At 45.4% G+C, this 70,715-nt stretch overlaps 5 protein-coding genes across 6 annotated transcripts; 4 read left to right on the top strand and 1 right to left on the bottom strand.

The window, feature by feature from the left end:
- The first annotated feature begins 14,181 nt into the window (after positions 1–14,181).
- On the top strand, positions 14,182–16,815 carry LOC136497066 (protein SPA, chloroplastic-like). Its single transcript, XM_066492848.1, has 5 exons — positions 14,182–14,582; positions 14,661–14,744; positions 14,993–15,044; positions 15,862–16,018; positions 16,561–16,815. Exons 1-5 carry the CDS (start codon positions 14,424–14,426, stop codon positions 16,580–16,582), a joined length of 474 nt encoding a protein of 157 aa, XP_066348945.1. The 5' UTR covers positions 14,182–14,423; the 3' UTR covers positions 16,583–16,815.
- Positions 16,816–20,208: 3,393 nt separating this feature from the next.
- LOC136498639 (PLAT domain-containing protein 3-like) lies at positions 20,209–20,917 on the bottom strand. Its single transcript, XM_066494526.1, has one exon. The coding sequence runs from the start codon at positions 20,785–20,787 to the stop codon at positions 20,224–20,226; it is 564 nt and encodes a 187-aa protein (XP_066350623.1). The 5' UTR covers positions 20,788–20,917; the 3' UTR covers positions 20,209–20,223.
- A 5,211-nt stretch (positions 20,918–26,128) lies between these two features.
- LOC136496317 (uncharacterized) lies at positions 26,129–32,811 on the top strand. 2 transcript variants are annotated; one of them, XR_010769032.1, is made up of 14 exons: positions 26,129–26,370; positions 27,225–27,298; positions 28,433–28,516; positions 28,626–28,706; positions 28,967–29,047; positions 30,298–30,390; positions 30,515–30,694; positions 30,818–30,885; positions 30,998–31,049; positions 31,221–31,274; positions 31,394–31,486; positions 31,704–31,770; positions 32,215–32,367; positions 32,447–32,811. XR_010769032.1 is itself a non-coding variant. In XM_066491965.1 (13 exons), exons 1-13 carry the CDS (start codon positions 26,229–26,231, stop codon positions 32,304–32,306), a joined length of 1,161 nt encoding a protein of 386 aa, XP_066348062.1. In that variant the 5' UTR covers positions 26,129–26,228; the 3' UTR covers positions 32,307–32,809. The 2 variants fall into 2 exon arrangements, 1 of the variants encoding a protein (XP_066348062.1); XM_066491965.1 differs by having other exon boundaries at positions 32,215–32,809.
- Positions 32,812–42,892: 10,081 nt separating this feature from the next.
- Positions 42,893–45,675, top strand: LOC136497358 (lipoyl synthase, mitochondrial-like). Its single transcript, XM_066493152.1, has 4 exons — positions 42,893–43,423; positions 44,040–44,251; positions 44,376–44,755; positions 45,243–45,675. Exons 1-4 carry the CDS (start codon positions 42,981–42,983, stop codon positions 45,363–45,365), a joined length of 1,158 nt encoding a protein of 385 aa, XP_066349249.1. The 5' UTR covers positions 42,893–42,980; the 3' UTR covers positions 45,366–45,675.
- Positions 45,676–46,892: 1,217 nt separating this feature from the next.
- Positions 46,893–47,736, top strand: LOC136498233 (uncharacterized). The gene has a single exon (XM_066494179.1). The coding sequence runs from the start codon at positions 46,988–46,990 to the stop codon at positions 47,630–47,632; it is 645 nt and encodes a 214-aa protein (XP_066350276.1). The 5' UTR covers positions 46,893–46,987; the 3' UTR covers positions 47,633–47,736.
- Positions 47,737–70,715: the final 22,979 nt, after the last annotated feature.

Genomic DNA, 70,715 nt, shown 5'->3' with positions numbered 1-70,715 from the left:
TTTGAGAAGGATAAACTATGTAGTGCATGTCAAGCCAGAAAGCAAGTTGGTAACACACATCCTAAAAAGAGCATGATGAGCACATCTAAGGCATTTGAGTTGATGCACATAGACTTGTTTGGACCAACCACATACACTAGCATTGGTGGAAACAAATATGGATTTGTGATTGTGGATGATTTCACTAGATACACATGGGTGTTCTTTCTTGTTGACAAGAGTGATGTGTTTGCAACATTCAAATCAATTGTCAAAGGCATTCACAATGAGTTTGAAACAACAATCAAGAAAGTTAGAAGTGACAATGGAAGTGAGTTCAAGAACACTAGAATTGATGAGTTATGTGATGAATTTGGAATTAGACATCAATTCTCGGCCAAGTATACTCCTCAATCAAATGGGTTAGTTGAAAGAAAGAATAGAACATTAATTGATATGGCAAGATCAATGTTGAGTGAGTACAATGCGAGTTATTCATTTTGGGCCAAAGCAATCAACATGGCTTGCTACTATAGCAACCGACTCTATTGTCACCCCATGATAGAGAAAACACCTTATGAGCTTTTGAATGGAAGAAAGCCCAACATAGCATACTTTTGGGTTTTTGGTTGTAAATGCTACATATTGAAGAAAGGCACTAGATTGAGCAAGTTTGAAAAGAAATGTGATGAAGGTTTCTTGCTTGGTTACTCCACTACTAGCAAGGCTTATAGAGTTTGGAATTTGCTAGTGGTACTCTTGAGGAGGTTCATGATGTGGAATTTGATGAAACAAATGGTTCCCAAGAGGAAGATGAGAATCTAGATGATGTAAGAGGCACTCAATTGGTCAATGCAATGAAGAACATGGACATTGGTAATATAAGGCCTAGAGAGGTGATTGATGTTGAAGATGACAAGAATCAAGTACTCTCTAACTCAAATGTGCAAGCTAGTGGTTCTCATGATCAAATCCAAGCAAGCACTAGTGATGGCAATGTGCAAGATCAACAAATGGCTAGTTCATCATCTCAACCAAGTGATCAATCAAATGCTAGCAATCAAGTGCTAAGTGCTTCAACCAACCAATGTTGCAAGAGATCATCTATTGGACACTATCATTGGTGATATTTCAAGAGGTGTGCAAACAAGATCAAGATTGGCTTCATTTTGTGAGCATTTCTCATTTGTGTCATCCATAGAACCTAAAAAGATAGATGAAGCTTTGAGGGATGTTGATTGGGTCAATGCTATGCATGAAGAGCTAAACAACTTCACAAGAAACTAAGTATGGGATTTAGTTGAGAGGCCTAAGGATCATAATGTGATTGGAACCAAGTGAGTCTTTCGGAACAAGCAAGATCAAGATGGGATAGTAATAAGAAACAAAGCAAGATTAGTGGCTCAAGGTTATACTCAAGTTGAAGGTCTTGACTTTGGAGAAACATATGCCCCGGTTGCAAGATTGGAAGCAATTAGGATCTTGCTAGCCTATGCTTGTGCCCACAACATCAAGTTGTACCAAATGAATGTGAAAAGTGCATTTCTCAATGGGATACATCAATGAGCTTGTGTATAGTTGAGCAACCTCCTAGTTTTGAAGATGAAAAGAAACCTAACCATATGTACAAGTTGAGAAAGGCTTTGTATGGATTGAAGCAAGCACCTAGAGCATGGTATGAGAGATTGAGGGACTTCCTACTCTCTAAGGGATTCAAGATGGGAAAGGTTGACACCACTCTCTTCACCAAGAAGCTTGGAAATGACTTATTTGTAATGCAAATCTATGTTGATGATATCATATTTGGATCAACAAATCAAGAATTTTGTGAGGAGTTTGGCAAGATGACGGTAAGTGAGTTTGAGATGTCTATGATTGAAGAGCTTAGTTACTTCCTTGGTCTTCAAATCAAGCAAATGAAGAATGGCACATTTGTGAGTCAATGCAAGTATATCAAGGACATGCTCAAGAAGTTTGAAATGGATAAGAGTAAAGCTATTAGTACACCAATGGGGACAAGTGGAAGCTTAGATAGTGATGCTAGTGGCAACATGGTAGGATCAAAAGATGTATCGGTCTATGATTGGAAGCCTACTCTATGTGACCAGCATCAAGACTGGATGTGATGTTTAGTGTATGCATGTGTGCTAGATTTCAAGCCTCACCAAGAGAAAGTCATTTGAAGACAACTAAGAGAATATTGAGGTACTTGAAGCATACACAACATGTTGGATTATGGTATCCCAAAGGAGCAAGATTTGAGTTGATTGGATATTCTGAATTCCGATTATGCGGGATGCAAAGTTGAGAGAAAGAGCACATCGGGCACATGTCAACTATTGGGAAGATCACTTGTGTCTTGGTCATCAAAGAAGCAAAATAGTAGTAGCACTTTCAACCACCAAAGCAGAGTACATTTTGGCCGGTAGTTGTTGTGCTCAATTACTTTGGATGAAGGCTACTTTGAGTGATTTTAGAATCAAATTCAAGCAAGTGCCATTGCTATGTGACAATGAAAGTGCCGTAAAGCTCACCAACAACCCGGTTCAACACTCAAGAACAAAGCATATAGATGTCCGTCATCACTTCATAAGAGATCACCAACAAAAAGGGGACATTTGCATAGAGAGTGTGGGCACCGAAGATCAACTTAGCCGACATATTCACCAAGCCACTTGATGAGAAGAGGTTTTGCAAGCTAAGGAATGAATTGAACATACTTGACTTCTCCAATATGTGTTGATGCACCCCCACTATGTGACATGCCTCTCCTTCGAGCAAAGCAAGGTAAAGTTGATTGACATGTCATCCATCCATTGCTAAGGACTTGTTTAGTGCATCTAGTCATTCCTATCATGGCCTAGGCTCATTCATGAAAATAAAATGAATTTGATGCTTGTATGGTACCACTATTGCTTGTATGTTTGAAATGATCTAGTGGTAGCATATGACATGTTTGTGGGCTTGTAAACCTAGTGTTTAATTTAGAAAATGAGCTATAAGTGTTTAACTCAACATGGTACAAGATAACCCTTATTTGGAGGTGTGAAAAAGCTTGTCCTTGGATCAAACCAAGTTAAATATCTTTTGCAAGAAAACTAGATTGAACCACATTGAAACATGATTCCTCATTTCACATGGTTTTTACCCCAACCTATCTATAATTTGAGCTCACCTTTTGTGCTAATTGTTGACAAAGGGGGAGAGAAACAAAGATATGAGTCATAGGGGAGTATTTGACATAGGGGGAGAGATATGATAAAGGAAAGGGATCAATTAAAATTTTGATCACACAAATAGGGGGAGCAAGCTCATAAACTTGTATGATGCATTTGAATGAACATTTCATATATTTGCTTGCATGGTACATGTTCTTAATTTCAATATCCATGCTTGTGTGGTGTATGCTAGTTATAGGTTTGACTGATGAAATGAAAAACTAGAATGCATAGGCTAAGTAACTAGACTTATGTTCATTCTATGGAAACTAGACCCTTGCATGTAATGTTGATCTCACAGGGTATTCTAGTTTTTGTGTATGTCTAGTTACTAATGATGCTAAGGATGGTATATTGGTGCACTCCGATTGGTATCACGCTTCAAAGGTCCATCTCTTATACCTTAGCATCATTTGGTAGAAATTGACTCCTATATTTCCTATCTAAGCATATGTGCAAGCTACAATCCAAACTCTTAGCACATATGTAGGGGGAGCAATTACTACCATTTGGAGTTCATGAAACTTGTCCATACTCTTTTACACATGGTAGATATGCTTGGGCAAGCAACATGAATTCAATTATATCTCAATTCATATCTTTGTGAAAGGGTTGTCATCAATTACCAAAAAGGGGGAGATTGAAAGCTCTAGTTTGGTTTTGGTTAATTGATGAAACCCTAAGTGCTAACCTAGTTTATCAAAGTGATTATGAGATAGGTAGCACTACTCCAAGTGATGAAGCAATGGTGAAGATCATGATGATGGTGATGGCATGGTGATGATCAAATGCTTAACCTTGGAAAAGAAGAAAGAGAAAAACAAAAGGCTCAAGGCAAAGGTAAAATTGTAGGAGCCATTTCGTTTTGGTGATCAAGACACTTAGCGAGTGTGATCACATTTAGGATCGATAGCCATACTATTAAGAGGGGTGGAACTCATATCAAAATGCGGTTATCAAAGTGCCACTAGATGCTCTAACTCATTGCATATGCATTTAGGATCTAGTGGAGTGCTAACACCCTTGACATTGTTTGTGAAAATATGCTAACACATGTGCATAAGGTGATACACTTGGGGGTTGGCACATTTGAGCAAGGGTGAAGAAGATAGAGTTGAAAAGGAGTTAGTCGCGCTGGTTACAGAGTGACCAGACATGTCCGGTATGGTGACCGAACACGTCCGGTATTCGGCGATGAACTCAGCGACCGGACGCATCTGGTGTGAATCAGCAAACACAGTGCTCGACAGTTCAGTTGATTGGACGCTGGCAGCGTCCGGTCCGGTGTGACCGGACGCGTCTGGTCGTCCGTGGGTGCTTACTGTACTAGATTGGACGCTGAGGCTCAGCATCCAGTCAGTCTTTAACTAACATGTCCAATCGGCCCTAGAGGCTTACTGGACTTGACCGGACACAGCGGCTCAGCGTCCGGCCATGTTTGTTTGAGCGTCCGATCATCGGTAGAATAGGCAGCAATGGCTAGGTTGATTTGAACTGGACACGTGGCAGTCTGGGAGCTATCGAACACATCCGGTAGGCTGACCGGACGCGTTCGGTATTCGCGGTCGGAGCGTCCGGTGCTGCGTCCGGTGCATTGTGACCGGAGCGTCTGGTCGATGCGCAGTCAGCTAAATATTTGAGCCAACAACTCTATTTCATGGGGGCTTCTATTTAAGCCCCATGGCCGGCTCAAGCTCACTCTCTTACACATTTTCATTGACATAGCAACCTTGTGAGCTTAGCCAAAGCCCTTCCACTCATCTCCATCATTGATCCATCATCTTTGTGAGATTGGGAGAGAATCCAAGTGCATTGCTTGAGTGATTACATCTAGAGGCACTTGGTATTCGTGTTGCGCTGTGGATTTCGCTTGTTACTCTTGGTGATTACCACCACCTAGACGGTTTGGTGCAGCGGTGGAGGATTGGCACTGAGTTGGTGATTGTTCAGTGGCCGCCTTCGGTGATTGTGAGGGGAGTTGTACCTTCCCCGGTGGAGTGCCGAAAGGTAACTCTAGTAAATTACTCGTGTCATTGAGTTACCTCACTTGTGGGTAGGTTCTTGCGGTGTCCAATCATGTGGATGAGGTTTGTGAAACACCTCTTAGCCGCCGAACCACCAAGTGTTGGTCGACACAATGGGGACTAGCGTGTTGGCAAGCACGTGAACCTCAGGAGAAAAATCGGTTGTCTCTTGCCATTTGATATTCTCCTGGTGATTGGTTTTCATATTCATCTTGTGATTGGTTCATTCCTCTACATGGCGGTATAACCATCCTACTCACTCGTTTATATTCTTGCAAACTAGTTGTAGCAAGCTCTTTAGTGTAATTAGATTTGAGAGCTTGCTTTGCTATTTAAGTTTGCTTAGTGGAGCTCTTTAGAGTAGAAGGATTGAGAGCTCTTAGTGAGTAGTATCATAGCAAGTTGTGTGTCTAGCTATCATTGCAACTTGAATTGTTGGATAGGTGGCTTGCAACCCTTATAGAGCTAGAGTAAGTTTGTATTTTGCTATTTGTCATACTAATCAAATTGCTCTAGTTCATTTGTAGATTTTTAAATAGGCTATTCACACCCCTCTAGCCATATTAGGACCTTTCAAGGGCGTGGCCCTCATTTTAGCATTGATGAGCAGGGGGTCATGAGATACAAGGATAGACTGGTGGTTCCATCCAATGAAGAGTTGAAAAGAAAGATTTTGAATGAAGCCCATCATTCAAAGTTGTCTATCCATCCTGGCAGCAACAAGATGTACCATGATCTACGCCAATTATACTGGTGGTCCTACATGAAGCAAGATATCACCCAGTTTGTTGCGGAGTGTGACACTTGCAATAGAGTCAAGGCAGATCATATGTGTGCTCCTGGATATCTACAGCCCTTGCCCATTCCTGTTTGGAAATGGGAGGATATTTCTCTGGATTTCATTAGTGGTTTACCCCGCACCTCCATGGGCTTTGATTCTATTTGGGTCATTGTGGACCGTCTCACCAAGTCTACCCACTTTCTTCCAGTGGATACTAGATACACTGCCAGGAAGTATGCGGAGATATACTTTGATCAGATTGTGACCCTACATGGAGTTCCTCTTACTATCATCTCTGATAGAGGGTCAGTTTTTATCACTCGTTTCTAGGGAGCAACTCCTAGAAATGTCTGAGTACTCGTCTTCTCAGAAGCTTAGCATACCACCCACAAACTGATGGTCAAACTGAAAGGGTGAACCAGGTGCTCGAGGATATGTTGAGGGCTTGCACCATTTCTTTTCCTGAGAAGTGGGATAAGTGTTTGAAGTTAGCTGAATTTTCATATAATAACAGCTACCAAGAGAGTATCCACATGGCACCATTTGAAGCTTTATACGGGTAGAAGTGTAGAACGCCACTGAACTGGGTTGAAGTAGGAGACCATGGGTACTTTAGGCCTGATTTCATAAAGGAGGCTTGAGAGAAAGTAAGTATTATTCACAGCCACTTGAAGGCAGCTCAGAGCCGACAAAAGGCTTACGTAGACAAGTGAAGAAGGCCCTTAGAGTTTGCAGCTGGGGATTATGTGTATCTCAAAGTATCTCCTATAAGAGGGGTGCATCGGTTTGGTGTCCATGGCAAGTTAGCCCCTCGGTATGTGGGTCCATACAAGGTGTTGCAGCCATGTGGCCCCGTTGCTTATCGTCTCTAGCTTCCTAAAATTCTCTCAGCGGTTCATAATGTGTTTAACGTATCACAATTGAAGAAATGCCTGTGGGTTCCTGAAGAAGCTATGGAAATTAAAGGACTTCCGCTCCAACCTAATCTGTCTTATGTTGAGCATCCTGTGAAAATCTTGGATGAGAAGGAGAGAGTGACCAGGAACAGTGTGATAAAATTTTTCAAGGTGCAATGGAAAAATCATTCTGAGGTGGAAGCCACTTGGGAATAGGAGAGCTACATACTAAAGCATTACCCCCACCTCCTCTCTGGTTCTGATAGTTAGTTGCTACGTCGAAATGTATTCCCTGTCTCTTTCTCACACTAGGCACATGAAATCTTAGGTCGAGATTTTGTTTTAGGGGGGTAGATTTGTAACATCCTCGGTGTTACATTGCGCTGTTTTGCTAAACATCACATGAGCATCATGGTTTTGTGCATATGTGTATAACATGAATTATAAAGCAATGTTCGGTCCTTGAAACATTTATATGAAACGAGAAAGCGAGTGTTATGTTTTGTGTCACATAACGTTGTTTATTATCCTAATTGAATTCTTGTTAAAACAAAAAGGCTATAGAACGTTTTGTGAACAACAATAAAACATGTGCAGTCGAGGACAAGGACAACTCGCTAGTACATCCCGTAGGTCGGATTTAGAATTCGATGTGAAATCGTTTGATTCGACGTCGTTCGCGTAAGTTTCAGAAGAGGTCGACGAAGCCACTTTTGGTGAGCTTTGTGGAGCGATTGGCTTAGGAGGTAGCGCGATGTCATGACTGCGGTTGATAGCTTGATGTACCCTCTTGCGCATCGAACAATTAGTTTAGGGTTTGGAGCATTGCGTACAAGTTTTCTAACTACTTTAGAAAGCGTGCAAGGCACATGGCTTAGCCCTAGGCGTGGTCACCATCACTGCTGGCTTGCCAGTGCCCACTGCCGCATGGGCCGCATGCGCTGCCACGCCGGCTGCGCCCACCGCCACGCCTATGCACGCGCACGGCCCTTGCGCTGCGCGCTAGGGCCGTCTGCCTCCGTTGCTGGCCATGGCCACCGCTGCTGCTCGCCTACCGCCATGGCTGGCTCGCCCAGCGCGCCGAGGCGCAGGCCACGTCTTCATGTCACCGTATTGCGATGCGAGCAGGCCTTGTGCTGCTGACTTGGCTGCTTGCTGCCCTCGCTGGCGCGTAGGTCACCTCGTCGGCTGTTTCACTGCGCCCAGGATGCCGACCAAGCTCTGCCACGCCATGTCCTGCCCTGCTTTGGCCAGAGGCGCACCAGGTCATGCGCTACATGCCGCTAGTGGCCAAGCCCGGCACTGCACCGTTGACTCTACTTGGCTGCTTGCGCGAAGGATGACAGCCTGACTCCACCATCACCTCTGCATCACTCGCACTGCGTTCCTTGTCTAGAGCTGCCCGCTGTGATGTCGTGGCAAGCCTCGTTGGCTTGCAGCCATGGCCATGCGGACAGTCATCTGGGGCACGTCCCGCTGTCCCCTTCGTGGTGTGTGTTGGCTTATTGCGTTGACAACCGCAGCCGGACCAAGCCAAGCCTTGCCAGGGCCCTCCCTGCCTCCGCTGTCTCCATGGCTGCCGAGGTGGCTCCTTCAAATTCATCGTGGCAGTAGTGCCTCATTTCAAATTGAGCACGTTTTCGACTCCGCTAAGTAGCCTACAATCGTACCAACCCCACATCGTCGCTTGTAGCTCTGTCCTGTGCTCTAATTTTGAATCGCCGCTCGCCGGGTCCTTAAGACCGAACGGACGCGTGTCGTCGGCTAATCGCACAATCAGGGCATCCTAGGCCAATTTAGTGCACCCTCGGCTTAGCTGTGCGCTCATGAGCACCCCGCGCACCAGCCATAGCTTTACAGCAGGCCAGCCACCACCGCCGCGGCCGTGCCATCACCGGGCGCCGTCGTAGCGTCGGTGTGCACGTGGCTAGCTCTGCTCGGGCCACCTCCGTGAGAAGTAGTGCCTTAGCGCTTGCTGTAAATGCCAAGTAGATGGGGGTCATTTTCGTGAAATTGCCATCGCGCGCGGGTCTTCCCCCGTCACGGGCCGTTGGCCGGCTAGGCCGCGCCCCCGCGTGGGGCGCGCTGTGGTCTGCTGGCGTGCGCGGGTGGGAAGGCGGAGTGGGCCGAGCCAGCGCGTATTGGGCCAAGGAGAAGGATTCGATTTTCATAATTTCCAGAAGAATAGAAATGTTTATTTATTTTAGTTATGAATTGAACTTCGATAAATCGTAGTAAATTGCGTAGTTATCCAAAAATAGTGAGACTAATTTTGTTAGGTTCGCAAAAATATCATCTACTAGATAGTCCAGTTGAATTACAGTTAGTTGTGGCGAGTATTGGGTGATAAATTCAAAACTAGAGAACAAATATTATGTAGGGAATAATTGTAAGAATATTCGTGGGTAATTGGTGATAGCTATAGACACAAAAAATTTGCAGTAGACTTGTTAGGTTATTAAGTACTTGCTGTAAATTTTGTGGTCGTAGAATGGGTTGTTAAATAAGAGTATATATTACCCTTGTTTATTTGTATATAGCGTAAATTAGTGTTAGGAGTAAAAATACCGGTAGCGACTATAATAATGATGAATGCCATACTTTATGTTGTTGTCGATAGCAATAGCTTAGTAGTTAAATCAATGTACTGTATTGTAAGAGTTGCTGATGTTATATTCCTAAGCATTGCATCATCATTTCATGTAGATCACGAACTGGTAGATTTTGTGCCCGTCGGCGAGCCAGAGTACGACGAGGTGATCGAGGAGTATGAGGAGGAGATCTTCGCACAGGAGGAAGCCTAGGAGCCTGTTGGTGGTGACCCTACTGACCTGGCGCCTGGCCAAGGCGAGGCCCGGTGCATAACCCATATTTTTATGATCACTGAATATATATATATATATATATATATATATATATATATATATATATATATATATATATATCTGTGTGTGTGTGTGTGTGTGTGATGTGCATTTAAGTTACATGCATTTTATGAAAACTACCTGCATAAATATACCTACCATGAGTCCTACTAGTATAGATCGAGTAGCTGCTATGCTCAGGATATCAGTAGTGTGAGTAACCTGCCGTTACTCGCAAATAGGTAATAAAATATGAACACTCATGATATAATGGTGGAAAGGAAAATGATGACCGGACAGGGGTATAGATTGGGTACTGGTGAGTGTAAGGGGTTGTGTCCTGCGACCAACAGGGCATACTTGGTTACACTTTTTCTCTGTCCGTGTCAATTAAGGATCGGTCGTTGCATATGACTCTAGGCAAGTCACAGATTGTTGTCCCGAATGTATACTTGGGTATGGACATAGGGAAGGCTTGCTGCTCTCTTGTCATGGATACGGCTCTTTTCGGACCGACTGATGGGAAGAGGAGGTGGTGGAGGTCCTTGCACCACACTGAGTCCGGGACTCAGGAGTGGGGGCTTGGAGTCCAAGTTTGGACGGGGACCTGGACACCCAGGATCAGAGAGTGGTGGGTTAGTCCTGCTTGTGCCTGGGGTACAAGCGGGGCGTGTGTTTTTGGGGCACCCAGCTAGTCGGGTAAGTTTTGCGAGTACATTGTGTACTCAGGGTTTATTTACCCCTGTTGCAAGTAATGCTTGAAGAGTACCTTTGTGTGGAGGATCCTTCTGGTGGGCTCAGACGGAATCCTTGCCCCTACTGCTAGATGTTATTTTTTAATTTCGCTGTTTATCATTCCGCACTCTAGTATTTGGTATTGTAATAATGTACTTTTTAAGAAACTCAGATGTATGAAATGGACTTGTATTGTAACTCGTTCTCATTATTGGATCCTTGAAAAAAATGTGGATCTTTCAGGTTCTCCCTCGGGGTGTGCTCGACAGACACCGCTCGCTGTAGCTTGCCTTCGGGGTGCTTAGTGTCTGGTGAAAGACAAGCGCCTCCGTTCGGGGTGCTTAGTGTCTGGTAAAAGACAAGCGCCTCTGTAAGTATGCTATTTCGGGTGGTTCTGCCACATGGACTACATTGACCTGTATGGTTGTATATACCCAATGAAACAAGCAAAGGATCAAAATCAGTTGGATGGCATGAGGGAAGAGACCAAAGTACCTCAGCTCTGTGGTGTAGTCTCGCAGTGTAAGCAGCAACCCACGGCCGGTCGCCACCATGGCACCACGCGACTGGCACCCGCCGGGCGTCGGGATTCGGGAGGACGAGGACTGGAGGAGAGTTGCTGCCTGTGAATACGGTTTTTCTTCAGAATGCTAGTATGAAGTATAAATGGTTATTGTAAGCAATTATAATTTCATATAAATGAATACTTTAAGCAACTATAATGCTTTCAACATTCACAGGTATGTATGCATTTTCTATCTACTATTATCATTTGCCGATAACTCATGAGCCATCGCTAGGCCTGAGACCGTAGTACCTAAATTAAGATGTTACAATGTTGCGTTACTTTTTTTTAGTAGAAACCGATTTAACAGGTGTTCCTATCTCCTATGGGGCTAACTCACATAGTCACATGCCGAAGCTTTTCAGAGAATGTAGTGACTGCCTTTTGAATACGTTGCAGATAACATAGTTTGCTCGCATCAATGTCCCAAACCTGCAAACAATGTGTCTTCCAGATTAGCAATACATGCATAAGCTATGAGGGGAGACATTTTCAATTTTTTTTCCAGAACACAAATCGTATGTGTAAGCAAACTACATCCGTACATATAGCAAACAAAATCAAGGGATCAGAGACATAAGGTGGCAAGGAGATATAGGGGATTTTTTGAGGTTACCGTAGCAGGACCAAGCAAGGTCAGGGAGGACGAAATAGAGCAGAGGATGCAGCTAGACTGGCTTCGGTTGCGTCAACGGGGCCGGCCACGACGCAGGCGGGGTCGGGCTACGCTGGGAGCGCCCGCGTCAGCGGAGGGTGCTCGCGTAGCCGATGCGGCCGGGGCGGGGCTGTCGCGGTGGCCGACGGCTGCATTAACGGCTCCCCGCGCTGGTGCGGCGTTCAATCCGCCCGCATCGAGCGCTCCCTGCACCGGTACGGCACCCGATCCGAAACGAGAAGGGAGAGGCAGCGACAGACCAAGAGACGGAGAGGCACCTAGGGTTTCTGGTTGCACAGGAACAGGCGCGCAACATCGGTAGGAGGCCGCGTGGGGGGACCCGCGTCGGTGGCCAACAGCGGGGCCCGCTCGCGCAGCGTCGTGGTCGGTGGCAGCGGCGGCCGGTGGCCCACGCGCGGCGCCGCGCCGTCGTGCCCCGACACCGCTTCGTGCGGTGCGCCGCCGGCACGGGTCCAGCTAGCCCGAGTCAACGCGAGGGGGGGAGCAGGAGGGTGAGGCCGGCTGCAGCCGCGGGTCGGCGCCGGCGCGAGCCACTTTCGCCCTGCCGTCGCCCGTCGCCCGTTGGGGGAGATAGGGAAGAGGAGAGAGGATGGGGAAAGGAGAAGTGTCTAGAAGCTGAAGCAGGAGGTGTGAATATATTCGTTTGGCTGGATTCCGACGAGGAGCCAGAGAAGCCGAGCAGAAGCTGAGGAGAAGCCGGAAAAGGTGAGTAGAAGCACGGGAAACCACTTACGACGAAATCTGCTTCAAGCGATCTAAGCCGTAAAACGCGAGATCGAACGGCCGAGAGAATTTGGGGCGACGTGGACGTTGTGGTTGGCGGCCAAACCTTCCTGCTTTGATAAGAAGAAATTCAAGTCCCGCGTGCATGTTTCCGACGTACTACGTAGCACGGTTGTTGCACGCAATTTTGAGATGGAGCTCATATATATAAATATATATAATTCATAATATATTTTCAATAACTATATGTAAATTTAAATTTAATTTGTAACATGATGGTTATTATTTCTAACATGCCTCTTTTCTTATATGGTTAATATTTAGCTTTATGTCAAATAAATTGTTAATGAATGGATGGGATTTTACGTATGTTCTACACGTGCGGCTATCTATCGTGAGATTCTATTTATACCCGTAGCAACGCAAGCGCACTTAACTAGTAATTTAGAATCAAGAGGGTAACATTGTGGTTGAGTGTTACCAAATGCGCAATGAGAATTCTGCAGGTATATACTAACCAAATAGAAAACTAAAACGATTCTGCGACTTATTTGAAACAAACAAGGTGAAAAATTAAATATGTGCTTATTACAAGGATTGGAAAGAAAAGAAATAAATTATATACGCGGACGCCTGCATAAGTTTGTGAAAGAAACCCTTTGACGAAAATTAATCTGTCGCTGCAAAGCGAGTGGCAGATGTCAGAAAAACTACAAATCGTTTTGCTGAAATTTGGCTTATGTTGATGCTTATGTTGATTTGTTGGAAAAGGAAAACACTATTCGTTCGCTGAAAAGTACTCATGAAGTAGTTAAGTGAACAGGGAAAATCGAGCTTCAACCTGAATGTAAATTAGACTAATCCTGCGCCTGAAATTGAGGTACGCGCACGGCGCCCAGCTACTGCCGGCTATAGATATCTGATGATGATGATACTGCTGTCTTAGAGGAGCTCCTCGGATCCGATCCGATCCGTTGCGGCACACCAATATTCGTGCGCCGAAACGGCAGCATGCATGGAGATCGGAGGCAGGAGCGAGGACGCTCCCGAGTCCCGACCGCCCAGTCCCATGGCATGCCATGCCATTGCCAGGCTCTCCCACTCCCATCTGCCGCTGCGAAGCCTCGAGTAAAATGAGCTTCACTTTCTTATGATGAGCAGGGCTGCAGGGGATGGTGCAAATGTGCAATGGGGCTCAAAAAATGAGCTTCACTTTGTATATCTGTATCTGAAATCATGCGCGTCATTTTCGGCTGCTTGGACTCGCTGGAAAGTAAAAGTAATCTTGGCAATTTCACATATAGACATATGCCATTGTACATTGTCGACCGGAAATGACATGGCGGTGCAAATGGCGAGTAGATTAATCTCGTTAATCTATTATTATAAACATGGCCGTCAATCCGTTGGTATTCAGTCAATTCAAAATGGCGACAATGGTTATCAGATTAACAGCACAGTTAACGATCAGCTTGTCTCTTGTCGCACTGATGCCGAGATTTATTTATTTATTTATTTGCTACTACATGCGGATGAGAAAAGACGAAGAGGAGGAGATCCGGAGAGCAGGCATTCGTGGCCAGCCTTGGTCTTTTCGGATATGGATATTATCCGCTCTGGAAGTTGCGCAGCCTCTCAAATTCCGGCGCTCAATTCCATCGTCGCATCCACGCTCTTTTCTTCGTCCCGAGGCCCGGCCCGGCCGGCCCCAATCACGAGCACCCACATCCGAACTCTGGCACCTGGGCCTGCCACGTCTCCACATCCACATGGTCCACGACGGCTGACGGCATGACCCCCGCGGCTGTCTCTCTACCTCCCTCTCCAGTCCTCCCCTCGCTCGCCCGCCCTCCTCACGACGCGAGGCGGAGCCGGTCACCGGGTCACGGCCACCGCCGCGCCCGCCCACCCGCCGGAGACCAGGTCCGCAGCCAACGCCGCGTGACGTAGGGGGACGCAGCCATGGCCACTTCCTCCACGTCGCTCACAACGCTCCACTCCTGCTGTTTCCTCTCTTCCACTCCTTCCTCGCCCTACATGGCGGCGCTGCTGCCCCGACGGCGAAGGGCCGCGGGAGCGCGGTACCCTCGCATCCGGGCCATTGACCTCGACCAGAACACGGTACGCTACGGATGCCCGCCCAAATCGACCATGCCTTGCCATTGATTCTCGCGAAGTCTGATTTCCCGGTGCCTCTAGATTGTGGCCATTTCGGTGGGCGTCGTCAGCATCGCCGTGGGAATAGGCGTCCCTGTGTTCTACGAGACTCAAATCGACAATGCCGTGAGTATTCGCCAATTTTTTAAGTTTATTGGGACCTGTTCGATCTTCACAGCCTGTTGCCGTCCAAGTAGCGTTAATTAGGCTGGGACTGGGAGTGAGTAGCAGCTAAGTACATAGTTGACTGAAACTGAAATATCCAAGCTTAATTGAATTTGACACTGTTTTATACGAGTATTTATTACTATTTTATGTCATATAAAAGGGTTGCAATATTATGATCATCTTTTTTTCTTTCCATTTCCATGCAGGCAAAGAGGGAGAATACACAGCCGTGCTTCCCCTGCAGTGGTTCTGGCGCGCGTATGTGATAGATTATGCTCTTTAGATTGCCTTAGCTCCTTTATTCCAATTTGCATTTCTAACATGTCTGAGTGAAAAAATTGTTGGGACACTTTAGATTGCGCAGGTTGTGTAATTAAACATTGTTGGCATAACCACGTGGCTGAGTGAAACACACAAAATCTGGTCACGGGGATTGCCTTGTTAAAATGAAAATATCATGGTTACATCCAGGCTCTCCTTTTAATCAAAGATGCATCTTAGTTATTCTCCCTATGCACTAGTATTTTATTTGGTTGACCTTTTAATATTTTACAAAATAGTAGGAAGAAGCTAGGCCGAAAAATTATTTGTCATCTGCAGGGTGGGAAAATTGGAACCAAAGTTTTAGTAATGTTTATTGCTGCAAACTTTCATCTTTCTCAAATACACATTGTGTCCCTGTACCTCTACCTTTCATGACTATATCTATACTTAAATATGATGGCGTTAAGGAAGAAAAACATATATCTCTTGTTCACTTACTCTGCACCAATTAAGCTGGTACTCTGGTAGCAAAGCTGTTATTGAGCATCCCGGGAAATGACAAACATTCACCAATTTGAAACTCCAATATCAATGAGAAACTTGAACCAAAAGGACTTAGTTCCCTTTATGAGCGTCAGTGAATTAGACAACTAGTCATGATGGAAATAGATAATGGACTTGGCAAGTTGGCATGGTGGTATGTTGCACACAATGCATACATTACTACCTTTTAACTATGCATCTTCTCTTTTCCTTTACAAAACAGTATCCAAAGGTTCTGAATATTAAATGGAATTTGTTCATTTTCCAGAGGTATGCAGGTTTTGCACTGGAAAGGGCATTGTTACTGTAGTACTTGGTGCAGGCGAGACTGAAGAATCACAGTGCGTCAACTGCGAGGGCATCGGCTCTTTGACATGCACTACATGCCAAGGCACTGGAATCCAACCACGCTATCTTGACCGCAGGTAATAATATGCTTTTATCTAAAACTTCTGCATGTAAGCACCCGGCCACCCGTGTTCCCCTTTTATCACTGCTAGCCTTTATATACATTAACAACCTTCAGAGAAATATATTATTGAATTTCCAAAATAGAACTAGGGAAATATTCAGTGTAAACACTCTACTTGGTGGAATCATGAAAACCCTTTAGAAAACATACTTAGGAGTTTTCAAAAAAATTGAAACTATGCACATCCATCGTGCATAGATGTAGATTGTCACGAAATTTGATATTCATACATGAGGCCCTTTGTGGAGAGTCTAATTTGCTTAACACAACACAGATGGTCCATATTGTTGAAGTGAATGATTTAGAAACCTGTCATGTAGGGGACTTTTCCCTGTGATGCTTCTCCATGAGAAGAGAAGGGAACTATATGTTGTCCTTCATAAGTTCATTTCATCAATGTTTTGCCTGAACGACGTTCCAAATAAATGTAAACATGATAAAAAATGGTCAGAAGGAGATATCTAATAGTTAATTTGCTTTGGATTGGCTAATCAGGGAGTTCAAGGATGACGACTGATGAAGGCTTTATTACCATCTTTGGTAGTATGTCAAAGATGTAACATCACCGTCTAATTTGAGGATTTGAGGACAGCATTGCCTACGCAGAAGAGATGTACCTATCAGCCATAGGATCCATCTGATTGTTTTGTGTTGTATTATATATATGTTCCAGTTTGGTAAATATAGATGACATATGCCCTCCAGCAGTGAAGATAATGTCTCAAATTTAAGTGCTCAACGTGTTGTTCTTCTGATTTTGTCATGCAAATTTGCAAGAGTGAACAAAAAGACTCCCTCCAAATAGAGGGCGCACTAAGGGTGTGTTTGGTTGAGCTGTGGCTGTGAAAAAAAGCTATTGTGGGCTGTGAGCTGTGGGAAAGCTGCTGTAGGTTGTGAGCTGTAGAAAAGCTGAAAGTTGTTTGGTTAAACAAGTATAAAATATACCTTCTATCTTTATCTCTCTTGAAACAACAATGGAAGAGCTTTTTATTCCACCAATTTTGAAAAGCAGAAAGCCAAAAGCCAAAAGCAGGGTCAAACCAGCTTTCAAAAATGTACTACAGAAAAGCAGCCGCTTATGAAAAAGCCACCTCCAAAAGCAGTCCCTTTAGTTGGGCTTTTGGCTTTTGGGGCCAAAAGCCCAACCAAACAGACCCTAAGCATCAAGCATTGGGTGCATACATTGCTCTGTGGCTCTGTATTTTGAGATGGAGGGAGATACAAGTGCAGCCAGACAAGGCCTAAGATGTGATTTCCACCGGGAATGACAGATGGTCATTATCAAATATAATGGTCCAACTGGCAGTAATGGCTAGCTCTGAAAATGCAGCTTCCAAACTGGTTTCTTGCTTCAATGATCATATCCAGCTGTTGGAGTGACAAGTTCTAGACAATGAGCAGAAGGGTCCAACAAGACTGACTTAAGGGTGACATTCAAAGAAAAGATTGTTTCCTCAACTCCTAAATTGCACAGAACACGATTATAGTCATCGAGAGATTTGTTCTTTCTCTTGAGCAAGTTTCTGGTACGTAGTATGTCCCTAAAGCCAAAATAAGAATTTATGTTTGCCAACGACGGTCGAACTCTAAAGCCATTTGAAAATAGGTGAAACTGGCAAGGTTCCCAACAACTGTGAATATGTTTTTTTTAGCCGAAGGAGTGAATCGCAAATGTATTTCCTGCTGTCATCAGAACAGGGTCCCAGGCCTTTGCCTTGGAGAGGTGTTTGGAACTGTAATAGTTGATCAGAAGCTTGTGGAGACAGTGACAAGAAGAAGTTCCTGTTCAAATGATTTCTAGAAAAAAATCTCACTGAGCAGTTTTGCTTTTTGGCAAAAGAGAACAACTAAGGGAAGCTAAAGTGCAGGTCCAGTGCTCCTAAGGTCTTTTCAAAACAGCAAGGAGTTCCTTTGCCTGGAGTGCAGCAAGCTTGCATTCTATCAGCTAGGCTGAGGATGTTCCTCCACCAGAAGGAGCCAGCTGGGCTTGTAGCATGTGGAGTAGTAGCATTCGATTTGTATAGACATTTTCAAGTGAGTTCACCCAAGGAAAGTCTGCATGATTGCAAAATTTGTCGAGCAATTTGAGCAGGACATTATTCTGGGTTTTTAAGTTTGATAATGCTAAGTCCATCTTGCTCTTTGGTCTGCATGCCACCTCCCAGGCAACAACAGTGCATGAGCCCTTTCTATTTTTTTTTTTTACACGAACTGCGGAGGGGAGAGCTTCCCTGGATATAATGATTTATCATCAACGGCCTCGTTTCAGGGTACGAGGCAAAAACCCTGGTCGTCCAGTTAATTTTAGAAAACCGGACTAAAACCAATACAACAGCCCTAACATAAGAACTAGATTGTGGCATGTCTACGAATACAACAAAAAAACAGAGAAAGAAAATTACAACACCAAAGCACAAGAACTCTTCGACGATGCCTCAAAGAGGTGGATGACGCCATAACGTAATCATCGTCAACCAAGCAACAAGAGACGACGCCGTAGAAGCTTGGTACGGCTTTCGCCCGAGCCTTGTGCCGAGGGGTTGAACGAGTCGACCATGAAGAAGCAGCACAAGTTCTTCAGTGACGCCTTCAAGAAGGAGATCCTCGTCGCTGGCCCAGACTAATTAGCAGCACACAGAAGGTTCTTCAGCGACGCCTTTAAGAAGGAGATCCTCGTTGCTGGCCCAGACTAATTTGAGTTGAGCTTTCGCTCGGAACCTATGCAATGCTCCATTTGTACCCGCGTCTAGGGGAGGTGCGTGCATCGGCGAGCGTCCACGTCTGGACGGAGTGGTGTGCCAATCGTCATCACATCGTGCGAAGCCGTTACCGGACTCGCCCGCGACAGTGGCAAGCATCCTCGCATGGATGGAGGAGTGTCGCCTGCACCTGGACGGGGGGTAGGGTGCCGGTCGCCGCCACACTTCATAGAGCCATACGGACTACCAGTCGCTGCCACACCTCGCGGAGCCGTTAACGGACTCGCCCAGCGATGATGGGAGGCGTGCACCGACATTGCTAGTCGCCGCCGCACCTCGCATAGCCATTAACGGACTCGCCCGCGACGATGGGAGGCGCGCACCGGCAATGCCAGTCGCCGCCACACCTTGCGGAGCCGTTCGGACTCACCCTGCGACGGCAGTGCCAGTCGTGGAGCCATTCGGACTCGCCCCGCGACGATCGGAGGTGCGCACCGGCAGTGCCAGTAGCCGCCACACCTGGCGGAGCCGTTAACGGACTCGCCCGCGACGATGGGAGATGCGCACCGACAATGCCAGTCGCCACATGGACGGCAGCCCCACTCATACGCCCTAGTGCCGGCGCGCCGCCGCAGCCACACGCAGCCCGGGACGCGCTCCCACCGGCCACCGCTGCTGTAAGTCACAACGCCCGTGGACCGACGAAGCCCTCAAGTCAGTACGTCGCCGCGCCGAAACTCACGCCCCCACGCGGATCCGCCTGCGACAACACGCTGACAGGAGGCGCAGCATCAAATTACCGGGTCGACGCCGCAGAAGCTGGCCGCCGCAGCCACCAGTCGGCAGCCAGGCCGCACCATTCGCTGCCGCGCCCGGCACCACAGTCACCTCGACGCGGCGGCAGCCCGCCAACGCCATTCTCCTTTGATCTGCTTGGTTTTGTGAATTGTGATCCTCACACTCACTAGCTTAATAACCAAGATTGCCACAAACCAAACGGGTTTCCTTATCTTATTCTTCTCATATTGAAGTAGGTTGTTTGGTTGAATTTATAAGTCTTGTTCTTTTTCCTACTTGTACTCGTAGGACTGTGATTTTCTCATGTTGTTATGCACTGCATTCAGTGATGGTACTTGAATTCTCCTCGTTTCCTTTTAAGCATTTGGGATAGGATGAGTCATCTGTTGAAGCAACCACAATCGTCTTGAACTGTTATTGATTTGTTGTGAGAGAAAAATACTATTCATTGGCTGAAAAAGTACGGTTTAAAAGCCAAGCGAACAGGACGAATATTCTGTATTACGGGGAATGGAATAGTAATTTATCAGAGATGCTCTTACTAGCCTGCTACACCAACGAGTTCAAACATCTCCATGAACAAGAGCAAACGACGCAAGAAAACGACAGAAATGACACGAAGACTAGAAGCCCACTACAGCGACATCCGGTTCCGACAGCATCACTCCGCCGCGTCACTCTTCGTGCAGACGCTACGCTCGGCGTAGAGCTGGTACGGCGGCGCGTCGCTGGCGAGCCACTGCTCGACACCGAACCCAGCCTTGGTGCACGTGGCGTGGCGCCCCGTGGCGGTGACCTCCACGGACTTGCAGTACCAGCCGTGGTGCGGGCCGTAGCCGTCGGAGGTGAGGTTCATCCGGCACGGCGGCGACGACAGGCAGGGCGCCCGGGCGCTGAAGATGTCCACGTTGCCGCGCTCGTAGTAGTCGTAGCCGGCGCCCATGAGCCTGCCCCACCGGGCCAGATCCAGGATGGTGAAGCCGGCGCCGTCGGCGGCGCCGAGAGCCAGGCTGATCACGGCGTCCGTCCCGGCCTTCCAGATCGACCCGGTCTCCACGTAGATCGTGTACACGCACCTGTAGTCGTAGCTCCCGGCCGCGTCGTCAGAGCTCTGCAGCGGCACCACTACCTGGTGCCCGGAGACGGTGGTCTTGATCCGGCGGCCTACGCGCGGAACGGCGGGCAAAATGGATGCCGATGAGAAAAAGACGGCCAAGCATGACATTATCAGGGCAATGTATCAGGACAATGCAAGAGAGTGAGACGTACCAAGATCACGAAGGAAAGGAGAACGGCGAAGGAGAGTGCATTGACGGCCATGCTGAACAACTCAAGATCCAAGAGTTGAAGAGGCTATAGCTAATGAGGGTGATATTTGTAGTTAGAAGAGCTTGAAAAGGCATTAGAGTGTACATGTAGTATTCTGCTGAAAAATATTTACTAAGTGGCAGGCATGATGTCGGGAAAGTCATCATCAAGTATGGATCGGATCAGAACCGAAGCAGGTGACCGTCGATCATGTGGTGCACCGTGCACACGGAGAACGTGGATCTATGCCAGACTAGACAACGGGCGCCCATGCTTAGCTTAATCAAGTGCTTATTGGACAACTTAAATATGCATTGGCCTCTCTGAGCAAGTACATGAAGCACAAGTGCACGGGGTAAGTTAAAGAGTCTAGAGTCAGCCATGTGATGCTCACACTAAGGACTCGTTCGGTTCCCTCGAACAATTTCCAGTTAGAATGATTAGCTAATTTTTTTTAAGCTTGATCAAGCCAGAATGAAGCCCTAAAATGGATCGGAGTTTGGAGTTTGCTCTATGCCCTCTACAGTTTCGAGTTCTATGCTCAGACCGTTGTGGATGACAAAGTACTTGATGTGGATTCAACTACAGTAACACTACAAATGATATTGAATCAAAATTGAGCAAAGAGCAAAGAATGTAAATCAAGCTAGAAGGTATGCTTTAGAAGTATATATTATACCGTACCATGCTGAATTAGGAAGAATGGTTAATCTGACGGTGGAAAACCACCAGTCAAGCAGACAAGAAGTCAAACTGGAGCATTCGTGGACGTTTTTGCATCTTTCCTGTTAAGAATATTCTAATATTCCTAATAATCAATTAGTGGGCAATTAGCAACTACTAATTGCAGTTACCGTGACTACTGAAAAGACGTCGTACGGACGGGACGTGGGAGCGGGGCTCTCCCACATTCACTGGAACTGCCCCATCGTGGGCATGTATATATATGTGTACTGTTCATCAATAAATTTTTTACACCTTCACTTTCTACTGTTCAGAATATAATACTACAACACGTTATCAGCGTTCTACTGCTGAGCGAGAAGGCCGGGAATAGTGCCTGAAGAACTTCGTGAAGACAGGAGATCGCTGGATCGATTTAAGATGTCTTCTGATGTCAATCCTGAGGAGGAATTATGTCTTGTAGATAGTGGAACCACAAACACTATTCTTAGGGAGATGAAATATTTCCAGACTCTTAGGAAAAGAGAAGGAAATGTTATGACCATCGCTGGACGTGATGCTCTAATAGTTGGTTCGGGTAGAGCCACTATTATTCTCCCCATGGGTACGCAATTAACGATAGAGGATGCATTATTGTATCCAGAATCAACTCGTACCTTGTTAAGCTATAAAGATATCCGTAAGAATAGTCTTCATGTTGAAACACATGTAGATAACAAAGAAGAATTCATTTTCTTCACTAGACTTACTGGATCTAACAAACAAGTTTGTGAGAAAATTCCCTCCCTCGAATCTGGATTGTACTATACATACATAAAACCTATATCTAATGTTGCATATAAGGTAATTTTTCAAAATGTTAATTCATTCCAGACATGGCATGATAGACTAGGTCATCCTGGAATAGGGATGATGAGAAAAATTATCTGCAATTCATTTGGTCATAATTTGCATAAAGCAAAGTTCCCACAATCTTCGGATTTTATATGCACTGCATGTGCATCAGGAAAATTGATTTTAAGGCCATCAACTCTTAAAATCAGAGCTGAACCACTAAAATTCCTTGAGAGAATCCAAGGAGATATTTGTGGTCCAATTCAGCCAATATGTGGACCTTTTAGGTATTTCATGGTTCTGATAGATGCATCTACAAGATGGTCTCATGTGTCATTATTATCGACACGCAACCATGCTTTTGCCAAAATATTGTCCCAACTAATAAAGTTGAAAGCACATTATCCTGAACATCGAATTCAATCAATTCGAATGGACAATGCTGCTGAATTTTCATCCCATGCCTTTAATGATTATTGTATGGCAACGGGAATTGAGGTTCAACATTCTGTACCTTATGTACATACTCAAAATGGTTTGGCTGAATCATTGATAAAGAGAATTAAACTCATTGCTAGACCAATGTTGATGAATTGTAAGTTGCCTACTTCGTGTTGGGGTCATGCAGTTCTGCACGCTGCTGAATTAATCCAACTACGACCGACTGCATATCATGAGAATTCCCCCTTGCAATTAGTACGTGGAAATCCACCAAGTATTTCCCATTTGCGTAAGTTTGGGTGTGCTGTTTATGTACCCATCTCACCACCTCAGCGTACCTCTATGGGGCCACACAGAAAATTGGGAATCTATGTGGGATTTACATCTTCGTCGATCATTAAGTATATAGAACCTCTCACCGAGGATCTATTTACGACTCGGTTCGCTGATTGTATTTTCAACGAGGATCATTTTCCGGCATTAGGGGGAGATTTGTACCATAAAAATGAATGTCGGGAAATTAATTGGAATGCGGAAGGCATTTCCTATTCTGATCCACGTACTATGGAAACTGAACATCAAGTTCAGAGACTTATAGATTTGCAAAACATTGCAAATAATCTGCCAGATGCGTTTACCAACTATAAAGGTGTTGTTAAATCTTTCTATCCTGCAAGGAATGTGCCAGAAAGAGTGGAGGTACCAAATAAAACCACTCAAATTATCTCTCTTGGAAGCAAGAGGGGGAGAGGCAATTCCAAGGTGCAAGATAAGAAACAAAAGAAAGTGGTAAACGAAGATCAACTATCTGTTGATGTGAATCACCTTGTTACTAATCAATATCTTCTAGAAAGATTTGATTTGATTCCTAGCCCAGTCATGCGCATAAATACTGAGGCTGGGACATCGGAAGGCCCTAGATCTATTGTTTTGGGAAATCATGATGATCTATTAAGGGTTGATGAAATTGCTATTAATTATATAGGGACTGGAGAGTCTTATGATCGAAATGCTACAACTGTCGACATCTTTTTCTCTGAACAAATTGCTGAAACCCTTCAAAGTGATCCAGATCCAAAATCCATGGTAGAGTGCAAGAAGCGCTCGGACTGGAATAAGTGGAAGGATGCAATAGAAACTGAGATAGCCTCGCTCACAAAACGGGAAGTGTTTTCGGCTGTATTGCCAACACCTCCTGGTGTCCATCCTGTTGGATATAAATGGGTTTTCGTCCGGAAACGGAATGAAAACAATGAAGTAGTGAGATATAAAGCAAGGCTAGTAGCACAAGGCTTCACGCAAAGGCCTGGCGTTGATTTCAACGAAACTTATTCTCCAGTCATGAGTGGCATAACTTTCCGATATTTAATATCTTTGGCAGTACAAAATCGTCTGTCTATGCAGTTGATGGACGTGGTGACCGCATATTTATATGGGTCATTGGATTCTAAGATATACATGAAAGTTCCTGACGGAATTAGTATACCAAATCCTGAGGCAAATCGCAACATGTTTTGTGTTAAGTTGCAGAAGTCGTTATATGGCTTAAAACAATCAGGCCGAATGTGGTACAATCGGTTAAGTGAATTCCTTAAACATAAGGGATACACAAATAATGATGATTGCCCGTGTGTCTTCATTAAGAAATCCGTAACGGGTTTTTGCATTGTGTCTGTATACGTTGATGATATAAATATCATTGGTAACGAACATGACATTAATGAGGCACGTCATCATTTGAAGGCGGAGTTTGAAATGAAAGACTTGGGTCAAACCAAGTTTTGCTTAGGTTTGCAACTTGAACATTTTTCGGCTGGGATTTTTGTATATCAAGCTACCTATATCCAGAAAATGTTGGAGAAATTCAATATGGATAAAGCTTACCCATGTAAAACCCCCATGGTTGTTAGATCTTTGGAAGTTGAGAAAGATCCTTTCAGACCAAGGGAGGAAGGTGAAAAGATTTTAGGACCCGAGCTTCCTTATCTAAGTGCCATTGGTGCACTGATGTATCTTGCTAATAGTACCCGGCCGGATATTGCTTTTGCAGTTAATTTATTAGCAAGACATAGTGCCGCTCCTACCAAGCGTCATTGGGTTGGAGTTAAAACTCTTTTTAGATATCTCAATGGCACAAGAGATCTTGGATTATTCTATAGAAAGAATCAAGATCAAAATTTATTGGGTTATACAGATGCTGGCTATTTATCTGATCCCCATAATGGCAAATCCCAAACTGGTTTTGTATTTTTAAATGGTGGAACAGCAATTTCTTGGAAATCATCCAAGCAAACTTTAGTGTCTACATCCACCAACCATTCTGAGATTATTGCATTATATGAAGCCTCACGAGAGTGTGTATGGCTTCGCAGAATGGTAGACCACATATTGAAATCATGTGGAATTGGTGCACTTGATGCACCAACAATTATCTTTGAAGATAATGCTGCTTGTGTTGTGCAAATGGAATCAGGTTACATCAAGAGTAACTTGACGAAACATATCACCCCCAAATTATTTTATCCCCATGAGTTGCAAAAGAATGGGGAAATTGAGATTCTGCAAACTAAATCATGTGATAATCTTGCCGATCTATTCACAAAGTCCCTACCATATTCTACGTTTCATAAATACATTGAAGGAATTGGTATGGTTAGACTTAGAGACTTGCAGAAATCAGGGGGAGTATCTCTCGATACTTAATCCATTTCACATCGTATTATACTCTTTTCTTTGTATGAGTTTTACCTTGAAAGGGTTTCTCATATAAAGTTTTTAACGAGGCAGTATCAGCATTATGTATGTCATATCATCTAGTTTTTCCCCACTGGGGTTTTTTAGGAGATGATATATTAAGACATTGCTATATGATTATCATGGTATCCTGATATATCAATGTGCTCCTAAGTTTTTCCCACAGGGTTTTCTAAGGATTAATAATATTAATAATTATGATGAACATTGGAGCTCCAAAAGATAATTGATTATGGGGGAGTGTTAAGAATATTCTAATATTCCTAATAATCAATTAGTGGGCAATTAGCAACTACTAATTGCAGTTACCGTGACTACTGAAAAGACGTCGTACGGACGGGACGTGGGAGCGGGGCTCTCCCACGTTCACTGGAACTGCCCCCATCGTGGGCATGTATATATATGTGTACTGTTCATCAATAAATTTTTTACACCTTCACTTTCTACTGTTCAGAATATAATACTACAACATTTCCGAACAGGGCGAAAAAAACAATACCGCTATTCAAGGCCGGCAATTCGCTAATGATTCATGACGAGGACAGTTCGCTAATTCAGCCCCCCAAAGAAAACTGAAATAGCGAGGAAGGGACGGGCTCGGCCTCTCCGCCCGATTCCGCCTCCGACTCCGAGATCCCGTCAGCCATGGACGGGCTCCTGTCGAAGCTCCGTAGCCTGGACGCGTACCCCAAGGTGAACGAGGACTTCTACAGCCGCACCCTCTCCGGCGGCATCATCACGCTCGCCTCCTCCGTTGTCATGCTCCTCCTCTTCGTCTCCGAGCTCCGTACGCGTCGCTTTTTCCTTGTCCCCCCCCCCCCCCCCCCCCCCCCCCCCCCCCCCCCCCGATCAAGGTCCTTATGCCCGTTTCTGAGATCGGCTGGTTAGGTTTGACCGCGTGGGTGGTGCTAGATGGATGCTGGTATAATGACCCCCTGTCGCATTACGATTCTTGCGTTCTCCCCAGAATGCGTCCAGATCTGGTGTTGTGGTTACGGGATTGGCGGAGCGGATGGAATTGATCACGCGTAATTGGGTTGGGGAGAGTGGAATTGAGTGCCCATTTCGGCCGTACAAGATGTTATTTTTACTGTGCTTTGTACTATCAGGATTCAACTCAGTAGCTAAGAAGCTCTGAAGATTCTGCTGTTAACTTTCGTTCTCTTTTGGTTAGTGAATAAGGCGTTGACCTGACATGTTATATAAGCTTGTAGAGATATAACAGCTACAAATGACAATTTTGCATACATAATTATTGGTTCCATACAAAATTTGAGATAAAAGGCTGTTTCTCTTTGTCTTTGGTTGCTTTGTTGTCGAATGTAAGGGCCATTTTCATAAAAAATTCAGAAGCAGATTTACTCACTGTGATGGAAAACTTAAGATTTATTAAGTTTACCTAGTACCACATGTTTTGTTGAAGTAAATGAGGAGCTCTTTTGCTCTCATTGTTTTAGATATCAGTTTTTTAGTGTGTGGATATTCGAAACTTTGGGTTTGCTTTCTTTCGGTTTTCTTTACTGGATGAATAGTCCACCAGCAAGTAGGTTAACCAGAGAAATCGTTCTACCTATCTGCTACTATATATCTTTTGCTATTCATGATTTCTCCTTATTTACCAGTTAATGTCTCTCTATGCAGGATTATATCTCCATGCAGTTACTGAGACAACGCTAAGGGTTGATACTTCAAGGGGAGAAACACTTCGCATAAATGTAATGTACAGCTTTTATATTATTTAGTGTTTTTAAGGCGTCGCTTAAGCGCCAAGGCGCTGCACGCACGACGCCTTAGCAGACGACTCGCCTTAGATTCGTGTGGCGTCCGCCTTACAGCCGAGGCGTCCAAAAAACGTCGCTTTGGCGTCCAAATCGCGCCAAATCGCGCATGGCGGGCGCCATACGAGGAAGCCTCTGCTCTGGACAGTGGGAAAACGCAGGAGAATAGGCGCGAAAAAAGGAAAGAGAGAGCGCGATTAGGCATCCAAGCTCGCCTTAGGGGTAAGGCGGCACCTTGTCGCCTTATGCACATGCTGATGCCCCCTCGATTCCGCCGTCTCCTCATCGATTCTGATGCGGGTCCTCTCTATTCCGCCGTCTCCTCGTCGATTCCGCTCAATTGCGCCGTCTCCTCGCCGTCGCCTGCTCGATTCCGCCTTCTCCTCGCCATCGACTGCTCGATCTGGAAAGGGATGGCGGTGACTGTAGATCTCGAAGGGGAGCAGCGAGGGAGGGGAGCAGAGCAGCGCATCCGGAGAGAGGGGAGGAGCCACGGACGGAAGTAGAGCCGCAGAGGGAAGTGGAGCGGCGGAGAGACGAGCGGAGGCGGACGAGTGGTGGAGAACGAGGAGCAGCGCTGGAGGGGATTCCCATTGGGATAAGCCACGCCAGGAGGGGGAGGGGCACATGGGCCGCCTGGTGGGCTGGGCCAGCCCACTTCTTACTCCTCCTCCTCTCTTTTTCTTTTTTCCTTTTCTTTTTTCTTCATCATCTACTACTCTAAGCTGTTGTTTTAAGTTTTTTTAAAATCCGTAAGGCGTCGCCTCGCCTCACGCCTCAGTCGCCTAAGCGTAAGGCGGTAGTCACTCGCCACGCCTCGCCTTACCGCCTTAAAAACATTGATATTATTACACCATTTCATTGTCACCCTTTACCAACTGTTCGCAAACACTCATTTCTTTTTAAGCTCTTTTTGCCTGCTAGTTGTTCCTTCATTCTTGTATATTTTCTAACACTGTACCTTGGCTTACCAGAACTTATTTCATACATGATAACTTTGGCATTCTAATCTATACTAATTTATGTTCAGACACTTGTTGACATCTACCTTTTCTGATGTTCAAAATGCAGTTTGATGTCACCTTTCCAGCTCTTCAATGTTCTATAATTAGCCTGGATGCAATGGACATCAGTGGACAGGAGCACCTAGATGTGGTATGCATTTGTGTATTCAGCTTTTTAGCTGTTATACGAGTTATGTTCAATAACTGATGGTTGCAGACTTGTGGTAACTAACTTGTTACAGTTTGATGCTCTTATGTAGAAACATGATATATTCAAGCAGCGAATTGATGCCCATGGCAATGTTATTGCGACTAGGCAAGATGCAGTTGGTGCGATGAAGGTGAGATCATCTCTTGTGGTGTTAAAAGTCACACCTATAGCATGTAGAATGTATAACAACACTGCCTCAAAGTCAAGTTCTTTGAAACAATCCAAATATGAAGTATTATGACATTTCCTTTTGTACAGTCCTAGTTTCTTAGTGTGTAATTTGTTCTGCACATAATATCTGACTTATTTTCTTAGCATGTGTATTGTATTGCTCAAGTCCATACATGTTTTGTTATACCTAAAGATGCACATTCCTTGCCTTTTCAACAGATGGAAGCACCTCTACAACATCATGGTGGAAGGCTTGAACACAATGAAACCTATTGTGGCTCTTGTTATGGTGCACAAGAAGTATGCTTCTATCTCTTGTGAGATAATATCTATCCCTGGCCCACAAAATACGCAATTGTACTACTACCTTTTGTGTTGCATAGACTACTTTAGACTTCACGAATCGTGTGTTTTTTTTTTAAATTCACCTTCTTTGTCTATTGATCAATCACCACTGATCCATCACACCACGTAGTGCAAGTGCTGTTACAAAGTTCGAGAGGGGGTCAAGCCAAACATGCTCACCCAGGCCCCTGTACAGATACTGGTGTGCCATCTCAGGAGCACACCAATTACAATCACGGGGTACAAACACCACATCAGCAAATATGAAATTGAGACTCATAAAAATTCTAGTGTCCATAAACCAGACACCAGCAGGAGCTTGATCAAAGCTGTGGACTTCAGGGCACTGACAAGGCAAGAACAATATGTTTCAATGATGATCCTCATCATACCATTAACTGATGCTGCCTCCAGAGCTATCATCCAAGCCACCATCTCTGCACACTGGGCATCATGTACAACATCTATTGATCCAGCGCCAGCCATGACCCCGCTGAGCCTTCATGATCACGAGCAATAAAACCCCAACTGCCCTTCTTCTGATTGGCAAGAAAAGGACCATCAATATTTATTTTGATTATCTCTGGCATCCTTGGAGACCACCTGCTGACTCTGCCATTTTTCCTAGTGACATTTGCCTCCTTATTAATGATATCCCCATTCCCTAGCCATGCTATGTACCTTATAAAAAACTTGGTCAGCTGAAAGCATAGTATCACCCGCATTCACTTTGATATCCCCAGCCATGCTATGAATTGTGATTTTATTAGTCTACTGTTCGCTTTTGGCCAGGTCTCAGTAAGTTGTCTTTCTTTTAATTAACATTTTCATTAGTTCTAGCTCTTGTGAAAGATGACATCATAAGTTCATAATACATACATGTCAGCTCATGTCAATAGCTGGGCCATGTTAAACTCTTTTCAGTGAAGTTTTCAATAACACCCCTAATTTGAGTCCTGTATACACCTATGAACTACAGAGCAAAAGTCAGGCCTAACGGGGCTATCGAATATATGTGTGTGAGTCAGGCCATTTTTAGTTTTTTTAGCATATATCTTTCTGTTAACACGTCTTCATTTTTCTTACTGTGCAAGAAATTACATGATTGCTTTAGAACCTGTTGTCCTTGTATAATACTCCTACAGTAGTTCATCTGCTATTTTGTTATGAATTTTTGAGCTAACATCTTTCCTTATTCGATGTAGTCTGATGGTCAATGTTGTAACTCATGTGAAGATGTTCGCGAAGCCTATAGGAAAAAAGGTTGGGGTGTATCAAATCCAGATTTACTTGACCAGGTAGAACCATCTGATGTAATTACCAAAAAATAACACCTGTTGTAACTACCAAAAAGAAAATATCACTTTATGTCCCCCTTTACCTTCAAGACAATTATTATGTCTGATGTGTGGCGTTCTGTAGTGCAAAAGGGAGGGCTTTCTTCAAAGTATAAAGGATGAAGAAGGCGAAGGATGCAATATTTATGGCTTCATTGAAGTTAATAAGGTTGCTGGGAATTTCCATTTTGCTCCAGGGAAAAGTTTCCAGCAGTCAAATGTGCACGTCCATGACTTGCTTCCGTTCCAGAAGGACAGCTTCAATGTAATCATACTTGAGAAAATCTGTAAATGATTTTTATAGCTGTGCATACTGACAGGAAGATTTGTCATTTTCTCACTAGCATTATTGCATTAACATTAACCATTTTATTCTTTACAATGCCAGGTCAGCCATAATATAAACAGACTAAGTTTTGGCGAATACTTTCCTGGTGTTGTTAATCCACTTGATGGGTAGTTTCCTGTTCCTATAATGTTATTTTTATTTCATATATTTGTTTTCTGGGTTTGTTACTAGGGTGCATCTAAGTGAGAATTTAAGATTCTTTACTTGTTAAACATGCAGGGCAAATTGGGTGCAGCATTCATCATATGGAATGTATCAATACTTCATCAAGGTTTGTCCTATCCTTTGAGACCTAATTAAAAGAAGTATTAAACGATATGTTGTCTTTCTAGTTAAATTGCTCCTGTTTTTTTTTCTTGTTTTCTGTATATTCTTATACTTACTGTTACACCAATGACTTAATTCAAAATATCTGAAACTATTCTTTTCTCTGGTCTTCCAGGTTGTTCCTACAGTCTACACCGACAAAAATGAACACATTATTCTATCTAATCAGGTAATTTCTGTCTTTCTTTCTTTTTTCTTTTTGTGGGCAAACACCATGCTGCTGATGCACATATCGGTATCTATTGTGATTTTAAGCATTCCCTAAGATGCTGTAATTCATTGCCACAGTTCTCTGTAACCGAACATTTTAGAAGTGGTGAGAGTGGTCGGATGCAGGCTCTTCCTGGCGTGTTCTTCTTTTATGACCTTTCTCCAATCAAGGTACCATCTCGATGTACTTTACATTTGATATTGTATTGAAGATAGATAATGTAAGGGTAACCTACTTTACTCATTTGCTTTTGTTTTTTATGTGAGATTTGCTTATTCTCCTTCAGTAATGGTAAAATTTGGATTTGCTGGAAATCATTGTATTTGTAGTTGCTTGACATGCGTTTTGCAGTACACGAGTGTAATTTTTCATGAATGGCTTTTACAGGTCACATTCACGGAACAACATGTGTCATTTTTACACTTTTTAACTAATGTTTGCGCTATTGTTGGAGGTAATGTTTCCATCTCTCCATTTTTGTTTATGCTAACTAATCTCTGTCATGCACCTTTTCTGTTTACAATAAGTATATTTGTTGAACACACTTGTAATTCAGTTGAACATTTGACCTGTTGAACATGGGTATTTGCCCCCTTTGCCAGCTTGACCATGAACAACGTAAAAGCTGTGTTTCTGTGTAAAATATAGCCAATGGTAGAGGTAAAGCTGGTAGACCATCAGTGAGAGCTGAAGTTAACTGCAACTGTGGTTGCTGATCGTTCTCTCTCTGGTTGTTGACTTAGACTATTCCTGGTTTAGTTATGGCCCTGTTCGTTTTGCTGAAAAGACAAGCTGAAAAGTACTGTGTATCTAAAGTAGGAATTTCGAGCATTAAACCAAGTCTTATCCTTGGAGCAGTTGCACCTGTAACCTGAGAATTATTTTTCTTGATGTGCAGGTGTGTTCACCGTTTCTGGAATCATAGATTCATTTGTATACCACAGTCAAAGAGCAATCAAGAAGAAGATGGAAATCGGCAAATTCAACTGATGTTGCTTTCCAATTGCTGCAATTGAGTAGCTCCTGTTGCAGCTCCAGGTTCCAGAAATAGGTGAATCAATCACTGCACTGTGGCTTTTGCTCTGGAACTCTTGTCACACTTGCTTAGTTTACAAACAATTGCTCATCAGATAACTCTTGGTAAGCTTGCCAGCTTGCTTCCGGCAAAGATACCAGCGAGGAAGATGGTCATCGTGTACACTAGATATTTTATTTCACACAAGCAAATGCAACAATTCTGAAGCGCTCCATTTTTGTACGCTCTAGTCTAACAAGAAAACATTTTACTTTCGTGAGCTGCAGGTGTTCGTACTGTTGTAAATTTGTGGTAGGGGGAGCCTATCTGTAGTTTTTTTTTCTATAGAATTATGTCTGTACCAGGGTTTTTTTTTCTGAGACATTTACAGCTTCGACAGGTAAAGATTGAAAAATGTATAAGAAAAAACATTTTTAAAAAAAAGCAAGCTTATCGTTGTAATCCCAGGATTTTCTTTCTGAACTCATACCGACACCGAGTTAAACTAAGACTAGAGGCAACCAGGTCCACGAGCATTGTGCTCCCTCCAATTCAAAATATCTGGTGTGATTTGACCTGGTATGCTTTGATCTATAATTTTCTTAATATAATGTATCTAGCAATAAATCAAAATATAAGAGTGCTTTCAAATACGGATCCAAAATATGACTTTTGCACAAAAAGGTTTACGTAGGCTGATTCTTAGCTGACGATTATGAACTCCGAATCCAAAAAATGCGTGTGCTCCTTATAAAAGAAATGGATGCTCCTTGTAAAAACAAATGGAGGGTTATATTTGTTATAGAGCCCCGTTTGGCAGCTTTCAGTTTTATAAAAAAATGTTCCTGAAGAGACTGATTTTGATTCTCATGAAACTAGGTTTTTTCAATTTTTTTGAGAACCCTGTTTTTTTTTTTTTGAAGAAACGGAAATATATATATATTTTGTTTCTGATTCTGAATATCAAAACCGTTTGGTAAGGATTCTGCCATTCACGGAACAACATGTGTTGTTTGGAGAATTTCTACAAAATGCTTGAATGCACCATAGTCAAGCTGATTTGGTTGGTAATGACATGGATGACAGGTAGGATCAGTAGGATACCATAAAAGTATGCCCATCAGCTCTTTGTATCAGTGTCGATTTTTTTTTATAAAAAAGGCTCTAATCCTCAGTTCTAGAACAAGAGTTAAAGTACGGGTGAATTGCAGGTTAGCTTGTGTCAGAAAAGCACCTTTTGAATTTTCATCTCGTCCACTTGTCGCTTCGTAGACTTCAATCGCAATCGTTGGCCTGGACGGTAGTCTAGGCGAATATGTGCCATGGTCCCTCTATCTCAAGTGATTCACCATTAGCCGTGTGCCTTGTACTCAGTACTTTATAAGGTTGCTAGACTTAAAAATAATCACAGTTTTTTTAATTTAAATAATCACAGTTTTGCTTGATAATCCATTGCCATTTGGTGCTTGGTCCCTTCCACTTTAGCTGAGGGCCGGTTCGCTTGAACTTATCAGCTAGAATCTACAGTATTTTTCTCTCACAACAAAACAGCTTCAGCCAGCTTTAATATCAGCTGAATAGGCCCCGCGGCATTTACTATAGTGGAACCTTGGTCCCTTCTAAGAAAATAACCCTTATCCGAGGTTTTGTAAATATTGTGGCTGCAGCTTTTCCAAATTTTAAGCACACTCGTGCGTTCAGCGCTGATCCAAATTCCAAATGAATCTGAATATGGCTCATCATCTTTGTTCATCGATTTGCGATGGCCAAGTTCTCCAGAACGGCAGAAGAATACGTCTCATATGATTACGCTTTCCGCGAATCCCATCTTCGACTTCCGCACCAAACAACCAACAAACTCGGGAGATTTAACTTTTTACCATTATAAGAATCGTCACCTCCTGAGATATCACTTCAACGGATGACAATACGATTTTAGCACGCAATGGAGAGAAGAGATACAGAAATGCCACATTTGCACTCGTGGCACGACAGCGCGTGAGTCCACGTCGGATCCGAGGCAGCAAGGGGGTGGCAAATGACCGCGGCTGCCCCTGCCCTCTGCTGCTAACCCAGGCGGGCCACACTCAGTCGCCTCGCCCGGCCCATTTCCCCGCTCGTTCCTCGTTCCTCGTCTTCCCGGTCTCGCCGTAGCCTTCCACCGCCGCCGCCGCCATCCGACGACGCCGCCGCTATCCTCTCCCTCCTTCCTCTCTTAGCTTTCTCGATGGATTGAAGGTACGTGTGGACCGCCATTGTCGCCATCCCGCTCGTTTTATTGCACTGGTTTTGATGGGATTGTAGGTTAGGTTAGGGTTCCTACCAATGATGGTGAAATTGTTCGCCTTCCTTGCTTCGTAGGCCGTTGATGTAGTGGCTTCTGTTGCGGTGGAGATTGAAGGAGACGCAATGGATTGGAGTGGTTGCCCTATTTGGTAAGTTAAACTTTAGTGCACTTCGTCCTCGCTTTAATTTCGGATTGGGAAGATGGTGTGCAGTAGGATAGTGTCTAACAGTTTCATTTGTGTTTCTGTTCGTTATTGTGTCAGGATTGATCCTGGCAACACGTTTAGATTAGTTGTTAAGGTTTCTAAGTATGTTGCTGATGGTGAGTACGGGCAAGTAGAAATGGCACCGTAGGAGCATGAACTATGGCTGGATAGGACTATGCAGTTTTCTCATTCTAAATTTCATGATGAAATGGCCAGTAAGATAATCTAGGGACCTTCACAGAAATTGGATGTTTGGGTGGTTGACAGTGACAGTGAATCTGAATGGAAAGTTAGGAGGGATGAACATTTTGAGCAGCTAATAAAGGATAGATGGGATGACAGGGTAGCTGTGCTTGTAGTCAGCAAACATGCTCAAAGTGCAAATGCTAGCTCTGGTGCTAGGTGTGCATCTGGTGTCACTTCTGCACAAGGCAGTGCTGCTCCTGGTAACGCACAAGGCAGTGCTGCTCTTGGTAATGCACAAGGCAGTGCTGCTCCTAATAATGTAGAAGGCAGTGGTGACACCGGTAGCTCTCCACCTCCATCTTTGCCAGTGGAAGAAGCAGAAGAGGTTGATTGGGCTGAGTTGACTGTATTGGCAGAGCCTAATGAGTATGGAGAGGCCAAGGAAGTTGCTGATGAGGACAAAGTGTATGAAGCAATGGGTTTTAAAGCAGCAGATGAAAGAGTAGATGAAGCAGCTAGGGAAGTTGTGCCTATCCCTACTATGACAGCTGAGATGCAGAGTGATATGGCAGAAGGAGTTGTACCAGTTGATGATCATGTGGGTGAGGAGCCAGTGTTTGATTGGGACAAGGATAATCTAGATATATATGTAGGGGTTTCTTACCCTTCTATGGATGATTTCAGATTAGCTGTGAGACAACATGCAATTGTCAAGGAGTTTGAGCTTCATACTGCACACTCTGATACATCAAGGTTTAGGGGAAACTGTGCTTCTCTTGGATGTTCTTGGATTATTAGAGCTAGAACCCAACACGATGAGAGTGTCAGGGTATTTTTTTATAGATTTGTTTTGTTTCATTTAAACTGTCTGACTGTTATGTTTGTCTGGTTACTTATGTTTGGCTGTTTTGTGCATGTGTAGGTGCAAATAAATCAAGGACAGCATAATTATGCCTCTAGAAGCAGAGTGGTTGGCAGGATGGCCTCACAAGCTTGGGTGGCAGAGAGGGCTATTCCACTACTCAAGAAGAAGCCAAGCATGGGTCCAAAGGAAGTGCAGGAGGAGCTGCAGACCAAATACAAGATTGAGATCCCCTACCAAACTGTAGTGTATGGCAGATAGAGAGCAGCCAACAAGCTTTTTGGTAGACAGACAGAGAGCAGAAGTCACAGAGATATACAAAGATGAAGAAGTGAGGAGGCATGTTGTGTATCTTACAAAGCATATTTGCACCTGTAGAGAATGGCAGGTAACTAGGAAACCATGGCCACATGCACTGGCTGTCATCACCACTGTAACACCCCAGGTGTTTGCCACCAATTAAGCAATGGGTTTGAGCTCAAACATGGCATATTAAGTGACGATGAAGATACCAAGGTCCAACCTATAGAAATGAGCCCCAACCTAAACTTGGATATTGCACCCTTGCTTTACATATAGGCCCTTTTCAAGATATATGCTTGGCTGGTGTTATTGGAATATCTTCATGTGTCTCACATCAATACCCATCTATATTGATCCATGGAAAAGTTTCATGAAGTTTGGAATCAAAAAGTCACATGAAATGATAAGTTATATCCTTATTGGAATGATTTTACTAAGTGCTTGAATTGCACTATTAAGTAAATGGAAATGTAGGTCATCAATCAAACCTTGCAACCTTGTCCAAATGACTCTAGATGAACTCTACAATAAAAGTCATGAAAGGTTCATGTTGAGCAGAAGTCAAGAAAATGCCTCAATCGGTCAATAACTCTAATTTAAGCTTTACGGTGACGATACTTTGACCTATGTTGACCAACTACTTACAGTGCTTGCATGGAGTTGCACCTTTAATAAAAGTTGTAGCTCAGTTTGAGTAGAACAAACTTTGTTTAAAGGTCAAGACCTAGCTCAGTCTCTAACTTAGTCCAACCGAGCCCTCAAATTGGAATCCATTACTACTTTGGAGCTCGAAAAATTTGCTAAGTCCTCAATGGACTGAATGACTGTTTTCAGGTTTCATGTCTCTACATTGAGGAACTAATATCTTGCAAACCGATCCAATCTAGACCATGATCCTTTAAGAAAATTTGTAGTACTCATGTAGCTATAACACATGGTGCAATCAGTTGAACGAATAACGAATCGGTTTAGGAGATATAGGATGGGAAAGATGACATTTCAGTCGAATGTTTGAGGTGGTATTAGAAATTTGAATCCACAGTAGCAGCAGGAATGGTCGACCGTGTACTGGCGCTCAATGCCCCGTGGCCTCTCATGCTCGCCTGCATGCGTGCCGCGTCGCCCAGCTTGTCGATTTGGAGACCCGAGCACTCGCCCCTCTCCCATTCTTCCTCTCGCTCTCTGTCTCCTCTCCCATTCTCTACCGACGCTTGAGTACGTCCGCCATGGCAAATGAGCGGAGCTCCCCACCGCCGCTCGCTTCTTTCTCTTCCTCCACCCTGACTCGCCATCCTCTGCTCGCCCCAAGCCAAGCGCCTCCATCGCTCCTCCCTTGCCTCGCTGCCGTGCACAACTGTGTCCGCCATGGACGCCAGCCAAGCCGAAGCTCGGGCCGCTGCCGCACGAGCACGCGGCCTGGCCGCCGCCGCACGAGCACGCGACCTGGCCGCTGCGCCCTGCCATGGCGCGAGTGGAGCCCAGCCGCGGGCGCGCTGTGGCCACCCGGTTTCGCGCGGCTCGTCCTCACCGCCCGTCGTGCCCCACAGCGTTGCCGCCGTCAGTCTACGCGCAGCCGAGCCGCATGCACACGTGGCCAGCCCTCCACACTCCTCCTCGGGCCGAGCCGAGGGCACCATTGGGTGCACACGGGACCGTACTTGCTCCCCGCCACTCGTCGCCATCGACTGCCGCCTCTCTGGCCGGATTCGGCGAAGTCCAGTGCCTCCTCTGCTCCCAGACCCCGTCAAGGACCTCGCGCAGTAATTCGACAAAAGGAGAGGGCCTTTCTGCAGAACCTGTGACTCATGTGAATAGTGCCGTAAGGACTGGTTTGTAATTATTTTGCAGGAACTTTGGAAATTCATAGTAAATCATAGAAAATTCGTAAAATAGTAAATGAGGACTTTTTGGAATCCTTGTGAAATTGTCTATGCAGTGGATCTATAATATGGTATGTTTTAGTTTAAATATTTTGCGGTAAAAATAGATTTGTGCAGTAAGGTTGTAATGCTAGTTGAATTTGTTATTTTTCATAACTGTAGATCTAGGGCTCCAAATGAAGTGAAATTTTTGTGGCATGCTACTCATGTGATAGTTGATGTGTGGTAAAAATTTCATGAGTATTGGGTGAAGTATGAGTGAGTTATTGGTTTATCTCGCTCTCACATGATTTCTTGCTTTAGCAACTTGTTCTTTTCATAGAGGTTGCTATACATATTCAAATGGAGTAAACTTTGTACAGTAGACTATTGAAAGGATATGTGAGCCACTGTAATTTTTGTAGAATTTATTGTATACTTTTGGTATATGTTCATTAAGTCACCTTATTATCTAAAATAAATTAAGAAATGCTTTAAAAGAATTTATTGGTCATGGACACTAGGTTTTCTAGTGTTCTTTAGTCATGTGTGAAATGTTGGTAAAGTTGGTTTTGCCCAATTATGAATTTGCAACATAAGTCAATAATTATTTTCTTGCCGATGTGGTTTATGGACAGATCTGGGAACTTAGCAAAGTTCTTCATGATAAGGTGCTTTGTTGTGAAACTTGTTTATACAAAAGTTGTAGATAATTTATGTATCTAACTACTGTTAAAATTTGGTATCATTTGGCTGAGTAGTGTTTGAGTTACAACTGTTTAAAGTTAGAATACAGGATTTGTTGCTCTCTATTTTGAATGAACCAGTTTCTGTAAAGGTATAATTTCAACCTACTTAACCTGGGAATCATGCTGTGATGGTTATAGATGAAATGTAGATAATTTCATAAGCTTTTCAAAATGTCTTCTTGCAAGTCATTTGGATTTGTGTAACTCCAGTTATAGCTAAATCTTGTAGCTGCTGTTTGCATGTCCAGAAATTGGCAGATTCCAATTATAGTGTTTGCTGGTATATTGTTAAGTGTGACTTATGCCTTGAATGATGACTGAGTTAGAGCACCTGAGATCTTGGGAAACTTATGTCATGCTTGGTGTTGTCGTCTTGTTTGCCATCTTAGCATGATTGATTGTGTGATGTTTAAGTTAAGCATCGCAAAGTACTTAAGTGTGTTAGTGTAAACTATGCTTGTCTTGCTTGCTATTTTGTGATGCGTCTAATGGTACTATTCTTCATATTTATGCACTTGCATATTGCATCTCATCTAGGTACGCTAGATGCACCACATGAAGGATGAGATGTTGGAGCCAAACCCGAAGACAGTGTTTGATGGATCTATCCCGAAGGTGGAAGGGCTAAGCAAGTGGTAGGACCTATGATATCACCAGGATGGTGCAAGCTAACTGAATTGACTTATGTCGGATCCCAGGCAAGCCCCGGAGCATTCTAAGTCTCCTACTTTATAAAAGCAATTCTTTCTATATACGAGTTATATATTGTTGCATTAAGTTGTAGGAGTTGATTGAAATCGTTGATGCATTTATTACTATCCTTGCCTACCTTACTACCTTATTACCCTGTTAGGTCGGGATCGAATAACTGCTTAGCCTTGCTTAGACCGGTAGCGATCGGTGATATCCGGTCACCTACATTATAGGTGGTTACTGGAAGAGTTTAGCTATGGAAAGAATGATATCCTGGAATTAACCATGTGTGATGGATAATTGGAGACCGGACAAAAAAAGTTGGAGGCAACTAGACAGGGTTCTGGGGTGCTGTTAGTTTCCGTCTGTGTCGATTAAGGACCGACCGTTGTTGGGCCTCGAGTCATGTTGAACGCATGCCTTACATTTAGCTGGCCGGATAAAGTACCTTTCGACCATGAAGCTGGGAGATTATTCGGGTCGAGTAGATTGCCCGCAGCGCACTGTGCCGGAGCAGGTGTGGTAGGACACGGGGGCGAGATGATAAGACCAAAGTGCAGTCGGTCGGCCCCCGGGTACATGTGGTTCCTGGCAAACTCGAGATACCTGGATAGTTGACTCAGTGATCAATACCTCACTTTAGCGGGGGAGTGAGGTTTGTGTAAGAAATAAATCACCAGCTGGTTAGGAATCGATTCGAATCGCCATCACTCCTGGATAGTGAGCACTTGACTCGAGTTACGGCATTGTAGTAATTATTATGGAACAAGGATGGTTATCTGGATGGTATGGGATATGCTAAATCTAAATTGGTAACTGGATGTTATTGGTTAATCAAGTGATTGCTATAGTACAAGTGCTTACCTAGATGGATAGGTCATAATAAAGATGATGCAAAGTACTTAAAATGATTTCTTCATGATAGCTTATGCTTTTCGCAAACGAGTCAGCTAGCCCACTAAAGAAAGCCTTGCATAATCCTTGGTGTCACTTTATTTTTGGTTTACGATGGGTAAGTCTGACTGAGTACATTCGAGTACTCAGGGTTTATCCCACCATGTTGTAGGTGAAGTTTTCGGCATGTTGAAGATGGTAGCTAACCGCCTATGGGGCTCGGTGATTCTATACTTACTTCTTATCTATATGCTTTTGTCGGATGATGTCACTTATGCTAGCAATATATTTAGAACTTATATTAATGTAATCATTTGAAAGCTATGTTGTTTTCACTAAGCGGTTTTGAAACCCAAACTGATACTTTTATTTGTGAACCCATTTGTAATATTATTTCCGCTGCAACCCTGTGTATGTGATGTGTATTTGCTTAATCACGCGATCTTGGTTGTGATGTTGATTTACCGAGGTCTTTCGGGATACTCGGCGGACTACCGGGTTTATATGAGTGAAAGTATGGGTGTGTCAACGTGTTAGCGGGGACAACCGTACTTGATCTTGTATAAATTGGGCGGTTCTGTCACAACCACTATGAGGCAGCCCCAAACGAACCTATATGTGGACAAATACTACTCTGTTAAGAAGTTTTAGGCTACCTAGCATGGTATTATTCCAAACATCACTGACAGGGACCAATGGCCTAAGGTTGACAAGGGTTTCAAGTTGTTGCCACCACTATCCAAGAAGAAAAAACAACCAGGCAGATTGAAGAAGAGCAGGTACCTATCTCCAACTGAAAGAACTAGAAAAAGAACTAGGCAGGTAAAATGTACTGGCTGTGGTGAGTATGGCCACAGAAGTGGTAGCTGGAGGTGTGCACTGACAGGGACAAAGAAAAGGTAAATATTGAATTGTTATCTTATTTCAACAAATAAGCAACAACTAAGCAACAACTGTGGTGTTTATTTACAGGAAGAGGACCAAGAAGACAGCACCTAGACCAGGCAGAAAGAAGGCCAAGGACCAGCCACCAACAGACCAAGGAACACCAAGGACAAGAGCAGCAATGGCTAGAGAGGCAGCTGCAAAGGCAGCAAGAGAGGCTACAGAAGCAGCAGATAAGGCTGCTGCTACAGCAAAAGCAGCAGAACAAGCAGAGATGCATCTCCTGGATGTGCCACCACTAGAGACAATTCCACCATCAAGCCCAAGAACACCTCCAAGCCTTGATTTACAAATTGTAAATCAGATTGAAGACATGCCTGCTGATGGTGCTCCAAGGAAGAGTCCAGGAAAGAAGACTCTATCAAAGAAAGGGAAGAAAAAGTAAAACACCTGAACATGTAATGTGTTTTATGTGGCCACAAGACTATGTAATGTGTGGCCTTAAGCTACTGTGATGTAATGTGTGGACTTAAGCTACCTGTTATGGTTTCTATTAAGTTATGTGCCACTTGAAACCCTTGTGCTACCTCTGTGAATTATGTGTGGCCTTAAGCAACCTGTTATGTGTGGCCTTAAGCTACCTCTGTGAATTATGTGTCAATTCATCATTTCAGTTTCAGTCATCCATCAGTTTTAGTCATTCATCCAGCCAATAAAATTATGGGGACAACATTTTTCAGTTTCATTCATCCATTACTTCATTACGGCATACATCACTACACACCCAAAGACAACACATACAACACAAGCAATGAACATGTTCATCTTCAACATCACTTTCTCCAGCTTGAGCTCCAATTCCTTCCTCTGCTGCTTGTCACCATCTGGACTCCCCACTGAAGCTTCTTCTTCCACCACCTCTGCCCAGTTCGATGGCCGAACAATGACGATGCCGAGATCCTTCAAATGCTGGAAGTACTGCTTCTCGAATCGATAGTACCCACACAACTTGGGGAACTAAAAAAAATGACACAAATTAGAACCCTAATTGTGCTAATTTAGGAAAATCCAGGAGACCACTCACCCCATTCCTTGCACACTTGAAGTGCAGACGGCCATGATTCTCACTGCTCTTCTTGGTCCGCCCTTCCACCACTCGAGCAAGATGGCAATCCGGGCAAGGGATCAACGGGAAACCGCTGAGCTCACCAATGGGATCGAGACCGACCAAGGCAATGCGGGTGCTCGGGCCACCGTGAAGCCTGCTCCTCGCCCGTCCACCTCCAGACGACTCCGAGTAATGCTCCATCGAGAAAGTTGGGAGAGGAAGGAGGGAGAGGAAGGCGGCGGCGGCGGAGGGCTATGGCGAGACCGGGAAGATGAAGAACGAGGAACGGGCGGGAAAATGGGCCAGGTGAGGCGACTAAGTGCGGCCCGCCTGGGTTAGCAGCAGAGGGCAGGGGCAGTAGCGGTCATTTGCCACCCCCTTGCTGCCTTGGATCCGACGTGGACTCACGCGCTGTCGTGTCACGAGTGTAAATATGGTATTTCTATATCTCTTCTCTGCGTGCTAGAATCGTATTGCCGTCCGTTGAAGTGAGATCTCAGGAGGTGACGATTCTTGTAATGGTAAAAAGTTAAATCGCCCAACAAACTCCATCTCGCCTGACTATCCCCACCGCTCCCGTCCGCACCAATCGCTGCCGCCGCCGCCGCAGCAGCAGCCATGCACGGCCGCCGGCACGCCGCGGCGTCCCTAGCCCGGGCCCTGACCCAGGCGCCCTCCCGCTCCATCTCCTCCACCCCGTCTCTCCTCCAAACCCTCGACCCCTCAGTGCCGTCGCCGTCGCCTCCCGCCGCGGAACCAGGGCGGCTCGCGGAGCTGCGGCGGCGGCTGCAGGCGGACGCGCCGTCGCTGGGCGACTTCACGTACTCGGTGGAGGTGGGGACGCTGCAACGCCCGCTGCCCAAGCCCAAGTGGATGAAGGAGACCGTGCCCGGCGGCGCCAAGTACGCGGCCATCAAGGCCAAGCTGCGGGAGCTGAAGCTGCACACCGTCTGCGAGGAGGCCCGGTGCCCCAACCTCGGCGAGTGCTGGTCCGGCGGCGAGACCGGCACTGCCACCGCCACAATCATGATCCTTGGGGACACCTGCACGCGCGGCTGCAGGTAGGAGATTCGTCGTGCTCATTTTTCTGCTTTGTTTGTGGTACCGTGGACGGATGCTTAGATGTTTAGGCGTGCGATCTGAGACCTTATTGCGTCGTGTTTGGATTCAATATACTAGAAATTAGAATGTGCTCTTCACTTGCTTCTGTATGATAGACATTTAGACTAACATGCTGCAGTTATCTTGATTCATGAGCTGTTTGAATTCATATAATCTGATTTTGCATCCTCATATGGTTTCTTCTGGATTTTTAGGCACTTTTATACTGCTCTAGCTGTTGCGTCGCAAGAATGTTCTCGATATCTAAATTTACAAATTCATAGACGCCACTGTGTAGTTCTATCTAGTGATGGAGCGATGAGAACGGATGCTTTTATGTATGAAGCAATTCTGTATAAAATATGCTTATTCTATTGTGTGTGCGATGCCCATTTTCGGGTACCTGCAGGTTTTGTTGCTTAGGCCACATAGTTTTAGCCGCTTCATCAATAGTTTTGTTTTGTGTAAACCTGCATAGCAAGGATGTTTGTTGTTTCTGATGTGGAATTCACCTTTTGAAGAAATGAACTTAAGGCCCATAGTTGCTTATGAATTTGAGAAATTACTGTTTTGCAGATTCTGTAATGTCAAGACATCTCGAACACCTCCTCCACCGGATCCTGATGAGCCTTCCAATGTTGCTCAAGCTATTGCCTCATGGGGCCTTGAATATATAGTTATCACAAGTGTTGACCGGGATGATCTACCTGATCAGGGCAGTGGTCACTTTGCTGAAACAGTACAAAAGTTGAAGGCTTTGAAGCCAGAAATGCTTATTGAAGCACTCGGTAAGAGTCATGTTCCTCACCATATGCTTGGTTACTTGCATGTTAGCATGGAGTTGATCATCGGCCCTGTCAAATCAGTGCATTAACCATTCCATATTCTGTACCCTTACTACTAATTTTACAGTACCTGATTTCCGTGGAGATCCAAGCTGTGTAGAGAAGGTTGCAACTTCTGGATTGCATGTTTTTGCGCACAATATTGAAACTGTGGAAGAGCTTCAAAGAAATGTCAGAGACTACCGTGCAAATTTCAAACAATCTATTGATGTTCTGAAAATGGCAAAAGAGTATGGTCCTCCTGGTACCCTTACAAAGACATCAATAATGCTGGGTTGCGGGGAGACTCCAGATCAGGTTATTAGCACCATGAAAAAAGTGCGGGCTGCTGGTGTTGATGTTATAACATTTGGCCAGTACATGAGGCCATCAAAACGTCACATGCCTGTTTCTGAGTATGTTACGCCTGAAGCTTTCGAGAAGTACCAGGCCCTTGGTGTTGAAATGGTATGCCTATCTTTCCCGAATGTGTGCTTTGATTTTTACATTGTATGAGGCATTTAGAGCCAGCCGCATTCCTTTGATACATCCTATGCACGAGAAGCCTATTATCAACCATAATACTAAATTTCACAGTATATACAAAATGAATATGATTATGGACTCTGATGCCTCTTTGCTGATTATTAAACATCATTGTTTGGCAATTTGGAATGCTGCAAAATGAAGAATTGTCAATAGAACGTTCATTCCTTCTGTGATTATATCTTGGTAATCCAAACTTAGTTGTGCTAGCGAAACAAGGTTCTAGAAACTTGCATTTTCACTTATGCTGCAGCATTGATTCATTTGCAGACTTGATTACTGCCATTGTTCTTATTAGTTCCCAGAATTTCTCATGGTTAATGAGCTTCATGCACACTGTCGTTTTCAGCATTGCTCATATTTAACTGGGGTGCTGACAAAATGACCCAATCTTTGTTGTAAATGGCAGGGGTTCCGCTATGTTGCATCTGGGCCAATGGTTCGATCCTCCTACAAGGCAGGTGAATTCTACATCAAAGCTATGATTGACGCCGATCGAGCAAAGGCAACCCCTGCAGATTCAAGTGCATAATTGACAGTACCTCCACCCCTTGACTTTGCTGTGTTGCAAATAAGCTCCTCAACTGCTTTGTAGTCAGAGAGACATGTCGATTTATGCGATGATTCCAACCACACATTCATTTTTTTTTTTTTTTTTTTGTTATAGAATAACTCCGGCTCCTTGGTGCCATTCCCAATTTCCCATTCAGGCTTTGTCATCCCTCTCAAGTTCAAAAATCAAAATTATTTGTTGTAACAGTATACTTAGGCGATCTCCTCCCTTTTTGTTTTACCCGTACAGTGAGAATGTGAATACAGCAGGGCTTGTACTTTTTGTGTCATTGGTAGACCCAACCTGCTGCGGATCGTAACAGAGACGGAGCTTGCGGTTGCGGGTATGTAGTGCGGAAATCCTGAGACACTCTCCTCTGATGTGGCTGGGAGCCAACTTGACCATCTTTTTTGCGTGGTCAACGATACAACATGGCAAAGCAAGGCGCTGCCACAGGCTCGTCCATGAATGATTGTGAGTATATGGTTGAGCATTCATCAGATGGGCCCAGTGGAGAAAGGAGCTGACCAGTGCTGCAATAATGCTAAGAGCATGTAGTGAGATGCGGTGTTGCTCCTAATTGAACTTGTCGACACATCCCATTCCAGGTGTGTGTAGTGTAGGCACCCCCCACCATTTTCTCCGGCCACTGATGCAGGCAGTGGATTTGGGTCAACCGAGCACTACAAACAACGCTCGCCCTCACATCACACTACCGGAGATCTCTGAGCACGAATCGCCGATAGAACACGTTTAACAATACCTCCAGAGTGGGGGAAAAGCGGGCAGGCAGGCTGCGTCTAATTAACCGGCGCGCGGGCTAGTAAACTAGGCACGCGTGAGCATCGATCCGAGGTGTAATACAACTAGCACCCGCGCCCGGCGTCCTCATCTAGCTATCCGTCCGAATCCCATGCATGCAGACGTGCGCAACGCAACGGGCCATGCTTTGCTTTCCCAATTTCCCCGCGCGTCGACGTCGATGGCCGCCTCCCTTCGCCTTGGGCAAATCAAAAGCGGTCGCGCCAATATTAAACAAGCTGGACGACGACCAATCAAATATAAGAAGCAACCGCATGTGCTCAAGTGGAAGGAGGGGAAAAGCGTTCGCCTTCGCCCCGGCTGCTGCCCTCGTTCGAGAACCCACATAATTAACCCACTAATCAACCATATCAGCCTCGCCATTTGACGCGACGACGCACATCCTTATCTAGTTATCTGCCCATCATCATCCGCTCATCGATCGCCGCCGGTCACTAATAATCACTCTTGTGCCTCCTCTATGGCCAAACCACCCTTGACACGCCCAAGGGTTCACGCGGCCGGGGATCAATCAAGGCCAACCTCCACTAGAAAGTTGATGACTCGGCTGGCTCCATCGATCGGTCGGTCCCTCGGGAAAGCGAGGGCCGTTTCCACGAGCACAAGAGCACTGGCGTCCGCGGCCCGCCTAGCTATATATCGGAGCCTGCACAAGCAATTCTCTCTACACATGAGCTCAGCCCAGCGGCGCTAACACGAACCGCAGCTGAGTCAACCAGCTGTAGTAGTGCTGCGTTCCAGTTAACTTACTGCAAGAAGCGCAAGGCGCGAGTGCGCTGATGGCAAGATTGAGGGTGCAGCCGCCGAGCCTCGAGCTCGGCGTCAGGGTCGTCAGGGTGGATGGCCTAGAGCAGGAGCAGCTGGAGGAGCGCGGCGGCAGCCTCTTCCTGAGGTACTACGTCCCCGCCGGGGACGGGCGGCGGCGGCTTCGCGTGGACACGCGGGAGGTCCCGTGCGCCGGGGCCGACTTGCGCTGGGGCGAGCTCGCGCGCTTCGAGCACTGGGGTGGACAGCCCACTACTGCAGCCGGGGGAATAGTGTTCGAGCTGCGGTGGAGGCCGCGGCCGTCGTCCTCGTCTGGGCTGGTGGCAGCGCTACTGGGCGCCGGCGGAGCACGGTTGAGGCCGTCGTCGCGGGTGCTGGCGCGGGCCGAGCTCCCGTGGGCCGACGTGTCGTCGTCGTCGTCGCAGCCGGCGGAGAGGTGGCTGGCGCTCTCGCAGGTGGGCCGCGAGCTGGGCGGGTGCAAGGCGCCTAAGCTGCTGGTCGAGGTCAAGGCTGTCCACGCCGCCGTTGCTGGCACGGAGAGGACATCCGGTGGCGGCATGACCCAGTGCTGCCGTGCTGCCCAGCGCTGCGGCCAGTGCGGGTGGGTTGGGAGCGAGGAGGACATGTTCCTCGCAGCAACGTTCAGTCAGCAGCACTAGATAGGCCGTCTCAATTGTCAATTCTCACAGCAAAATTAACAACTACGGTACTTCGGACACGCCCATGTCAGGATACATATATAAAGAAAACTATTAGTTGTGTAGCCCCTGCTCCAAATTTTGAGAATTGAGATAATTGATTGAATGGTTTGCGTCCCTCTCTGTGGCTTAGCTATTATTGTACCAATCCAAATTACAACAGTTAAAAAGAGATGTCGTACACTGGAGAGCATGCTTTACTGTCTACTAGAAATTTTTTAATACATTGTAGGTAGCCTTGATCAATTATGAACACTATTTTATATTACCCTTGTGTTGCTATTTGATTGAAAATGGATCAAACTTAAATAAAATGAACATGATTACAATATTTTTAAAATCATCAGTATAAATGTAAGATTTAGGTACGATAATGGTTACATTAGTGGGTGGCTACCAAATGATAGAACTGTTGCCCCAAGCTCCTTGGCTACAAATGATAGAGTTCTTGTACTATCTAGGCGTAGATCTAGTGGGTAAAACATAACTTAAATAGAACTTGATGATGATGTACATCATCTCGAGTCTCCAGTCACAACCATGGCACCGCCGACGAGGTAGCATTGACGTCGGTAAAGGTCAGTGGAGCTTCCCGTCGCTTACAGCACATCTTTCTAGATCGGACTAGGGCTAGGACATGGTGGGCCGCTGGCGGCTGCAGTGAACCTCGTGTCTCGAGCCCCAGCTCACACCTCCTTTACATAGCGCTGCACGACGGGGTCCCACCAGCCAGGAGAGCGGCTGGGCACCCCTAATCAGGGTGCGAGTCAAGAGCCCAATTGGCCGTTGGGCCAAATTGGTGGAGATCAACTTAACATTCTCCCCCTTGATCTCACCTTTATGTCTTATACTTAACTTACTTTATCTTTTTCCTATTTCATCACATATCAGTGCATAGAGCGTGCCTCATCGTCACGGTCAGTTGCATTAGATTTAACAGCTACAATGCACCTCTCTGTTTTGAAACAGATTCTCAACTGGGCCCTCACAATCCAGAAATCATAGGCTTTCCCGTAAACCCATGTCGACTGTGTGTTCTCTAAACTCACTGGGTGGTAAGCCTTTGATAAGCAGACCCGCAAGTACTTACTCGGTACTTATGTGCTCAATGCTTTCAAAATGATTCTGGATTTTCTCCTTTACAACATATAACTTAGTGTCAATGTGTTTGGCAGCACACTTGACCTGTTGTTTTAGGAGTTAACTTAATTTAAATGGTTATTGCTGTTGTCTACCATTGTTAAATCCGGTATAAATTCCCTTAACCTCCTTTTGCTTATTTCTTAAGCCTCATGTCAAGCTATACTATGGTATGCATCACTGATGACACCACAACTGTTTCTTTGGAGCTTTTTCACAATAATACTCTAATTGCGAGTGTTAGCAACTACTGTGGATTTTACTACACATCTCGCTACCCTCAACTATTTGAGAGTACTTGTTCTTTCTTACTCAGCATGATGCCTATGATACTTTGTAAAATTGCAAGACATTCTCAACTCCATTCCAGTGATATATATCTGGAGTGGACTTCTGCCAAAATATCCCGGATACGTAAACTACGTCAGGGTAAGTTCTTACTTGTACTTGTACACTCATCAAGTTTTCAACAACTAAAGCATATGGAACCATGTTCATTTGATCGATCTCATATCGGTTTCTGAAGTACTTAAAGTTCCCAAATCTATTACCCTTGACTACAGGAGCAGGCGTAGGTTTACTCGCATGCATACTCTATTTCTTTGAAATCTTTTCTAAGTATGCCTTTGCGATAGTCCCAATACCCTATTTTCTTCTATCTCGGTGAATTTCGATTCTTAGAACCAATGACGCTTCACCAAGATCATTCACATTGAAACTTGAGGACAAAACTTCTTCTCCAATGACAGATTAACATCACTACTAGTGAGTAGAATGTTATCTATTCACAGGATGTGGAAAATGAATTTTCCATTCTTGAACTTCGCATAAACGCTATTGTCCTTCTTATTTTCTTTAAACCCAAACTTTCTTATCGTTTCATCAACTTCAAATACTACTGTCTAGAGACTTACTTTTAACCCATAAATGGATTTCTACAGGCAGCATCACATATGTTCTTTTCTTCCACGATAAAACCTTTTGGGTTGTGCCATGTAAACGTTTTCATACAAATCCCCGTTGAGGAATGCCATCTTTTACATCCATATGATGTAACTCTAAATCGTAATATGCCATGAACACTATTAAGATTCTAAAAGAATCCTTGCATGAGACTAGAGAGAAAACTCTCATTGTAATCTATTCATTCTCTTTGCGTAAAGCATATTGCTACAAGTCATGCTTTATATCTTTCTACATTCCCTTTGGAGTCATATATTGTCTTGTAGACCCATTAATAACCTACTGTTTTTGCTCAATTAGGAATTACTTCTAAGTCCCAAATATCGTTGGTATTCATCGAATTCATTTCAACTTCCATAGCTTCTTGCCATTTAAACGAGTAAACGCTTCTCATGGCTTCTTCAAATGAGGTGGGATCACCCTCCATTTAAATTTCTTTACTAACATAGACTTCATAGTCATCAGAAAAACTGGTTTACTAATTCTTTGAGACCTTCTAGGGCCTCAGCTACTAGCACTTTCATATGGAGCCGTTGTTGCTCTTCATTGCCAAGAGGCAATTAGTTCTACAGGCTCATGTATTACAAGATCCTTGTTAACATTATTCATCTTCGAAGAGCTAACAACAGGTGTTGTATTAGTCAGACAACATCAATAGGTATTGAGAAACTTGTTGCTCCTGAGTCACTAGAGTGGGCACGCAGTCCCTCTTCTCTTCAAGTCTTAGGTCTCTACATACCTCTACATACCATGCTCCCCCAGATCTTCCTATCTTTTCTAAAGATAGTGTATCTTCAAATATCTTATTTTGGGTTTAATCTATTAAAACCTCATATGGCGCTTAGGCACCACCTTAACATCTTTGAGGCGGACTACACTATCTTTCTGTCGGAACTTTAAAAGGTCCAGGAATTTAGCTATTTTTCTGCTTAGGGGTATCATTGTTGTGACCGTTGTACTCCTCTAACGGTCGCATTTATCTTAATTAATCTTTATCTCACTCTTAATGAAGAGTATCTTTCTTAATTGATCTTTACCTCACTCTTAATGAAGAGTATTTTTCTTAATTGATCTTAATATTCTCCCCCTTGAAATATGGCATGACCTTTACTACCAGAATTTCGAGAACTATTCAGAAAACCTGTGAATGAAGAGACACTTATAACTTACTTCATTCACATGATTATGTCATATAAACAAAGTTATTTTTTGATCCGTTTAGGAGTACACTTTCCTTATTTCACTTCAAAAACTCAACGAGGTCTTTCATTAATAGTACTTTTGCAAATCACGCTTGCATCTTTTCTTATCTTTTGGTTAGTATTGACCATAAACTTATATTTCTATTGTGCCATGATCAATACTAGGACAGCATAAGAGCTACCCAAACTCTCTCATTATGCGGGATACAAAACATGTGAATCATCACAAAACTTCTCCCGCCATGCAGGATTGACTAGCATAAGTACTATACCAAAACTTCTCCCCATACAGGATAAATCTATACACAAATTACCGTAACAAAAAAATTAGTCATGATGACTAAAACATTCACTTATACTTCATTTTCTAATTAAATCTTCCTATTTATTCTAATTTAATCAGAAAATTTGTTAACAGTCCTAAACTGGCTTAACTCAAGCGTTTTCATTCACATGCCCCATCATTACAGTCTATTGGCATGCAGTCAAGTGATCTCATCGAATCAAAACATACAAGGTGCTTCTGCATCAATTCTACATCACTGTTGGCCAGAAAATAGAATTAATGCATAAAACTCATAAATTTACTTGAAAAACATACAACTACTCTTTAAAATTAAATTCTTCCGTTGATTCGAATTTAATTAGAAGATAATCAACATCATTGCAGCGAAACACGATAATAAAATACATTCTATTAGTTTAGGAGCATTTCTTTGGCTTTATCTACTCTTTGAAAAATTGACCATGTTGGTGTAAAATTTATCAAAGATTTAAACTTTAACCTTAAACTCATTATAATATTGTTATCATCAACGTTGGTCAGAAAATAAAAATACCATAATTTAACATAAACAAATCGGACTACTCCTCAAATTTAAATTTTTCTGTTGGTTCTAGTTTAATTAGAGAATAAACATAATCATAATTTACAAAAAGTAACTGCTCTTCAAATTAAATTATCCCATTGGTTCGAATTTAATTAGAAGATAATCAGCATTAAACTTTACAGCGAAAACATAAAAAATAATTTATCTACTTTTCAGAAGCATTTCACTGTACTCATCTACTCTCTGAACAATTTATCCTGTTGGTTCAAAATTAAATAGAGATGAAAAACTAATCAAAATTCATCAAAATTCGCTTATGAAAATAAATAAATAAATTCATAACCTTTACTGTGCATTCGGCCCGACCCCTCAGGCGCTCACACGCGGCCCAACACGCAGTAGCAATGCATGGCCCAGCAGCAACTGCGCACGCATGTAAGAAAAATGAACCCTAGGCCCATTTACTTTGGATTTTAGTGTTCGATGGCCAGCACAACTAAATTAGACTAATGAATTTGCAAGTGATTGTTTTGTAGTTCAATAGGGTGTAAGACGTAACTTGGACGAAGGCGACATGATGATCCGATGATCAATACTATAAGCAAGATCCTAGAAGCACAAGAGAAGACCTAAGATATCAAGCAAAGTCCAAGCACGAAGATAGGAGCCAAGCCGGACGCAAGATCGCGAAGAAACGAGCTCACACAGGTGACCGGACGCTGGACCAGACGCTGGCGGAAAGCGACCGGACGCTTCGATCAAGAGGCTCGGCAACTGCAGGCGTGACTAGATGCTGGCAACAAATCGATCGGACGCAGGACTGTAGCATCCGATCAAGTACAGAAAGGTTCCAGAGTGGTGAAATTTCGACCGGACGCGTCCGGTGCCATGTGACCAAACGCTGGCAGCGTCCGATCAGTTGACCGCGGCTCTAGCGGTCGAGACGACCAGACACGTCTGGTCAGGATGTGATCAGCATTCGATCAGTAGCAGAAAAGCGGGATTTCGTCCCCAACAGCTACTTTCTCAGTGGTGCTTATAAATAGACCCCCCAACCGTTCATTTAAAGGGTGTGGAGCTAAGGAAACATATCAAGGGTGTCAATACACCATGTTAGTGATCTCCACTTGCATAGTGCTTAGTGATTCATTAGGTGATTAGCGTAGGTGCCTTGCGAAGTGCTTAGGTTGATTAGACCACCGCTTATGCGCTTGCTCTAGGTTTAGGCCTAGTGTTTAGTGAGGTTTGCATACCTCTTACCACTCGGTGCTTGCGCGCACCATTGTTGTACATCGAAGGAGCTTGTAGTCTTGCGAGATCACATCAACCACGGTTGTAGTGTGGCCGCCACCGTATACCGAAGGGACAAGGCCCGCGGCGTTTTGGCCGGAAGCTTGATAGTGAAGATGGTGGGGAGCATCCGGAAGAGGCTTGCCGGAAGGCACGTCGGAGACCCACTTGTGCATGGGGAAGGCCCGAGGCTATCCATGGAGTTACCCGACCAGGAGCTTAGCCCTTGCGAGGGGCTCCAACAAGGACTATGGGGAAGCTTGCGTGCTTCTTGATACCTCGGTAAAAATACTAGAGTTATCGACGGGAGTTTGCATATCTCTACCTTACCCTTTAGTTTCTGTATTTACATTGATTGTATTACTCCTTTTGCGGTAGAGATAGCAACACACTAGCAAAACCATAGGCGCACATTTAGATAGTTTACTGTTTGTATAGGTTTTGCTAAGGTTAGTAAAAGAGGCCATAATTAAGAAGTAGATTTTAAGTTGCCTAATTCACCCCCCCCTCTCTTAGGCATCACGGTCCCCTACAAGTGGTATCAAAGCCAGGTTGGCTCAATTTGGACCTTTGGCTTAACCGCCATTGAGTCGACGCTTTTTAGAGTGGTTGGGATGGATACCTCTAGGCCTCCGCACTTTGACGGCACTAACTTCCCCTATTATAAAGATAGAATGACTTGCCACCTTGATGCGGTTGATTTAGGTGTTTGGAGAGTCACTCGTGATGGGATGAAACACATTAAGAATCCCGATAAACCCATGACGAGTGAAGAAAAGGAAATTCATTTCAATGCTAGAGCTAAAAATTGCTTGTTTGAATCATTTAGTATGGATGTGTTTAACCAAGTGTTCACTTTAAATATGGCACATGAAATTTGGTTAAAACTTCAAGAGCTCCATGATGGCACATCTAATGTTCGTGAGCAAAAATATTGTCTAGCTAAACAAAATTATGATTCCTTTACAATGAATGATGATGAGCTTGTTCGTGATATGTATTCTCGTTTGAATCTAATTATCAATGAGCTCCATTCAATAGGATTAACAAAGCTAGATGATGCGGACATCGTGAGGAAGATCATCTCCGTGCTACCCCAAAAGAAATATGCAAGCATCATCACCATCCTTCACAACATGGAGGACTTGAGCACCATGACCCTGGGCATAGTCATTGGCAAGATAGTGGCATTTGAAATATCACGTAAGATGGGTCAAAAAGAAGCCTCTTCATCAAGCAACGGCAAAGCTCTTGCATGTAGCGAGAAAAAGAAGATGAAGGGCAAGCAAGTTGAGACAAGCTCAAGCTCAAGCTCTTCAAGTGAAGATAAAGAAGAAGATGAGGACAATGATGATGATGAAGATTCAAGTGAAGATGATCAATCTTCGTCCTCCACCTCCGACCTTGATGAAGAATCAATCAAACTAATCAACAAGGTAGAGAAGATGATCCAAAGGCTCAATGTCAAGGGTGTGCCCATCCAAATTCAAGATCTCATTTTCACCAATCAAAGAAATGAGCAAAGAAAGAGAGGATGCTATGGATGCGGTGAGTTGGGGCACTTTGTGAAAGTTTGTCCAAACAAGCCCACACCCAAGATAAAGAAGAAGACATGCAAGAACCAAACCCTCACATCAATAAGGTCATGGGATGATTCTTCAAGTAAAGAAGAACACCATCACAAGAGGTGAGGCCACAAGCACTCATCATCAAGCTCTTCTCGTATGTGCCTTATGGCACGAGGTAAAGAAAGCTCATCCTCTAGTGAAAGTGAGAGTGATGATGAAATGCCTTCTTATGATGAAATTATGCAACAAAATCTTAATTATGCTAAAGTTTACACTAGTCAACAAAAGAAGCTCAAAAAATTAAAAGAAAAGCTAGATAGTTCACAAGAAGCATATAAAACTTTGCTTAAATAATATGAGAACTTTGCTAATCTCAATGTTGAACTATATACTAAAATTGAGAAACTTGAGGCTAGTGCTACAACGAATGCATGCACAATCAATGATGAGCAACTTATAAAGAAAAATGAAAAATTAAAAGAAAAGTTAGCTAGCTCACAAGATGCTTATAAAAGTTTGCTTGCTAAAATGGAAACCATGTGCAAACATTGTGATGAGCTAACTAATAAAGTTGCTAATCTGGAAGCTGTTAGTACAACCCCCACCAAGGTATCTAAAAAGAAAAGTTCTATCTTTAACATGTCTAAAAAGGATGCCTCTACTTCTTGTAATGATTTATGTTTAGACTCATCCTTGTGCAACCAAGTTTGTGTTGAGAAAGTTGTTGTAGATACACGCACACAAGAGGTTGCAAAGGAGAATGAACAACTCAAACAAGAAGTAGCTCGCCTCACCAAGGACTTGACTCAAGTGAAAGGCAAGGCAAAGCAAGCCCAACTTCATCAAGATAACACCGTCAAGGGAGTGAAGAAGCTTGATGAAGGACAAACCGTGGTTTGCTATGTGTGTCACAAGGAAGGTCACAAGTCCTATGAGTGCAAGGTGAAGAATGGGGGAGGAGCAAAGAAGAAAGAGAAGAAGCAAACAAGCAAGCTCTCCAACACCTACACCAACATGGTGGACAAGAAGGCCTTCACACCATACTTGTTAAAGATGAAGAAAAATGACAAGGTGGTGGCCATCAAGGTGAACAAGCAAGCCAACAATGGGGTCAAACGCTTTTGGGTGCCAAAGGAAATCATTTCCAGCATGAAGAGCACCAAGAAGGTTTGGATCCCGAAAGGGAAGTGAGAAGTCTGATGGACTTCGAGGAATTTGGAGACTTGGTAAAGTATGGATGCATTTTATGGGGTGCATCATGATGGACAAAATCATTGCCAAGTGGGTTAGTGAATACTATGGACCCAAATTCCCCTTCCCATATTAGGTAACTAGATTCAATTTGCTTCAAGTGGTACTAGATTTAATCTCCTATAAGTGGCATCTTTAAGCATCTAGTTACTTTTTATGCCTAGGTTTGCACTTGCTTGCTTATATCTTTTGTCATGCATACACTAGGTATATCTTATTGTAGGCTTGCTCGGTTTCATTCTTAATCCTTGGAGCAAAACTACATGGTTTAAAATTGTTTAGGAGCACGGCACATAGCTTGTCTTTCAATTGTTCATCTAATATGTGCCAAAGTCCAAATTGTAGATAATTTCTCCCGAATATCGCCTTCGAAAATGACTCTCATATTTATGTGATGTCATCTTTCAAGTGGTATTTTTTCTAAAATCAATGTGCATGTTTCCTACAAGTATTTCATACTTGTGTACACAAATTTAGGGGGAGGTTACTCTACAAGTTGGATGATTTGAGACTAACACCTTTTCAAACTTATCATGTGTGTAGTAGTCTCATTGCAAGGAAAATGGAGTCCCCGGAGTTAAGCATTATACTTCAAATATCCACCACCAAATTGCAAGTGGTAGAAATCAAATGTGGTATTTCTATACCGATATCATCATGTTGACTTTATTTTAATATTTATATGCTTTCTTCATGCATTATATAAATTAAATTCTCTTGAGCAATAATTTACCAATTATGTATGTGCTTTGCCTTCTACCATATGTATGTATATATTTAGGGGGAGCTTAGTCTATATAATATGAGAGTCAAATTTTGTGACCTATTCCACTCCACATACAAAGGATCACAAAGTTTGACCCTCTCTTGTGCTACTACTGTCTTCCTTTTCGGTGTTTGATTTCAAAGGGGGAGAATTTAGAGGACCAAAAGCAAGCATTAATTTGTAGGACCAAAAGCTAGATCATAATAATTTACAAGTGATAATGGTCTACAAGTGGTAATGGTCTGAGAATGGGAGGATAGTGGATTATGGATTAGTCCATGCAATGGAGAGAATTTGTAGGAAGCAAGACTTAAATCCATAATGCCACATGGGGACATTTGCAAGGGCAAGATAAGCTTTCAAGTGGTATCTTCTAGTCTTACAAGTAGTATCTTTTAGCATCATATAACCTTGCCCCTTGCATTGCATCCTAGCAAGTAGATAGTTTTTAAATTCCAATTTTTTATTATTTGCTTGTTTTGGTCGTGTTGTCATCAATCACCAAAAAAGGGGAGATTGTAAGGAAAATGGACCCTAGGCCCATTTACTTTGGATTTTGGTGTTTGATGACCAACACAACCAAATTGGACTAATGAATTTGCAAGTGATTGTTTTGTAGTTCAATAGGGTGTAAGACGTGACTTGGACGAAGGCGACGTGATGATCCGATGATCAACATCATAAGCAAAACCCTAGAAGCACAAGAGAAGACCTAAGATATCAAGCAAAGTCTAAGCATGAAGATAGGAACCAAGCCGGACGTAAGACTGCAAAGAAACGAGCTCACAGAGGTGACCGAACGCTAGACCGGACGCTGGCGGAAAGCGACCGGACGCTCCGATCAAGAGGCTTGGCAACAACAGCGTGACCGGACGCTAGCAACAAATCGACCGGACGTAGGACTGCAGCGTCCGATCAAGTGCAGAAAGGTTCTAGAGTGGCGAAATTGCGACCGGACATGTCCTGTGGCATGTGACCTGACGCTGGCAGCGTCCGATCTGTTGACCGCGGCTCTAACGGTCGGGATGACCGAACGCGTACGGTCAGGACGTGATCAGCGTCTGGTCAGTAGCAGAAAAGCGGGATTTCGTCCCCAACGGCTACTTTCTCAGTGGGGCTTATAAATAGACCCCCCAACCGTCCATTTGAAGGGTGTGGAGCTAAGGAAACATATCAAGGGTGTTGATACACCATGTTAGTGATCTCCACTTGCATAGTGCTTAGTGATTCATTAGGTGATTAGCGTAGGTGCTTTGCGAAGTGCTTAGGTTGATTAGACCACCGCTTATGCGCTTGCTCTAGGTTTAGGCCTAGTGTTTAGTGAGGTTTGCATACCTCTTACCACTCGGTGCTTGCGTGCACCATTGTTGTACATCGGAGGGGCTTGTAGTCTTGCGAGATCACACCAACCACGGTTGTGGTGTGGCCGCCACCGTGTACCGGAGGGAACAAGGCCCACGGCGTTTTGGCCGGAAGCTTGATAGTGAAGACGGCGGGGAGCATCCGGGAGAGGCTTACCGGAAGGCACGTCGGAGACCCACTTGCGTGTGGGGAAGGCCCGAGGCTATCCACGGAGTTACCCGACCGGGAGCTTGGCCCTGGCGAGGGATTCCTTGCGAGGGGCTCCAACAAGGACTAGGGAGAAGCTTGCGTGCTTCTCGATACCTCGGTAAAAATATCGGAGTCGTCGACGGGAGTTTGCATATCTCTACCTTACCCTTTAGTTTCCACATTTACATTGATTGTATTACTTCTTTTGCGGTAGAGATAGCAACACACTAGCAAAACCATAGGCGCACATTTAGATAGTTTATCGTTTACATAGATTTTGCTAAGGTTAGTAAAAGAGGCCATAATTAAGAAGTAGGTTTTTAAGTTGCCTAATTCACCCCCCCCTCTTAGGCGTCATGGTCCCCTACAACGCGCGCGGTGCCTCCCCCACGCCCAGGCCGCAACCTGGGCCTGGGCCAGGATTTCTCTCGCCCGCCTGGGCTGAATTCGGCCTAACTCGCTCTGCACCGTCGATCGCAATTGGACGGTTGTCCGGCCATCTCGGCGGATCAAAACCGCCCCCTCGGCCGGCTCTCCCCGAAACCCTAACCGCATTCGCTGTCCCTCCCTCTTCTCTCCTAAGTGCTCAGCGTGCGGCACAGCAGCGACGGCGACCCAAGGCTGATGGAGAAGAGAAGGCCGACGCCGCCGCAGGCCCCCTCGCCGGCGCGCGCATTCGCCCGAGGGTAAGTGCGCCGCCATTGAGCGGGCTTGTAGTGGTGCCCTCGGTCGGGGCTCGCGCGCACGGCGACGAGCGCGGCTTGGCCGTCTTCCCACGTGCCGGCGAGGCGGCGGCGGGTCCTTCTTCTCGCGCGACGGCGGTTGCAACGGCGGGGAAAGAACCCAGGTAGGTCCCTTCCTCCTCTCCGTTCTGTGATCTAGGGTTAGGGTTTGGGAAAAACTTGGAAATCTTTGAGCTCCTTCTAATTTCTTTCACCTTTGTACCCTAAACTCGAACTAGCCGTGGTGGCCGTCGGCGATGGTGAGGAAGACAGCCGCCGGAGCAAGTCTGGCTCCCCTTCCTCTTCTTTTCTCGCTCCTCCCTTCTGTTCTATCCCCGCACGGAGCGAGTGAGATCTCGAGAGGTGGCACATGGCCGGTGGCGGCATGACCCAGTGCTGCCGAGCGCTGCGGCCAGTGCGGGTGGGTTGGGAGCGAGGAGGACATGTTCCTCGCAGCAACGTTCAGTCAGCAGCACTAGATAGGACGTCTCAATTGTCAATTCTCACAGCAAAATTAACAACTACGGTACTTCAGACACTCCCATGTCAGGATACATATATACAGAAAACTATTAGTTGTATAGCCCCTGCTCCAAATTTTGAGAATTGAGATAATTGATTGAATGGTTTGCGTCCCTCTCTGTGGCTTAGCTATTATTGTACCAATCCAAATTACAACAGCTAAAAAGACATGTCGTACAATGGAGAGCATGTTTTACTGTCTACTAGAATTTTTTTAATACATTGTATGTAGCCTTGATCAATTATGAACACTATTTTATATTACCCTTGTGTTGCTATTTGATTGAAAACGGATCAAGCTTAAATAAAATGAACATGATTACAATATTTTTAAAATCATCAATATTACGATAATGGTTACATTAGTGGATGGCTACCAAATGATAGAAACTGTTGCCCCACGCTCCTTGGCTACAAAATGATAGAAGGATAGGTCTACAAAATGAGTAATGGTTACATTAGTGGGCGGCTTTCCACCACTGAATAAGTGCAAGCTGCTTACATCCTAGTCCTATCTACAAAAAATTGGTGGTGCAGTCTCCTGGCACAGCCTCCCCTCGCTACAAGCTACAGGCCCGAGCATATCTCCGAACAGCTTCTTGACCAGAGACCAGAAAATTGCTTCATGCACCTTGGCTCCGAATGATCCTTGAGTTAGTTCTTGACCAGAAAGTACTCTTCTACTTACAGATCAACGAGTAGCCACCGCCCAGCGTTCCGGTGGCCATGTTGCCGAAGTCTGGCGCCGCACAGTTGGTCTTCACATTAGCCAGTAATGACCTGCAGAAGTCATCGAGGTCTCCTGCCACCCAGTTGCTCTGGACCCCTTTTGCCATGGCGCCGGTGTTGAGCACCACCCAGCTGCTCTGGACCCCTGTTGCCATGGCACCGTTGTTGGGCACCACACAGCTGCTCTGGACCCCTGTGGACTGCTCCTGCTCAAAACTGTTATTGCTCTGCACATCAACCCCTATCGAGCTCCAGAACTCCAGTTCTCCTTCAGACAGCTGCTGCACCATCGGCATGGTAGATTGTTGGACCATCAAATGCTGCGCCACGATGTCCTTAGTCGGCACCTGCGCCCACAACCCGGGGTACTGCTCTGACGCTGCGGACGGGAAGCCCTGAAAGTCGCTGCTGCCAAGAATAGGGCTCTGCTGGACTTGTTGGCCATCCGGCACGCGCATGCGCTTCCGGCCGTGGCCGCTGAAGGCAATGTGGCAGATCTTGACGAGCGACGGGCAGGGCGGCGCTGCGATGGTGTACTCGTGCATCACCCACCCCACGCTGCCGCTGTTCTTGCCTTTGCCCATGTGCAGGTTGAGGTTGCTGACGTGGACCCTGATCCTCTTGCCGCGGACGCGCAGGCACTTCTCGAGGCTGCTCTGCATCTTCCACGTCCCGAAGCTCACCACCATATGACAATACAACAAAAGCAATAAGGAATTTTTGGAAACACATGCATGATATATACTAAATATTCAAATGTATAAAAAAAAAGAGGCAACAAATAACACACAATTTTATGACTAAACTAAGAACAAACTTAATAGCTTACAGAAACAATTTATTAATAAAAGTCATGAGTTTTTTCTTCAAAATGATTTATTTCGGGTCCCCATTAGGCATCGCCAGGGGAAACTGAACCCAATAAGTTTTTGGTCCCAAAACCCGAAAACTGTAGGGGGGACGGAATTTGTATGCAGAAGTTATGCCTGTTTTATGCACAAACTCCGAATTAGAGGACAAAACGGGAAGAAAACGTGGAAAATTGACGGCAGTGGCTAAGGTTTTGCTGCAAACGGTGGATCTATTAGGACTCTAATAGATCAGTATCTTATTTTGACCTGCACATGGATCCAATCCATAACGAGTATAATTGCCCGTTGGGAACATCAGCAACAAAAGAAGCGTGGACACATCATGTAGTGGTGGAGCATGAGATGCACTATTGCCTACCACATCGAGAACTCCCTATCCAGTCCAACAGTGGTGGCGGCAATATTGGAGCTCAGACGTTGTCGACATGCAACTAGTGCTACTCGGCGGCCTCCTCGTCCCCGTTTTGTGCCGCACTTGCTCATCTGCAGTGGCGAGGTGCCTAGGTCATTGGAAGGGTAAAGCAATGGCATGTGATGAATGAATTACCTTATGGGTCACTAGTGAGAGTGGTGGCTAATTAAGTTATGTAGTTAGGTTGATGAACCTATAATTACATGATATGAAGTTGATGAATTAGATATGATTGGTTATATTTGATGAACTATTTATGTTTGAATTTGTTTCGTGAATCATGTTTGTGATGATGAACCATTCATCGTGATCGAGCTCAAGCCAGATTCATAAATAAGTATATATGTTGATTCATAATTATAGGTTAATATCTAGTACTATATGAAATTTCACTATATTTCTTTCTGATGAATTCAAGACAACGACCAAATGACGGGTACAACACATGAAATTGGTGGGAACGACTAGCATGACGTGCTTTCATATTCAAACAAATATGTACATCAATACAAGTGTGACCTTTTAGATCTTTCTTGTTCTACACTAATGACACCGCCAGTTGAAACTCTGGTGGAAACAACCAGTGAGATTTTTCAACCTACGTCCCATCCCTCCCACCAAAGAGGAGCAAAGACCACTCATTCCCATTGAAGGAATTTGAAAACCCAGCCCCTAAAAGCTCTTATTTGCTTATCGATGAAAATAAGGAAAGAAAAGAGAGAATGTTTTGTACAATATGTTCATAATAATGATAACCTGGGTAAATTAACAATGATAGATGAAACAGTGAATTGTATCTCCATTTTATTTTCTCTGGGTACCAGATTCATCGGATCCCATCCTACATTATCCCACCAACCTAGGGCTACAAACGGGTTTCTTCGCAAATCTACAAATAGACTTAGCCCCTGTTTGAAAGCCTCCAAGTCTTGCAATGTTAACAACAATGTTCATAAAAAAAATTATCTCTCTTCTCCAAAAGCTAGTATTTTTTTATCCTCCTCCGGCACGGTGCTGAAGGCGGGAAGAGCTTGGCCAAATAGGCCCTTAGTTTTATGGATTACCCGCATAACTCACAAAATTAAACCTATTGACCTGGTTCAAGGACAAATCCAGTTTGCACACCAACTTGTGAGCATCTACAAGAGTCTTTCTTAAACTCGTTCTCTAACTCATCGTTTCGAGAGGCATTTGGATAAAATTGCTCTCTATATCTGTCGGGTTCATAAACCCAGGGGTCCCTCGCGGACCGGACTTCCCAACAAAGGCTCGGCCCAAACAGACAACACGCAACTCATGGGCCGGCCCAAGTATCGGAACGACAGGCCTAGGAGGGCGATCCAATCACCGACCGGAAGGCCTGGCCGAGGAGGAACGGCTCCCATTTTCTGACTCTGGCCCTCCTCTTCGACCAGGAGCGCTTCACTTCGATCTCCAGCCCGCCTCTGGACAGGCCTCTCCGACCAGAAGGCCTGGCCGAAACACTACTTCTGACTATGACCCCACGTCTCCGACCGGGGTACGCAAAAGCCCTGCTCACCGCTCTTCTTCGACTGGCGCAACCAGAGCCGACTGGGACCAACCTGACCGGGGATGCCCGCCTCGAAAAGGACCAGGGAACTGAACAGGAGAAAGCAAGGCAAGACGCACAAGTCAAACCACGATACCAAGGACCATACCTTGTACACCTAGTAGAAAACAGTACTCTGCAACCGCCCTGGCATAAATAGTGTTGTAGGCGCCGATATTTTCCCTATAGTATTGTGGGCGCCATTAACTCCCATACGGTAAGGCTCCCCCCACGTGCCTCTGGGCATCGACAGTGTTGTGGGCGCTGGCATTTACCAAACCGAGTGAACATAGTAAAACCCCTCACATGCCTCTAGGCATCAACAAGTATAGCAGGTACCGACATCTGCCATACCCAAACAAAACGATGCAGCCTCTCACGTGCATCCGACATCCAACAGTGTTGTGGGCGCCTACCATCATCCTGTACCTACCAGGCGTGGGCAACAAGGTTTAGAAACATACGTGCCTCTCTCCCTCTCACTTGTAAGGCCATCCCCTTCATCTATAAAAGGGGATGCGTTCTCTCCCAAGAGACTCAGTTAATCAAGGGTCGATTCAAGTGATTCCAGATTCATTAGATCGATCAAGTTCACTAGCTTACAACCACAGAACCGCCAGGTTCAGGACCTCAAGCACACGCTTGAACACTTAGCTCATAGCGGAGCTCCTGTCGCTCTCTGGCCCTTCTCGTTTGTACCCCCACTACAAACTTCGAGCACCTGGGCTCAGGAATAAGTCACCGACCGACTCAAACTGGACATAGGGCACCTTGCCTGAACCAGTATAAACTCTGTGTCATTGAGTGCTAGGCCACCTCTGATCACAACGTATGACAAAACTACAAATATTTACTTGTTGGTCACTTTCTGCATCCGACTAGTTGGCGCCTGTCCGTGGGGAAGACACTGTACGTTCAACACTTTTCGGTCATCGGATGACCCACTTTTCCGCCACCTTCACCATGGCGGACTCAGGCGATACTGACTCGCTTTCGGCTCACTAGAGTTTTCCGCACTCCCACCGGTTGGGATGTGGGTTCCACCTGTCTCCGAGCCATCCCAGGCCTTCCCCTTTGGAAGCCTGGACTTCGTCGCCGATCGGCTTGGCATACTACACCACCGCGAGGAGGCACTCGTTCCGGCGTCCTGTCGGAGGGGCGTCCACAATCGGCTCTGGGACGCGCGACGATTTCAACAACGAGGCATCTACGCTTCATTCCGAGCAAACTCTCTAGCTCAAAACCCGATGTGAGTAATGTACATGTTGTTATTTACTTGCTACTCTCTATCTTCCGCCAATTACCCGAAGGGACCCCATTGTCCCCGTCGCGACGGCCATATGATCGGTTCCCCTATGGCCTCACGTCTCCCACGGACGCGTACGCTCGGGGGCTCCGAAGGGTGCCAGCGCCGCCCCCTCTCACTGTCTGAATTCATGGGGATGGCGAGCTATGCTCCCACTTGTTTCCTCGACCTCATGGATAACTGATGTTGAGAGTGATGGCTCCAGCATCAGTCGACGTGGCGCCTATCCACTGTCTGTCCTGGGAGTGCGCTATGGTGGACGCTCTGGGACAGCCACCGGTGGTAATGAAATCCTTGTAGACTCATGCCCCACCGGACCGTCGTGTAGAGACCCCAAGCTCACACGGGAGCATGGTGAGGAACTACGACAACAGTGGCTGCACCAGCCACCGATTGCGCCTGCGCGCTCGGCGCACCACACTGTGCCCCGCGCGCATAGACCAGGCGAGCGGTGCCTGGGGTCACGCCCAGTCGGGTCCAGCGCAACACCAAGGACAGGAGGAATGATCCCCCATAGTTCGCTCAGACCAAGTCAGAACATCGCCGCTGCGGCAATGCTTCTACGCGGCCTTCTCAAGCTGAACAACCCTCAAGAACAGGCGATCCACCAGAACCTCTGGGCACTAGTGGAGACCACCGCCTGTTCAACAAGCGGAGAGCTCCGTATCATGACACCGACTCACGGTCTCGCTCCCCACCAGGGGAATGGAGACACAGTAGACGAGTCACTCCACCCGCTCACCGCTACAACCACCGAGCACGGCACAAGAGGCCGCATCGGCACCTCATCTTGACTTGATGATCTGCTCTGCACAGACCGCCTGTATACGCAGTGGCTTGGGCCGAACCTGAGACACACATAGCAGCAATTGGAGTCCCAGCCCTGATGGCCTAGGACCACGGACCTTTATCCAACACCTCCAGCGAGCACCGCTCCCACCATGCTCCAACAGAGGCCGAGGCAAAGGCAAGGCCAAGCGCTAGGATCAAGACGAGGCCCCCTCCACGCAGAAGGGGAAAAGAATAGAAAAGATCATCGTCGACCGATCAACTCCGCATTGGTCGCCACTGGCTGATCACACGGGCAAGCAGCCCCTAGCAGGACCCTCCGGGCCACTTCCATGAGCTCACGGAGAGCCCGTGCACCAACCACGCCTACCCCGTCAAATACCTCTACAAGAACTACTGAGCTCCTTAAGCGCCTTCTACGATAGGCCGGCGGGCCAAAGGAAGAAAAAGGTGAAGAAACAACGGCCAAGAAAGGGGGTGTAGTGGGCAAGGATTCGGATGACTGAAGGTTGAAATAATCCGACCAGGATGCCTACCGAGTGAAGAACAACAACAACGACATTCTCACTGAATGCTTGGAACAGCTTATGTTGTTTTTTCTTCCCCTAAATTCAGTCTTACCATTGTTTACTTAGCGTTTGCCCCGATAAGAGCACCCCGACCCGAACATTTTTCGGCCTGGGTCGCTCGGGGGCTCCACGAGGATGCACTACTACCTCTCTTTTTCGTTTATTATCATATGGTGAAACTCCTTCCTACCCAAACAAAAGGGTAGTTCAGTTCCTTGAAATTGCCTTACGTAGCTTTGCTTTAAAACATTCTGACCGATCGCACCCCACCTTTACCTATGGTTACGAGCAGCTGAGCCTCGCGGGCCACACCCCTGGGCTCCCAAGGTTGCAGCCTACAGGGACGAATGGGCAAGTACGAGAAAGAAAGAATAAAAAACAAAATTATGCTAAGGGAAAACTAAGGAATGAAAGGGACAAGCTTCCCCGAACGGAGTGACTCCATCACAAAAACAAAACCGATTGTAGTCATTAAGTACACAAAAACGTTTACACGGGGGCTCCCCATGAACTTAAACTTTTTATGTTTACTAAACTACTTATACTTTATAAGTTATTGGCGCGGCTTAGTGGCATCTGCTGTCGGTGCGACCGGCGAAGGCTAGGGCTGCTCACTCCCCGGTGGGATGACATTTGGCTCGGTCGAAGCTGGGGCGATGTCCACCTCTGACCCAGGCTCCATACCATCCGTAGGCTGGGCAATGTCCTCCCGATGCACGCTTCTGGCCATGTCTTCATGGTGGACGTCCATCACCCACTACGTAGAGACTTGCTCTGCCACCAACCTTACGTACGGCAGCAAGCTCACCTCGAGCGTTTGGATGTCCTCCATGCTCAAGCCATCAGCGTACCCGCTGCAGATAGTGGCGAAGTCTAGGTTCAGGTGGTATGTCGCCACTGAGGTCAACACCCCCGACACTCCGTAGAACAACCCACTTGTGATAAGGTCCCGGACCACATCTAGGACCTCCGCCAGCTGGACCATAGGCGCACTAGTACTTGGCACCGACCCGAAGACCTCCAAGACAACGAGCTAGACAACATTGCAGATCTGGTCAAGTTCCCCTTGAGAGCACATCGCTCTTCACGGGACTTGACCAGCTCCTCTGCATTTCAGGCTAAAAGTCACCTTGACCGTGTCCTAGGTCCCGCTCCAATGACTTCACCTTTCCGCCCTAGCTCTGAAAGAAGGGCGACAAGCTCAGAAACAGGCCGAAGGAAGAAACCAACATGATGAAAAATAGAAAAGGTATGTACCGATGCAGAAGTTCTCAAGGGTGGAGAACGCCTTCGCCTGCTGAGCCACCTGCTCACAAAGCCAAGCGCTCGCCTCCTCCGTCCCCATCACCTAGCCCCGAAGCGCAAGCACTTCCTGGTCTGCCTCTGATCGGGCCTTTCGCTCCAACTCCAGGGCCTTTCATGCCAACTCTAGGGCATTCCGCTCTGACTCAAGGGCCTCCAACGATTCTTGGAGTGCCACCTCGGTGTCTGCTAGGGACTTGTACAACCCTACCTTGGTCTTCGCCTGGCGAGCCTTTGCCACCACAAGACCCTACTTGACAGCGATCGCTCGCTCCGCTACACGCAGCTCCTCCACCCGCACCACAGTCACCTTGGCCACCCGGTCCTAGGACTCACAGCGGGCAGACTGTAGCTAACGCTCAAGCTTAGCCACCCGGGCATGCTCCATCCGGAGGAAGAGGGACTTGTGAGATGACATCTCCTTCAGACCCTACAAAAAACAAGCATGCGGAGGCAACCAACAAGACATTCAGAGGTCAAGGACAAATATGGGAGACTCACCTCCACGGCGAGCTACAGGTTGACCTAGAGTAACTGCTGGGTGGACTTAACTCGCTCCTAGGCGTCCTCGAGCTTTGAGGATAGGTTGGCGAGTTCGGACACCCTGGCAAGTCCTTTCCCGCCAAGGATGTCCTAGAGCTAACACTCCTGGGAATCCCTAAGGATGAACCGCACCTTTGCTAGGTCCTTAGGGCAGGGCCACTCTAGGTCACCACCAGGTAGCCCACCAGAGGGCCTAGCCTCTGACTGAACTACTACTAGCTCCCGCGACGACACCGACAGCTCCACCATGTCATCCGCCTCGTCGTCGGATGGGATGTCCACCACCTCGATTGCATAGGCCACCGCAGAAAGGTCCTTGTTTGGTTTTGGTAACTGAGTGACAACTTAGGTGGACTAATTGTGTTTATGTGAGATACATAGGTGATTAGTCCACAGGTACATGTGTGTGAGCAACATATGCCATGAAGGTGAAAATGGCTTGGAGATGTTGCAAAGCTCACGCATGTGATGATGAAGGAGCTTAAATGCGCATGAGACATGACATTGAGTCATGTGATCAAGGTGGAGAAGATCAAGACAAGACTTGGCTTGATGGACCGGTTGCAAGGGTGAAGGGCAAGTCGAAGGCTTTGGAGTGATGGACCGCATGGCGGTGAAGCTTAAGCAAGACTTGGCGCCGATGGACGATGGCAACGGTGAAGAGCAAGTAAAGTCAAGATTGATGAACCAATATGATCATGTGATGATATGAAGTGGATCATATCATTGTTGATTGTGTTGGTGCATGTGTTGCATCGACATTGAAGGAGATGGAATGGAATACGCAAGGCAAAGGTATAACCTAGGGCATTTCATTTCACCGGTCATAGGTGTGTAGAGAAGTTTATGACCGGGTTTAGGATAGATGGCTGTACTATCAAGAGGGGCAAACTTGTTTGCATATCGGTCATCTAGTGCCACTCGAGTGATCTAACTTTACATTATCGCTAGGATCGAGTGGCGTGACAAGTTGAGTGGCTAACATCCTTTGGGAAATGATTGTGAAAATGCTAACACACTTACACATGGTGGTGTACACTTGGTGGTGTTGGCACATTTACAAAGGAGGTGGTGTTTGCAGGGTTGAGATGGGTTTCGACGCTTTTGGGAAAATGGAATGCCTATTTTCTATTGCGCCGGATGCAAATTCTTGGTGGTTAGCTCATTGGAGCAAGGGTGAAGAAGTTAGAAGTGAAAAAGAGTTTATCGCGAAGATGCTGGCGTCGGTCAACTGACCGGATGCTAGATCTGAATGCACCAGACGCTGGCAGGCTACGGTCGGTCAGGCTGACGTACGATGACATAGAAGCTGGAGTGTGACCGGACGCTGGCTGCGTCCGATCAAGTGTGACCGGACACGTCTGGTCGAGGTCGGTACCTTACTGGAAATGACCGGACGCTGGGGGTTCAGCATCCGGTCAGTTGAAAGCTGCTGTGTCTGGTCAAGTCAAGTGACCATTGGAACCGGGACACGTGGTCGTCTGCGAGCGACCGGACGCTGAGGTCTAGCATCCGATCAACTCGACCAGAGCGTCCGGTCGGCCCGACCGTTGCCTAGTGAAGGGGTAACGGCTAGTTTAGCCCTTGGGGCTATAAATAGAAGTGGCCTTCGGCCATGGCTGGTGTGGAGCATCTAAGGGGACTTTGTGTCCATGTTTGAGAGTGCTTAGGAGCCCTCCATCTCACACATACTTGATAGTGATCATCCGATTGTGTGAGTGAGCGATTCTAGTGCGATTGCATTGTGAGGTTGCATCGAGTGGCACTAGGTGATCGAGTTGCAAGCCGGTGGTGCTTGTTACTCTTGGAGGTTGCCACCTCCTAGATGGCTTGGTGGTGGTCTCCATCGAAGCGCGCAAGAAGCTTGTGCGGCGCTCTAGAGAAGTGCTTGTGAGGGGCATTGTGCTCGCCCCGCGGGAGCCACGAAGAGCAACTCTAGTAAAGTGTGTCATTGAGCTACCCTCACTTCAGGGGTAGGTTCTTGCGGCGCTCGACATGCGGGCTTATCGGGTGATGCTAATTAGCCGCCAAACCACCAAGTGAGCGGTCGACACAACGGGGACTAGCGTGTTGGCAAACACGTGAACCTCGGGAGAAAAATCATCATGTCAACCTTATTCTTCCCGTTGGTTTGCATCCCCATTACACAAGCTTGCAATTACTTTTATACATATTAAGCTTGTGTAGTTGCTCTTGTAATTAGATAGCTTGTGTAGCTTGCTAATTACCTTCTTGCTTGTGTAGCATAGAAGTAGCTCCCTTGCATGGCTAATTTGGTTTTAGTAACCTTGTTAGTCACATTGCTTAGTTTGTGTAGCTAAGTATTTGCGCTCTCTAATTAGGCATTGGTTGCCTTGTTATTGAGCATTGCTAGTGAGCTTAGTTAGCTTTGTGCTTTTGCTTACTAGCATGTGTAAGAGCTCCCTTGTTGCTTAAAGTACTAGTGGCATAGGTTTATGTGACCTTGCTCCTAGAATTGTTTAGGAGAGCTCTAGCTAGCCCGGCACCTTAGTTGCATAATTGTTATCTTTGCTAGGTGCTAGTGAACATATATAAAGGGGTGTAGTCTTGGCTAGACCGATTGTTTTAATTCCGCATTTATATCGGTTAGCCAACGCGATTAATTTTAGAAAAGACTATTCACCCCCCTCTAGTCCGCCATCTCGACCCTTCAGCCGTCGAGCGTTCCAACTCTGTCCCGACCATGTGTCCCCTCGGTGCCTTCAGCTTCGACCACACGGGTGAGCCATGTAGCCCTCCACCCAATGAAGCAGGGAGCTCGGTCTCTCCCTCTTCCACCTCTGCTGGTGTAGGAGGGGCCACGAGAGTTACCTCCGACATGACCTCTGCCGTCAGCACCGAGATCGCCACCAATGTCGACACCGCCACTGCCACCGTACTAGCAACAGACCCGGGGGGCACCACCCCCGGAAGGGAATGGTTTGCCACCACCACCCTAGTTCCACCACCGCTCGCCCCTGATGCACTGTAGGGTGGGCCTCCAAACCTCCCACATGGGAGTTGGGGCGATGCTCAACCCTAGTCATCGCTCGGCCACTGACAAAAAGTGCAGGTAAGTCATACTCCAAAAAAGACTCAACAACAAAAGAAACAAAGAAAAACATACCAGGAGTAAGCAGCATGACT

Source organism: Miscanthus floridulus, chromosome 12 (genome assembly GCF_019320115.1).
Source record: "Miscanthus floridulus cultivar M001 chromosome 12, ASM1932011v1, whole genome shotgun sequence".
Lineage (NCBI taxonomy): Eukaryota > Viridiplantae > Streptophyta > Magnoliopsida > Poales > Poaceae > Miscanthus > Miscanthus floridulus.
Note: the sequence above shows the minus strand (reverse complement) of the source record. Positions and strands in the feature narration are given on the sequence as shown.

What these genes read in the sequence shown, in the direction of transcription:
- LOC136498233 (XM_066494179.1), top strand. Translation starts at nt 46,988, where the DNA reads ATGGCAAGATTGAGGGTGCAGCCGCCGAGCCTCGAGCTCGGCGTCAGG.
- LOC136497358 (XM_066493152.1), top strand. Translation starts at nt 42,981, where the DNA reads ATGCACGGCCGCCGGCACGCCGCGGCGTCCCTAGCCCGGGCCCTGACC. An exon ending in ACCTGCACGCGCGGCTGCAG is followed by an intron (nt 43,424 to 44,039) that starts GTAGGAGATTCG and finishes ACTGTTTTGCAG; the next exon opens with ATTCTGTAATGTCAAGACAT. An exon ending in AATGCTTATTGAAGCACTCG is followed by an intron (nt 44,252 to 44,375) that starts GTAAGAGTCATG and finishes CTAATTTTACAG; the next exon opens with TACCTGATTTCCGTGGAGAT.
- LOC136496317 (XM_066491965.1), top strand. Translation starts at nt 26,229, where the DNA reads ATGGACGGGCTCCTGTCGAAGCTCCGTAGCCTGGACGCGTACCCCAAG. An exon ending in GACAGGAGCACCTAGATGTG is followed by an intron (nt 28,517 to 28,625) that starts GTATGCATTTGT and finishes GCTCTTATGTAG; the next exon opens with AAACATGATATATTCAAGCA. An exon ending in ATGACCTTTCTCCAATCAAG is followed by an intron (nt 31,487 to 31,703) that starts GTACCATCTCGA and finishes TGGCTTTTACAG; the next exon opens with GTCACATTCACGGAACAACA.
- LOC136498639 (XM_066494526.1), bottom strand. Translation starts at nt 20,787, where the DNA reads ATGTCATGCTTGGCCGTCTTTTTCTCATCGGCATCCATTTTGCCCGCC.
- LOC136497066 (XM_066492848.1), top strand. Translation starts at nt 14,424, where the DNA reads ATGGCCACTTCCTCCACGTCGCTCACAACGCTCCACTCCTGCTGTTTC. An exon ending in AGACTCAAATCGACAATGCC is followed by an intron (nt 14,745 to 14,992) that starts GTGAGTATTCGC and finishes ATTTCCATGCAG; the next exon opens with GCAAAGAGGGAGAATACACA. An exon ending in CCACGCTATCTTGACCGCAG is followed by an intron (nt 16,019 to 16,560) that starts GTAATAATATGC and finishes TTGGCTAATCAG; the next exon opens with GGAGTTCAAGGATGACGACT.